The sequence below is a fragment of the Oryza brachyantha genome, chromosome 12 (genome assembly GCF_000231095.2).
Source record: "Oryza brachyantha chromosome 12, ObraRS2, whole genome shotgun sequence".
NCBI classification, from domain to species: domain Eukaryota; kingdom Viridiplantae; phylum Streptophyta; class Magnoliopsida; order Poales; family Poaceae; genus Oryza; species Oryza brachyantha.
In genome coordinates this window covers 1,034,884-1,100,292 of record NC_023174.2, presented here as the reverse complement: position 1 = coordinate 1,100,292, position 65,409 = coordinate 1,034,884, and the positions used below count along the sequence as shown (strand labels likewise).

Sequence of the window (65,409 nt, the reverse complement as noted above, 5' to 3'; positions counted from 1 at the left end):
CTTTTAGATTTGTCTACTCTCCAAATGCCCTTCTTATATTTATCCTTATAGAATTGCGAATTGCCACTGGTGAGAGATTTTTCTTAATCATTTGCCACTTTTGACCATATGAAGGTGCCATGTAGGACTGCCTATGTGGAGATGGACATGAAAAGACCTGGATACCCTATTATCTTACCAAAATGGTGTTATCTCCCTAATCAATTCCTCGTTCCCTATTTTGTTTCATCGTTGAATTTACTGTTCGTATTCGGTATAGGGTTAGCTAACTGCGCGAAAACTGAAGTGACGAATTACTATATGATTAATTAATTATTAACTATAAAAAATTTTAAAATAAATTAATATGATTTTTAAAACAACTTTCTTGAAAAGAATTTTTAGCAAAAAACATACATTAATAATTTAGAAAGTGTGAGCGCGGAAAGCGAGAAAATTTGGTGTAGTTAACTTATCAAAAGAACTCGGCCTTAGTTGTTCCTATTATATTCCTGAATTATTTGAAGTGTTCTTTTTTTTTCAATATACTATTGTATATGCTTGCATGAATTTGACTTGATTTATTTATGATTAATTGATAAAATTAGAGTAACATGCTAGTTGGGTTCTTTTGCTGGGATACAATGGGTAAAATGGTCTTTTTGCGTCCACCATCCATGCTAGCACTCCTATGTGGCGCTCCACGTCATCAAAAGTGGCAAATAATTAAAGTTATTTCTCTAACTGATGGTAATTTTGTAAGTGCAAATGTAAAAGGGGTATTTGGAGAGGAGACAAATCTAAAAGTGGCAAATAGTTAAATTTCTCTCGGATAAGAGTGATAGATATGCCATTTTCTTATGTAGGAAGGATGGAATGTCAAAGACTTTACTGAAAATTTTATATTGAAACCAATTAACCAGTAGATAGTAACACCAACAAAAATAATTGTACTAGACTACATCTCCAAGAAACAACACAGTGAAGCAAAATATGCTCTAGGCCAACAGGAAATAGAAGTATAAACCCAATTAATCAAGCCTTTATAGATAGTAGCAACAGACAAAGTTTGATATCTCCCACCAAATTGAAGAAAAATCGTATATGTCGCACAGTACAGTCGATTATGAAATTTTTGTGCTCGACGTGTTCCACATAGCTACAAGTAATACAGGGTAAGGACTAAGGACACACATCAAATTTACGCCCAATTAAATAGAAGGACGAAATATTTTTTTAGACTCGCGGCCACTTGATCGAGTGCTTAAAACCTAACTGCAATCATCAGATGTCGCCCAAAGTTACCCATAATTAGCGCCTCATATTAAAATTCTAAACTGCAGCGGGTAGAGCCATCGGGCCAAAAACTACGAAAAGAACCTAAAATTTTCGCTTCGCCTCGAATGCAGCGACAATCCAAGACATCCTTAAGAAATTTCAGTAGAGGGGAAAAATACGGCGAAATTAAGAACAGAAAATAGGTATGCAGAGGCATCGCCGCACCACCTCCCGTGTCACCGTTGAAGCCTGATACAACCCTCATTGAGATCCAATCCGTCCCACCTTGTCCCTTCCCCCCATCGTCTGCAGAAGAGAGATCTGCAGCAGCAGCAGCAGCAGGGTACCACGGTCCACGCCGCTGCATAACCCTAAGACCAAAAATTTTGGCTGTTTCAATGGGTGTTTTTGAAATATGCTATGGTAGGAAATAATTTCACTTTGACCCCTTAACAGAAAAGTAAATTAAATTTATACCCTTCATCCACTTCTTGAATTCTGATTACCCTGCAAATCGGCAGTTGAAGCTTCCCGCCACCGCCACGCACGCCAGGTGTTTGGCGCCACAACGCCCCAGGCATGGAGCTCCTCCCCCTGCGGCTCCTGCTTCTGCTGCTGCTCCGCCTCGTCGTCTCCGCCCAGACCTCGTCTCCGGCCACCGCGCTCTTCGTCCTCGGTGACTCCACCGCCAGCTGCGCTGCCACCACACTCCCCCTCAACCTCTCCTCCTTCACCTCCTCCGGCAAATGTCTCTTCCCCTCCGCCCACCGCCTCCTCCCCGACCTCCTCGGTAAGCAACCACCTGCTGAACCACACCTCGATTCCTTGCACGGCCTAACTCGATCGCGGTGTCGAACCATTGCTCCCGCAGCCGCCAAGATGGGCCTCCCGCCGCCTCCCCTCATCGCGACGCTCAACGGCACGGCGGCGGAGGCGGCAAGAGGCGTCAACTTCGCGGGCGACGAGGGCGGACGCGGCGCGATCTTCCGCATGGGCGCCGTGGGGCAGCAGCTGCGGCTGGCCACCGAGACGCTGCAGCTGCTGCGGCTGGAGGCCGCGACGCCGCAGGACGCGGACGCGGCGGCGGCGGGCGCGGTGTTCGTCCTGTCCTTCGGCACCGACTCGTACGCGCGGCTGCTCTCCCGCGGGTCGGAGGCCGACGCGTCGGCGCCCAAGCACGGCCGCCGCGGCTTCGCCCGCCTCCTCGCCGACCGCGTCGCGCGCACCGTCGCGGTACGCATCTCCGCGGCCGTCACGATCTCTTCCCCGCGCGAGCATCAGATCGATCGATTGGGATTGATCAATTCATGAACTGCAGGAGCTGTACGAGGCGGGGGCGAGGAGGACGGCAGTGATGGGGGTGGCGCCGCTGGGGTGCGCGCCGCGGGTGATGTGGGAGGGGCTGCACCTCGTGGACGGCCGCAGCTGCGTGGAGGAGGCGAACGAGCTCGTCCAGGGGTACAACGCCAGGGTGGCGGCGGAGCTGGAGGCGCTGCGGCCGCGGCTGCCCGGCGCCGACGTCGTCTTCTGCGACATCTACAAGGGGATGATGGAGATCATCACCCATCCCGCCAGATACGGTGACAAGATTAAGCGTAATGGCATATCATTAGTTTCGTAATTAATTAAGAACACTTAATTAGCGAGCTAATTAACTAATTGGCAGGATTTGATGAGGTGAGGAAGGCGTGCTGTGGGCTGGGCCCATTCGGGGGGACGATGGGGTGCTTGACGAAGGAGATGGTGTGCCCCACTCCACAGAGACACGTCTGGTGGGACCTCTACAGCCCCACCGAGGCAGCGACCAACTTCCTCGCAAATTGGTCGTGGTCGGCCTTGCCCAACTCCAACACCAGCATCTGTCGTAGTGTTAACTTGGAAATGTTAGCTGGTCGTATTATACGCTTTTTCTCTTAACTTTAAAATGTTAATGACCGGAAACTTATCGAATAAAAGTATAGTCATGTTTTTCTCTTAAAAATAAGGAACTTGGACAATAAACACTTCATATGTTAGAACGGAATAAATAACCCCGCTATCACTATTTATGTTTTCGCTCGGAGGTGGCACGTGTATAATACACAATTCGATATCCTATGTCTCATTGTCACGCAATATCTATAAAATCACACATGAATCCTTGTCACTCTTTCGGATGATGACATTAGTAATAGCAGGAACAATAGTTTAGATAACTAACATCTATATACTAATTTCACGTCATGAAAATAGTATATACACAACCCATCATGATCTTCTAATGATCTTCTAGTGGGTACCATGAAGTAGCGTATTGCACATTAAGACATTGTAGTTACTCTAGCTAGAGATCATGACACTAGAAGAAGTGAACATAGTCCATGGTAGTGGGCATGGTGTTTGCCATGCCCTTCGAAAATTGACGCGTACATGTGGCTACTCTCATGCTAGCGGAAAATTTAACTTTTTGCCACTCTTACATATCGAGTGGCATTAAATTTGCCACTCCCCATCCCAAACCTTGTGAGAGGGATTAAACTCCCACCACAAAGAGTGGCAAAAAGTTAAAAAAAACCCCCTAAGCAAGGTTGTGTGGGTTCAACCGTCTCCTCGCGTGATCACATCGCCTATGCCATCGCAGTAATACACATAATCCATAGGCAAACAACATATCTCATGTTTTGATCCTAGGTTGATCAATGATGACAACACAAATATAGAGGCTATACGAGACATGAGCGATGGGGATGACAGCGATAGGGACAAAACTAGTAGGATGTGTGTGGTGAGCTATCGTCCCTTACTGTATACATTGCAACCTTATATAGTATAAGTTACATCGTGAAAATAGTTGAATGAATAGTTTACTAGATTGTATGTTAGCTATAGAGCTCAAAAGGTTTTGTATTGTTTTCAAGTTTTAGTTGATATCTTACCTAAAACTTTAGAATTTGGTTTGTTAGTATTAATAAAAAAAACTTTATTTGTTTCTAGTTTGAGAATACTATCTTACCCAACAACTCAATGTCTCACAACAATTGTCATGTGGTATCATCGAATATATGAGATAGATTGATTCAGGAAAATCCACTGCATTGAACCATCGCACTTTTGTATCGTGCACATCACTTGACCCAACCACACTTCGTATGTGAAATCACTAATTCACGATCAGTTGTATACGACAATATTATGGAGAAATTGACAAAAAAAACTACTAAAGAGTTGCAAAAACAAAGTCAAGTCTCCATAATGAAAGTTGTTAGAAGGAGCTAAGTCATTATGTGCCAAAGCTACTAAGAACCCAAGCTTTTTTGGAATGAATTCTTGCTGGGAGGGGTCATTCAAGGTAGGGAAGCAATGCGTACACCTACATACGTGGATTTCGTCGACCTTTCATTTTGACCCAGGTAATTCTTTATTTGCTTACCTCTTCTTTCTCTTTCTGATGATATAGTCCACATGGAGATCCATTTACGTGGCTTTATAAGATATTTTAGTGTACTATTAATATACCTATGCAATGCAATAGGTCCATACAATCAATAATAGATGACATAGACTCAGAGAAAAAAAGATCTGTAATAGTCTACACAAGCCCATAAAGAAAATAAACGGTTTTCTTAAAGTAACCACTTATTTTTTCTAGTTTTTTTTAAGCGATCTTTTCTGCGTGACGCGGGATGGGAAGGAAGGATGGACGCTCGTCTTCACTTTTAAGTAGTAAAGATATATGGAGCATCATACACATGGGCCTCACACCCACATATATGTTTTTTTTTGAATTTTTCAAATCCATTTCGAATTTATATGTATAAAAAAATATATACGTGCAAAGTTTGTTTGCATGTAAATACCAAATATATGTGTACGAAGTTTCCATGAATAAACTTTTTTGCCAACTAAAATATTGATGCATGTTTCAAATTTACACAGGAATAATAACAAAGTTTTATGCAATTTTTTTACCTAGACGGCATATAGAGTTATCTGTATATAATCTTCATATACTTATTTTTGATTGGATCAAAATCTATGTATATATGTTTATTTTTGGGATAGGCCGATAAGCTAGTAGTGGGTGGGCTCAAAAGGGCTAGGAAAGTGGAACTTGCTGGGTGGTGCGGCGTTCACGTGGTCCACAACCGACATGGGCTGGGAAGCAAAGGGCCGGTGCACCACCCACATGGACACACGCAGGGCAAGCGCACATGGAGAGCCACACTCCTTTGTCGACGTCTTTGCGAATTGCAGTGCTGAAACTACCCGTCACCTTAGTCCTCTTGGAGAGTGACGTAGGGTTATATCTATAGAGTTTCTTCCGGCTGTAGTTTTTTCTAAAAGTTGTTTTTGTTAGAAGCTGTCTCAAATGGTTCATAGCTTCTGAGAATCTATAGTTACAGATTTTAAAAATAAACTAAGAATCCAAAAGCTGTTTCTACCAGAAGTTGTCCTAAACGGTTCATAGCCTCTGAGAATCTATAGTTACAGATTCTGAAAAATGAACTAAGAATCCAAAAGCTGTTTCTGCCAGAAGCTGTCCTAAACGGTTCACAGCCTCTGAGAATCTATAGTTACAGATTCTGGAAAATGAACTAAGAATCTAAAAGCTGGAGAAGCTGGATTTAGGAGTTTTTTCAGATTCTCAGAAGCTAGCTATCAAGCAGCTGTTTCTCAAAATCTAAAACTTCCCAAAACATGCTCATAGATTGTTCGATTCTTGGATTATCTAATTTTTATTAGAGCTATTTTTTTGTTTGAGCTTATAAATCGTTTTTAAGCAAAAAAAGCTTAACCCTGAACAAACAATCAATTTTTTCAGTGAGTTTCTTTAAAGGTATAAGCCACTCTTACATTATTAAACCAAAAACTCAATTGAGTAGCTACGTTTCTAGAATAAAGAGATAATACCTATTGTTAAATTTGAAGCTTTAAAGACACTTGCTTATAAACCATAGTATAAACGATGGAATAACATATTACAAAATTAAAATTTTGTTTTATAAAGGTTGGATGAAGTCTAGCGCAAAAGACACCGTTTATATGGTTGAAAGGCATGCTAATAACAAGAAAATTCCAAAGTATATAGAGGAAAAGAATACAACCCTTGTCCCCTTCCAATGCTCTTCGCTTTCTCCCTGTTTTCCCCATTAATCCAGAGCTATGCACACAGCAGGCAAGATAGGTGATGTCCTCCTCCCCCCTCGCATCGTCTCTGCTCGTCCTTGCATCCTCCATTATCATCAGTGACAAGAAAATCCACCCTATATATACATTATTTGTGAAAAAATATATCGTCTAGTAGTTACATTGACTTAAGTAACTAAAAAATAAATTTTAGATTAGTTTATTTGAGAGACTAAATTTTATTCTAGGCAAGTTCCTAATATATCAAAAACCGCATATATCCCACGGGGATGCAGGATATAGTGCTCGAGTAAAAATATGTCCGTGATTTTGGTCCTAATTAGCTTGCTTTTAATAAATACAATCAGAATCATATTAAAATATAATTTGTAAGTACAATCTTATATATATATATCTAAAAACAAATAATAAAAAAAATAACATACGGGAAAGAAATTCTAAAATCGACTCCAAATCTAAATTTTAGTTTAAAAATGGGCGCTTTTATTTGCGTGAAGCGATTGTATCTACAGTTCTGCACCCTCGCTGTCAAAAAAAAATGGACAGCGTCGAAAAATCCAGTGAATTGTAGTAAATACTTTCAAATAAAAGAGCAAAAAAACAATTAAAAGAAAAAGGGAAGCTAGCTGGTCAATCAGCCACGGCGCGCTGGTGGCCATCGCTCTCGTGGTCGTGGGCTCGTGGCATCCATCCCCGTCTCGTGTGTCGCCACGCCACGCCGCGCGCGGACGCCGTTATCGCCTTCTTCCTCCTCCTCCTCTTCCTCTCAAAAAAAGAATCTCCCCATCAATCCCCCATCCTCCTCCTCGCCCGTCGCCTCCTTCGTCCCCTCCCTCCTATCCCCTCTGCTTCTGCCTCCGATCCCAGCCCTGCCCTGCCCGCCCCTGCACCCCTCACCCTCCCGCCTGCGTTCCATTCCCCGCCGCCAGCCGCAGTCGTCTTCGGGCTGAGCCCAACCCCGACTCCTCCCAAGGTAAGGCCCCCCCCTGCCGTGTCGCGTATGCTACTTGTCTTCCGATTTTGCTAGGCAGATCGAGAATTACTCTGCATGGTTTATATGAAGGAAATGGATGAGTGGTGAAGTAATGATTGAATCATTGGGTTAATTGGTTTTTGTTTTGTTGCAAATGGATTAGTAGTATATGGTTAATTACCTGTTGTTCGTATGGTAGTAGTGCACTAGTTCTAGTATATTACTGTACTATGCTGTCTTTTGCTGAGTTGATAATAGTTTCCTATAAATGAGGCTTGGGGCTTTCACTTGGTTCAATTGGAGGGTACCATATGAGATGGTCGACTTAACTGTCATGATATCTCAGTTGCAATTGGAACAGTGGATCTTTAGCTGTAATTTGCATTGAGTTTTGGTATGCATAGGGCTGGGCATGGCTAGAGATCAGTTACGCTCGGAGATTTGTCTGAGTTGGACCTTGGTAGGACTTAGGTTAGGCCTTACTATGATTTTGATATAATCATAAAAATATGTTAATTATCGACACCAAATTTAAAAGAATATAGTGCTCAAAGGGTATGTGGAGCCTCCAGTGTCTGGTCATGCATAAAAGCACCTTGATTTATTTGATTTGATCACCTTGTGAGCTCACCTGATGGTTGAGGCAAGAACTGTTCTACATATTGTGGCACAATCCAGCAGCACCTTTCATTGGTCATAGCATTGTACTCATGCACACTCTTATTGGTGCCCTGCATCATCACCACAAAGATATCCACTTACCTTTCTCTCTTGCCCATTGCTCTGCTGGATTTTGGGAAAGAACAAATGGAGGATGCAAGAGGGAAAGAATAGATGAGGAAGAAATATATTGTTTATTGTCATGTGGGCGGTGGGTCTCATGATGCGGAAATATAAATTTTGAGTAAACACAATTGTTAGCTGCCATATCAGCAGCCTCAGCGAAATAACATTTGTCAAAAGCACTGTAGAAGGGTACATCCCTTTCAATCTTAATATAGTTTGGTCGGCCTTCTTGCCGACCTGGCAAAAAGAAAAAGCACTGTAGAAGGCTATTTGCTCCATTTTCAGCAGTTTGATCTGGTGCGATATTTATTTGGTGGCGGGGTAGTTACTCAAAAGTATAGTTTAGCGGGTAATATGGACTTATTACTGATTCATGTCCTCTTTGTTTGGGCTTATAAGTTGACTTTTAAGCCAAAAAACATGTCTAAACAAATAAGCAATTTTTTCAATGAGTTTTTTTTAAAGCCATAAGCCACTCTTACACTGTTAAGGCAAAAGCTAGATTCGAGTAGCTTTTATTGGCTTATATGGAATAGAGGTAGACCCCACTGTTAATTTTAAAGCTTTAAAGCCACCGGCTTATAAACCATATAAGTCGAAAAGTCGGCTTAAAAGCTTAAGCCAATAAGCCTAAGCCCAAATAAAGAGGGCCTTAATCTACTCTTATCTCCTCCATCATACTTGAATAAATTAAGAAATTGGAAATACCATGTACTAAAAACTATTACGTTATAGAATTCCCCAATATTTCATTTTCATATCAATCTTAAGCCGATTGCAAATTACACTTCTTATGGACTTGTTTTTTGTCAGATAAGTGAAGTAGCACTGATAACTCAGGCAGCATTGATAGAAACTCATTTGGTGGATGTGATTATTTTACATGCCATTTGAGTCCTGCCTGAGATGGCTGTTGGAGTGACCTCTCAGCTATTCCAACAAGTGACTGCTTCCAACAGATTCTGCCAGACCAACAAATTCAGGGTGCAGATTGTTCACTACTTCAGTATTTCTCTTTAATTATTAATCTGTTTTTATTTTCTGTGTCCTGACTCCTGAATGTTTATTTTCCATAGAACCCAGAGATGCGAAGTTCTCTCGCATCCACTTCATTGTATACGGTCCGTAATGTATGATTTCCTCCTTTCAGTACTGTTAAGATAACATCATTTTAAAGTTAGTCTGTTTATAGATGTATAGTGATGTTTCTTTTATCATGTGGTAATATAACCTATTATTACTTTTTCTGTATCCAATATTTTTCCTACTTGAAATTGTTCAAGTTAGTAGTAATTCATGTAGCGGAAGCAAAGACTAGGAGTCTGTAAAATATATGGCAGAAAATTATTTTTCTGTCTATGTCTCTTTCATATATGTAACGGACATCTTTAGATATCCAGATATCTTGCTGTTTGAACTTACATTCAAATTATAATAATATTTACGCAACAATTGTCAAGTTACTGTTTATCTTCCTTGTCGATTCTAAGCAATTGAAGTAATAAAAGGTATTAAATTTTGTAGGTTCAATTTTCTGCATCTGAATGTATTACTAGAGGGCACTTTTGTCAATAGGTTGTGAAATGAGAATTACGTGAACTAATGAATATCTGATAACTTGTAAATGTTTACCGTTTGTTGATCTGAGAAATGAGGAATCCGTAGTATGCACATCTTGCTAAACATTTCTTTTATGACTATTTAGAGCATAATATATAATTGAATATCAAAAGATATTGTGTTAAACACACATGTAGGCCGCGTTCAGCTTAAGTTTTCTTATCCGGCGCGGAAAACGTAGTATAAATTAGTATATGATTAAATAATTATTAATTATAAAAAATATAAAATAGATTAATATGATTTTTTTAAAACAACTTTCCTATAGAAAATTTTCGCAAACAATACACCTTTTATTAGTTCGGGAAGCGTGCGCGCGAAAAACAAGAGAATCTGGGCTAGAAAGGGGGGAGAAAGAATGCAGCCGTAGTTGTACCATGTGAGTGTTTTTTTGCTTTCATGTATTACCATATTTGTTATCTGTTCTATGCTATCCAATAGTATATTCTAGGATATTTGACTCTCCATTTATTTTAACAGTGTGTTTGTTCTATTCTACGATATTACTTTTGCTTGTGTCTGCACTCTATTCTACTATAGTAAACCTTAGCGAAACTCTTTTGATTTCTTCACAGGGGCAAGATTGCTGGGGCCATTTCATATCGGATAGGAACTACAGGCCCATGCTCTATGGGCCTTCTAGATATAGAGCCTTGGGTGTCAGATCTTTTGCATTGCCAGTTTCTTTACAGGAAATACCTTTGGTGAAGAGCACATCAGTAGCACTGACTAGGTAGCTTCGCTTATGCCATCATTTACTTGTGAAGTTTTTTGAATGCTCAGATAGTCTGTATTGATGGTCATGCTGCTCTAGTTTGTCACCTGATATAAATCTGCACAAGTTAATTTCTTGCTGACAGTAAAATGGTATATGATCTTTAAGTCTTTTACAATATTATCTTATAGGGCATGTGAATAGCATGTATCAGATTGGTGGGCAAGTTGGTAACTTCCAGTATCTTTCGGAAGTAGGGGACATTCAGTAGATTTGTCATCTGCTTCTATTGGCAGAGTCCTATGGTCTTCACTTATTTGTATAAAATTCGATAATAAGGCACCTAAAATGTTAGCTTAGATTCTTTGAGTTATGATAGAACTATATTGTGAGACATTTTCTTTCTAAAAAGTATTTGCGATTACTTTAAGATGTCTATTCATATTTCATACCAGTTTAAATAAAAACTTTTATAAGAATTTGCTTCTTATTGTCAATTTGTCGAAGTTGTATCACTATAAAATGCTAACTATTTCGTGCTTGAAATTTTTACCAATTCTACTGTTTTCTTGACAGGTCATGTGACACTTTGCTTGCAAATCCGGCTACTGCACTTGTGGTTCCTGCAATTGGAATAATTGTCTTTGCTCTATGGGGGTTCTTGCCTCTAATGAGGGACATTAGAAATCGTTTTGATGTATTGTTCTGTTACAGTCTTATTTTTTGCTTTTTCTATTTTGACTTGCTAAAAATATCATAACCTTTTAAAATGTAACTTACAGCATGGAGGCAACTGGAAGAAAAGCCCTACATACTTAATTTCTAGCTCGTACCTTCAACCGTTACTTCTATGGACAGGCGCAACACTTATCTGCAGGTATAGTAGCCATAGCAGAGTGTAATTGGGGAAGTGACAATCATATTGATATTGCATCCTCTGAGTACCGTATTTTGCTTAGTTTCTTTTGTTTTGTCTTTGTTTTCCAACATTCTACAGGGCTTTGGATCCAGTTGTGTTGCCTTCAGCAGCAAGCCAAGCTGTTAAAACACGCCTTGTAACTTTTGTGAGATCATTGTCAACTGTCCTGGCCATTGCCTACATTCTGACGAGGTGCACATTATACGTTCTCAATGAGCAAAAAAAGATACTTTTCAATTTATAACTCATATTTCGAATCATGCGAGTCACTATGCTCAGTTATTTCACGTTGTCATGTTTGTTCATTGATACAATAAAATAAACAAAGCACTTCCTGGAGCCTGAAATTCAGGATATTGATAGTCTCCTCTTAAGCTAGCTCAACTTGAGTGTTCTCAAACTCATGCAGAAGTGGAAAACTGTAGATTTTACTGATAACTATAATACTTGATAGCATGAATATGCAAGTTCAAAATTAAGTCAATTCGTTAAATCGGTACAGCCGTACAACTTGACAGACTCGATGGATGGTATAATCTTAGTTTGATAGATTGACAATGGTTTGTATATATCTTAAGAAAAAAGGTTATGCGAAGAGCTTCACTTGGAATTTTAGCAATTCATGTCTCAGTCTACTTTTCATCCATAACTCTTGTTAGTCTAAATCCCTCAACTCCAAAACTGGACAAAATGTGTCCCTCATCTATCAAAACAGATACTTGCCAGATGGTCGTCATCACTTCTTGCTGCTGGTTGACGACACCACACGATACATGTGGGTGGTGCTCCTAGCAACCAAGAGCAATAAGCCTGACTCCATCAAGAATGTTCAGGTGGCAGCTCAGACTTTAATAGTTTAGGAACACGATCCATCTGTTATTGGAATTGAGGGACAAAAGGTGGACCAAGTCAGGAGTTTAGGGATATAAAGTAGAGTTTTACCTTTGATGTATTTTGCTGATATTTCCCTTTTTTTGCTTTGATATATTTTGCTGATATTTCCCTTGTTTTATATTGTTCAGCTGGTTTCATTTGCATTCAGTTTTTTTAGATATTTTCCCTCTTATACTGACATAATTTATCTTTTTTAGTTTAATTCAGCAGTTACAGAAATTTCTAGTGGACATGCGTAACCCCAACGATTCAAGAAATGTAAGATTATGTTTTTTATGTCATAACAAATGCACGATTCAGTTGAAAAAAGTAAAACATGTGATTATCTAAGTAACTACCTTGGTTTATTCTGCTGGGTTTTATATCTGCATTTTTTTTTTGTATTTGGTAACTGTGATAGCTTGCGTTAGTTATGGGTCTGAGAACCAAGGGTAAGACACCTGCCCTTGATCAGCTACCCAATCACTTATGTACCATGGTGTCTGTCCATGTAAGGTCTGTTCAAGAAGATAGGGAGACTACAGAATCCTTTTTATTTGTTCTTGCTTACTATGAACAGTCCAATTCCTCTCTATATAGCTGAGCTTTTCTCGAAAGGGCATGTATAGTTGGGTGGTACAGTTGACTATTCTGTGTGCTATGCAAAAGATTTTGGGTGATGTAGAGTAAAGTGGAGAGAGAACATTGCTAACTTCTAGTTAACAAGCACAGCTGACCTTCCATGTGGCTTCTGCCCTTAGGCCCTAAAATCCAGGACACTAGAATATGTGATGCACAGACTGATCCTGGGGGGAAAGAAACTCTCTGACATATCATCTAGGATTCCTGTCATTTTAGTTTTGTGAAGTAAGAAATTAAGGATCCAAATTCGGTTCTTTCATTATAAGTCATGTATCTGGGTTTTAATTCTGAAGTACATTTTTCAGATAGACCAGGCCAAATTAAGTCACTTAAAATGAGTGAAGTACAATATGAGGGGGCTAGTATTCTATTTCTTTATGATTAGTTAGAGGCTTGTATATTATTGTGTTCTGTTGTAAAAATGTATTTCATTGTGGCTGATCTGCTAGGGATTGACACAGACTAAGAATGTGTGTTTTTTATTGAAAAGAATGTGGGTTTGTTGGGGTAGGTTTTTCTCCAGTTTTCTTCAGTTATTTAATTTTACAAAATGTTTAACTTTAGGTTAATTTAAGCTTTCTTATTGCTACAGAATTTTTTGATTAGATACATGAACTGATTTTGCTAGTTAATCTCGAATAGAAAAATCAATGCTGAAAAGTAAGATATATTCCGAATTTTAATTTTTCTTGTACTTGTTCTCCATTCTTTTCATGATTTTTATCACTAATACGAAGTTCCTTTCGCACAGATGGGATTTGACTTCACATTGAAAGCTGTTTACACTGGTATTTGGATTGCTGCTATCTCTCTCTTTATGGAGTTGTTGGGTTTCAATACCCAGAAGTGGATTACTGCTGGAGGTTTTGGGACTGTATTGCTTACTCTTGCTGGTCGTGAGGTACTACAAAACCTTTTATGGACAAGATTATTTTTGTGGCATAGTACTAACAGGTATCATGATTTTTTTTTTTGCAGATTTTTACAAACTTCCTCTCAAGTGTTATGATCAATGCCACACGTCCATTCGTAGTGAATGAATGGATCAATACAAAGATAGATGGTGTTGAAGTCTCTGGTATTGTTGAGGTTAGTATTTTGCATGCTTTGTTTATATTTTTTTCGTTCATCTGCACGCTATTTGAGTTGCTCCATCTTATGAGCTACATCACTACGTAATGACATCTAGTATAATCTTTTCCAACATAATATGGAATTTTATTTGTATGTACTGTTACCCTTGCATATGACTTTGATGTTTTTTCATTTTATCCTGATACTTCCATACACTGTTTTGGTTTTCAGCATGTTGGCTGGTGGTCTCCAACAATCATTAGAGGTGATGATAGAGAAGCTATATACATTCCTAACCATAAGTTCACAGTTTCTATTTTGAGAAATAACACTCAGAGGACCCATTGGCGTATTAAGACATACCTGGCTTTAAGCCACATGGATGCTGCAAAAGTTGGTGTAAGCACCATGTTAAATCAATGATTCACATTTACATATCTTTATCCTTTACTCCCCAAGTACTGAAATCTTATCCTTTCTCTGTGTTTCATTGTAGATAATTGTTGCGGACATGAGAAAAGTTTTGGCAAAGAATCCCAATATAGAGCAACAGAGGCTGCATAGGAGAGTATTTTTTGAGAAAATTGATCCAAAAACCCAAGCTCTTATGGTAACTCCAATTTCCTACATGGAATCATTCCCTCTTTTGATCTGAATACCAGTGCAGAATCAATGCTTACCAATGATCAATTTGGCATGTTTTACCATTATGGTTAGCTAGCATAGAATCTTCTTGGTCTGCCTACCCAGAGGTTGCTTTTTTTATATGATTTACACTGCTCTTTCCTGTTGGCATTACCTCACTAAACTGGCCTAATCTGTTCAAAATTACCACATACTAGTATTATCTTTACGTGGTGTTTTGAACTTTCTTGTTTTCTGCCAGTAGTTAGTATGTTGTAAGGTGATAATGTTACTCTCTCCATCCCAAAATATAGCAACTTCTACCATTCAAAATTTGTCCCAAAATATAACACTTTCTCCAACTACTCCCTCATCTCAACCAATCACAACCATTTCTCATTTAATTTCTCCACCTACTTTCTCATCTCAACCAATCACAACCATCCTCTATTTACTTTCACCTACTTTAATACCCATGCAAAACTCTAGAATCCTTATAGTTTGGATGGATTGAGTAGTAAATTTTGAGACAGCTGTCAAGTGTCAACTAGGAACTATGGATATGAATGAACTGAGCTCAAGGGAGCCAGGTAGGCTTAGCTCAAGCTAACTAGTCTGTTTGGGGTTTGAGCTTGGCTTAATAACAATGCAAATGTGTATACAGCTATATTTGAATACCTCAATCCCAACTTGATAACGCCCAATAACCCTTTGAATATACACATATACAAGTAACTTACAGGTTGAATAAACTTGAGTTGGAATTGGCAATGTTTTTGCCAAAGTGCTGGAGTATAGGCTTCAGCTTGCCTTGATAGCCAGTTTGAGCAAACCTTCTAGAGCTTGTCGAACCTAAGCCATATTTGTCAACCTCACTAAGAACTAACCAATGCCCTGTGATGATGGGCTGATTTTTTATTTTGTTTACCTCTTCTCCATATTCTTTTCAACAATTATATACATGCAAAAACTATCTAGAATGCAGCTGAAACCATTTGCGTCACTAAAATCTCAGAATGGAAATCTATTTGCTCTTAAGATCGTAAGTTGTGGTTTTACATTAGTCTTTCTGTCAAAACCAGTTACTGTTTGGTAGGTGTTGATTTTCTATCCCCATCAAGGTATCATTGTTAATTTTTGTGTTTAAACTAGTTGCCATTGTTTTTTTTTTGTAATATTTTTGAGTCCAAACTGGTCCCAAGTTCCTATTGTCTAAACTTTACATCACTCGTGTTTTCTTTCAGATTTACATATCATGCTTTGTGAAGACATCTCGTTTTGAGGAGTATCTCAATGTCCAGGTAATCTGTCTGTATCTACATCTATTGCTTAGAATAAATGGTTTGCTCCGAAATGGTATGCTCTGTCAAGAATACTACTTTCTAGCCTGTAGTATTCTTAGTAATAATTGCCTAAGCTATCTTGGACCATTTTTATAGGAATTATTATGACTATTCACCCTTGAGCGTAACTTTGTCAGAACTGACAGTCACCAACGTAATGGAGCATAGTCTCCATTATAGGCCGTGTTTGGCAGTGAGGAAGAGGGGGGTTAGTTATCCGTCGCGGAAAAGGTAGTAATAGATTAGTACATGATTAATTAATTATTAATTATAAAAATTATATAAAATATATTAATATGATTTTCTTAAAGTAATTTTCCTACAGAAAAATTTCACAAAAAATACACCGTTTAGTAGTTTGGGAAACGTGCGCACGGAAAACAAGGGATTTGGAGTAACTAAGGGCATTCTCAACTCAATGACTAAGATGGTGTCCATAACATTAAATAAGTTGTCATTTAGGATAAAAGATGATGTGGCAAGTGAATAAATGAAAAAAGAGAATGAAACCATATCTTGCATGAGACATGATTTCTATACAACATCCAAAATATCATGTGAAATAAGTAGCATTAAATTGAACTATGGAATAGTGCTGTTTGCATTGGAAGAGTAGTGTCTAATACTAGTTTCTTGATGATGTGGAGTTTATGGAAATTATATCTAGTGTTATGAGTTGGGAATGCCCTAATGGCTTTTGGCGAACGCGGCCATAATTATGTTTGCCTGGGTGCCATCTGACAGCAATAAATGAAATGGACATAAAAAGTGTGCCCACACTAATTGGAGAAAATGGTGTATATTCATATCTTAGTATTTGATGCTTCAGCCTGGAATTAGAAACATACCTATGAGATTGCGTAACTTTCTGTGCTCGTGTGTGTTTCTTTTTCTTTTTGTCAGCTGTGTCTAACAGCTGCTTTAGCCTAGCTTCAGGGCGTGTGTTCCTGTATACCTGTGCAATCTAACCTTAATGAAATTTAGATGCCCAATCTTCAGCCATCCCGACAAAAGAAAAGATTGCATGAACTCCATACATGACATTGATGATGGCTCTAAAGGGCCAATGGACACCTGATGTACTCGCTGTTGACCTGGTGCATTTATCTTCACTGAGGCTTTTCCTTCTACCTTGTATGGAAAGCCTTATCAGAGCTATTATTTCTTTGCAAATGAAATTTTGTTGGAGAAACCTAGCTTAGAAAAGGATTTTTGCATGAATAGTTCAGTAAGGTTTCTAGACAGTGTTTAAAACAATAGATGGTGCTACAAAACAACTGAGTGCTTTTTTGTTCAATGTTACAACAGGAAGCTGTTATGTTGGATCTTCTTAGAATTGTTGGCCATCATAAGGCAAGGCTTGCTACCCAGATTCGAACAGTTCAGAAATCTTATGGCAACGCAGACATAGATAACATTCCTTTCGGAGAGGAGATGTATAGTCGTGTACGTGGTCGCCCACTCTTGATTGATACCTCTGCAAGGATTAGTGATGACAAGTCTAAGCCTCATCCAGCATCCCGTGAAGAGCATAAAGTCAAGACAGTTGCTTCTACAGAGACTAAGCCAGCTTCACCTGATAATGCTAGTATAAGCAACAACTCGGAGAAGCAGGAACAGAAAAAATCAGTAGCAGAAGATGGTCACCTGAAGAATAGCAAGAATGATCATGTGACTACAACATCGCCATCTTCTCCATGGTCAGAAAATATGGATAATGTTGCATCAACTTCCAAGACTGGTAAAGGAAAGACTCAAGGAGCTGAAGCCACAGAACGAGGAGATGACTCTGTCTCTGTCGCTAATTCAAAGAAAGAAACGAGACCCGTCTTTGAAGACAACATTGTTCTGGGTTTAGCTCTTGATGGCTCCAAGAGGACATTACCAATTGACGACGGAACGAACCCTCATCTATCACTTTCTGAAACAGAGCAGGACACGGTCGAGGCTGCTTTATCACCCAAGGATAAGGTCCAAGAAAAAGCTGACCAGAGGAATCCTTGAAAGGTGATCTAAGTTTAAACCGATTCTTTATGGAAGATTAGTCAGCAAGCCTACTTTTTTTCTGCGCTTGTGCAAATGCAATCAGTCATATGATTTTATGTTAGGTATTGATCGTCTCCGATACTATTCAGGAGACGAACCTTCTCAAATGTACCTCAGAGCAATCGCTGTTAGGCCTGTAAAAATTACAAGGATTCCTCTCTGTTTTACATGTTGTACACATGTTGACATATGCTGTATCTTTATAAATGCAAGAAAAGTAAATGTCAATTAATTCCTCCAAATTTTCTATTAGCTGACGATTTAGCTTAACCCATATGATATTTAACTACCTCGCTACTAGTCCGTACATATCTAGTGGTAGCAAACATGGTTTGATACCAATACCAAATTATGGAAAGAGGTTTGGCTTTTAATGATGGTTTGAATGAAACTAATTTAGTGATGTGGATATTAGTATATCCTGAACAATTTTGATCAAACATGGATATATTTGACTTACAATATCTCCCACCAAATTGAAGAAAACCATACTCAACCATTAAATTGTTTGGCTCGACATGTTCCACGTAGCTACAAATTTATTTTTTTAAAAGTTGATTTTATGGTTTTTTAATATAGTTTATTTTCCAGTCTTAGCTTTTAGATTACTGAAAATGCATATATAATTTTATTCACATATTATTTTTTTAAATATGTTATTTGTCTTTTTTATGAGAAAGCTAAACAATCACCCTCTTAGTATCTAAATCATCATTAGAGATTTCCAAAAGAAGATTTAGGGAATAAGTTTTTGGGCATATGAATTCCAGAGAGGTGCAATGGTTTTGATTTGTAACAGTAAAATGAAATATATAAGTTAATTACGTGCTTATCAAGTTCTTTCCTCGTGTAATAGCTCACATGATTATTCTTAAATTCCTTTTGCCTTTCAGTTTAGAATTGTGGCACAACACCATTTTGGTGCCATTCACCGGTTGTATGAAGAATGCAGAGGTTGCTCTTGATGCTCTTTTAATATGGTAATATATTACAATACTCAAAAAATGTTTCATAGTTGTTTAATTTGAGAATAAGTGCTAGATCATGTCTAATTTATGTGTAGCAATTTGTTCCTTGTTCTCTTGCTTTAGTATCCCAAAAACATGATTAATTTGAGAATAAGTGCTAGATCATGTCTAATTTATGTGTAGCAATTTGTTCCTTGTTCTCTTGCTTTAGTATCCCAAAAACATAATTAATTTGAGAATAAGTGCTAGATCATGTCTAATTTATGTGTAGCAATTTGTTCCTTGTTCTCTTGCTTTAGTATCCCAAAAACATGATTAATTTGAGAATAAGTGCTAGATCATGTCTAATTGATTTTGGCCGGTTGTGATGACTTTCTTCCGGGTAGTGTAAATTAGCTCCCGTATGTAGGGACTGTGTTAACTTAACTGACAGACATCCATGTGAACCTGTGTGACGGAGCAGTGGCCTGGAGATTGGGGTTCCTCGCATGGACGGTGGATCGACGCTATACGTGGCCTGTGGCTGCACCGCAAGCACCACCAACCCACTGACATCTGGCACATGCATTAGACCATCTCTTTTGTCCATCCGATTAATAATGCCAATTAAGAGTAGCAGTCATTTCACTCAGGTAATAATGGTGTTCCCCTACTTGCCACACAACACAACACCAGTCTCCATCGATCTGCTACCAGTACTGCTCCCTTTTTTCTCTGGGTTAATTAGATCTACCTATTATAAATTTATTAGTTTTAAAATATATCATTATTATTTGACTAATTATAAGGATGTCATTATAAATTTAGAACTATTTAAAATATGTCACTGCATATCCTTTCGGTGTAATTTAAAAAAATTGGACCATATTGTCCTTCTACTTATATTGTGCCTTTGGTACGTGCAAATAACATTTTGATAAAAAAATGATATATCTAAAATAAAATAGTTCTAAAATTATAATGGCATCCTTATAATTAGTCAAATGGTAAAAATTAGTCAAATAATAATAATATATTTTAAAATTAGCAAATTTATAATGGTGTGAATCTAATTAATCCTTTTTCTTTTGTTTACTGCTCGTTCCTTTTGTTTTGGAATCCCCGATCGATCAAGAAAATCATGATGAATTCGATGCATATGATCGATCCATCCATCCATAGTACTCACTCCTTTCTTTTGGGGGCCGGTGTACGTATTACCTGAACTCGATCGAGGCCACGTGAACAACCTAACTAACTGCATGCTGCCGGCTGGTGTGTGCATGGTAGCTGGTGATGCATCGAGGCGAGGGCGACGCCCATGAAATGTGAACAGCTAGCGATGACCCAGATCGAAGAGACGGCGACTCGATCGAGGGATGTTAGCGTCGTCCTTCAATTACATTCAGATGGCATGCATGCACGTCAGCCTTCTCGTAGTACTCCATCTTACCTATAGATAGATAGAGAGGTAAACCATCATCGCTAAATAGCAGCCGTCAATTTCTTTATAATTTATCATCTCAATTGAAAATAGTGTATTTTATAAAAATATATTTACCAAACAAGGAAAGTAGTAATTGTACTTTCTAACTTAACAAGCATGCAACGCAATGGCGCCGGCGTATACTAATCGTCGTTAATTGCCTCCTGGTTCCCACCCATTAACAATTAGTACTCCCTCACAATTTTTTTGTCAGACGTTGGTGGTCTAGCATTTGTATACATTTGTATATGGAGGGAGCATGATATTGTCAATCCACTTAATACGTACGTATATGTGGTAGCAGGAGTCAATTTTCCTTCAAAAGTATAAGTATTAGTAGGATGTTTAACATATATTAAGGAATATTTAATTTCTCTTTAGTCATTTTGGTAGTCAATTTTTAAATTTTGGATTTATTAGGTTTTCTTTGTAAGCATCATATTGTGTTTGAAAGCATTGAGATCTTAGTAAATAGCACATAAATATTTATATTGTAATACAAAACTTGAATTCTAAAAATATTATTATTTTGAAAGGGAGGGAATAATTAAGATGGCGGGCAAATTAAACATCGAGGGGAGCCTACAGTACACGTGCTTCCCGATCGATCTCTTTCCACGCTAGCTACCTGCTTCTGTACCACAACCCCGTAATTATATTCCTCTTCCTGATGTAATTAATTAGGGAATCGATGATCTAAGTCAGTAGCTAGTGATTTCCGAGCCTGCCTGCAGCAGCGTCGACCATTGGGGCAATATATCCATCCTGTCGACCCTCACTCTCACTCACCTCCTCCCTTTTAAACAAAGTTAGCTTGTTTGTGCTCCACAGCACCGTATATCTCGCTTTCCTTCCTTCCAGCTCCATCAATTGAACCATTAATTCCTTCCTTCTTCGATTCGGGCAGCTAGCTACTCCATCTGCCACAGTTACTACACAGTACGATTGTTTCGCACGAGCCATTAGCTAGGTAGGTAGCAAGCAGATCGGCTAGCCAGCAATGGAGAGGCCGGCCGGTGGTGGCAGCGGCGACGACGACAAGACGGTTCCTCTTCTGGCGAACAAGCAAGACGAAGAAGATGTTAGATCGGTGGGGGTGGGGCGGCGAGTGGTGGAGGAGAACAAGAAGCTGTGGGTGGTGGCGGCTCCTTCCATCTGCGCCCGCTTCTCCACCTTCGGCGTCACCGTCATCAGCCAGGCCTTCGTCGGCCACATCAGCCCCACCGACCTCGCCGCCTACGCCCTCGTCTCCACCCTCCTCATGCGCTTCAGCACTGGCATCCTCGTTAGTAGTAATTCCTATACTATTTACTTAATTTATGGTTCAAACGACTACTTACTCTCCTAATAATATATTTGTCTAACAATTCAACTTGATCTTAGTTTCTTAGTTACTACTATATGCTTGGTGTTTTCTGCAACTAGCAGCGTTTAAAACTGACTTTGATGACGTCTCTCATGACTTGTTACTAACAGCGCCGCTGAAAATTTCTTAGTTTGCTCATCGATTGATTGAGACAGATCATACGCATGTAAATTGGTTTACCTTCTCTAAGCGTTCAAAACACTGTGTTCTTGTCAGCATTGTACTAGGACAAAACAAGACAACGAAGTGGTCTATAAGAAGAAAATTGTGTAAGACCTTCTTTGCTTTCTTGGATTTTTGGTCATTGAAAATGGGACCATCCCGATAATTTAAAGCACTAATTAATCTTTGATATAGACCCATGATCCACACTTAATCATGGCATTGTCCCCATGTATTTAATTATATAGCTTGGTTTTCGTGTAATCTTCGTCATCATTCCTCTGTGTCATGTAATTTTCTACTATGTAGTTCACAATACAGAAGTATTTATCTACGTTAGTTTACGGTACAACATATACAAATAAAGCGTACTCAGACCTTATTGATAAACAATTAATTCCACTAAAGAATTAGTCATCTTCTACTTAAACATACAGAACTACTACAAATAATTGACCATACTTCCACATTGTTGTTAACTGCAGCTAGGCATGGCAAGCGCATTGGAAACATTGTGTGGGCAATCGTATGGCGCCAAGCAGTACCACATGTTAGGGATCTACCTACAGCGCTCATGGATAATCCTATTCGGTTGTGCAGTTGTCCTTCTTCCAATCTACCTCTTCACCACTCCACTTCTAATCGCCCTTGGGCAGGATCCTGAGATCTCTGCCGTGGCTGGCATCATCTCCCGATGGTACATCCCTATTATGTTTTCCTACGTCTGGGCCTTTACACTCCAAATGTACCTACAAGCACAGAGCAAGAACATGATTGTTACCTACCTCGCCTTTCTCAATCTTGGGCTTCACCTCTTCCTGTCATGGCTTCTAACAATCAAGTTCCACCTTGGCTTGACTGGGGTCATGGGCTCCATGGTCATTGCCTATTGGATCCCCGTATTTGGCCAACTCACCTTTGTCTTCTTTGGGGGTTGTCCACTAACATGGACAGGGTTCTCGTATGCTGCTTTTACTGATCTAAGTGATATTGTCAAGCTTTCGCTATCATCTGGAGTGATGCTTTGGTAAGTAACAAAATTTTGTATAGATATACATATTAAACTACAAAGAGGTACAATGGTTTTGATGCTGTAGCAATAAAAGCAAATATATTTTTTAACTAAATGATTATCAAATTTTTTCCTCTTGTAATAACTCATCTGATTTATTCTATTTTTCCTTTTTTCCTTAGTTTGGAATTATGGTACAACACCATATTGGTTCTCCTCACCGGTTATATGAAGAATGCGGAGGTTGCTCTTGATGCTCTTTCAATATGGTAATATATTACAATACTTCAAAATTTTTCATAGTGGTTTAATTTGAGAATAAGTGTCAGATCATGTTTGAATTATGTGTCTCCGTTTCTTGTGTTCTTCCTTTAATAGTAGAAAAACATAGTTACTAAGCATAGTTGTTTTCACCTACAAAATGGGCAGCCTTAACATCAATGGGTGGGAGATGATGATTTCTCTTGGATTTTTGGCTGCAACTGGGTAATTTCACCATCTTACTTGTTACTCACTAAGTGATTCATCCAATAGATATGTCATGTTCCATTTATTTGACATATACTTAATACAATATATAGAGTGCGGGTGGCAAATGAACTTGGAGCTGGTAGTGCAAGAAGGGCCAAGTTTGCCATTTTCAATGTGGTCACTATTTCTTTCTGTATAGGATTTGTGTTGTTTGTGCTCTTCCTTTTCTTTCGTGGAAGCCTGGCATACATATTTACTGAAAGTCGAGCAGTAGCAGATGCCGTCGCTGATCTTTCTCCCCTTCTAGCTTTCTCAATTTTGTTGAATAGTATTCAACCAGTGCTCTCAGGTATGTTATTCCATTTGAAGGACAAGTATACCAAAATAATACAAATTGAAATTATAACATTTTCTAATTATCTACAGGTGTCGCTATTGGATCGGGTTGGCAAAGTGTAGTTGCCTATGTCAATGTTACATCATACTACTTAATCGGTATTCCTCTTGGCATGATACTAGGCTATGTCATAGGTTTCCAAGTAAAGGTAGGCATTGATTTGTCATGACAAATTTTCATTATTCAATGTTGGGTCTAAGTTGTGTTTATCAGTTTCATTCTTTGCTTCTATAGGGAATTTGGATTGGTATGCTTCTTGGAACGCTAGTCCAAACTCTTGTACTTCTATTCATGACACTAAGGACTGACTGGCAAAAACAGGTAGCCCTTATTAACTATTTGCTCACATCTTGCTAAATTTTCATTAAATCTATTAATCCACACAACATATGGGTCATTAGAAGAGACGATCCATCTCATTTAGTGGCATGCTTCATATTCGTTTTTTCAGGTACAAATTGCTCGAGAGAGAGTAAATAGGTGGTACATGGAGGAGAATGGAAGATCACAAAATTCGAGGGGAAATCCATGATCTCTTTTGCACACTCATAATGAACTATGACAATTTATGAATCATCTCATTGAAATGGGATTGTGCTATGAATATAAGATCCTTCAAGCTCACCTCATCCATCAATGGACCAAATGTTATTGAAAGAATCTTACATATGTGCCCATCATCGTATTCTTTTTACCAAGTCATTAATTGTATATGCTAGCATATGCTGCTTGATGAACATATTGAGTTTTATTAACTTTTTTAGAGTAAATTGTACAAAACCTTGGACACATTGCTGATTTGATCCTATAATGTTGTCTATACCTACTGATGATCGATATGCACTACAACACCTAGTTCATTTCTTCTCTAGTCCAATTTTATAGACATAATTGGGGTGATATGCCATATAGCATGCTCTATAGTCTAGGTCCACCCACTACCAAGTTTTGGTCACCTCTGAGCTACCCTCAGATCCACACAACCCCCAAGGAGAGGTCAGATCTGTGCGAGGTGAGGGGGGGTGGCGAGCTCGTGGCTAGGTCCAGGAAGCTCATCTGGCTATGCCACCTTGAACTGTTTGTCTGTGTTGTCAAGCTTGGGGGAGAAGGGGCGCCTCCATTGTGGTCCTCGGAGCTGGATTAGCGGGCGACGACGGGAGAGAGGAGAGCAGCGAGATGGGATTGACGGGCGCGTGACAGTAGAGAGGAGATCACGAAGAGGAGATTAATGCGACGATGACGCGAGGGAGACAGGCCATCCTTACGGTGATAGGGATTGCACTGCGTGGTCAGGGATAGCCTGCCTCCCTTTGCTTTTTATCGGGAAGGGGCATAGACGGAGGCGTGCGCCTGCCGCCGCATTTAATGCAGCATGGCATGCGTCTGCACCCGTAATGAATGTGGTGTGGCATGCGCTTGGCGCCCTTCCATCTCCATAATTACGGTGGTTGGGTCGTTGAGGGCATGCCTCGTCCGCATGCATGGTGGGCCCCGTATGCACAGCCCCCATGTCGAGGGGTCAGGGGTGACCTGACCCCTCCGGTGTTCTGCTGTCCGGCAGCCTTTTGGGCCCAATTCTCTAGGGGGCACGCTGACTCCTGAGGCTTGTCCCCCTTTTCACGGACTTGACACGTGGGCTCACGGATCCGCGTGCCACACACATACAGGGGATACCCCTGGGCCCATATCCTCGACATCCTCTAACATAGACATGGTTCTCTTTCGCTACTTTTACTTACCTTGGTGCTATTATCAAGCTTTCACTATCATCCGGAGTGATGCTTTGGTAAGTAACATAGATTTGTTTATATATACATATGAAATTTCATAGAGCAATGGTTTTGGTGTTGTAACAAATAAAACGAAATATAGTTAAGCTCTTTCCTCATGTAATAACTCATTTGAGTCATCCTTATTACTCTTTTGTCTTTTTAGTTTGGAATTTTGGTACAACACTATATTGGTGCTTTTCACCGGTTATATATACGAAGAATGCAGAGGTGATATCCACTTATATTAATATGGATCACAATATCTAGCTCATTTCTTTCCCACCTTTATTTCCCAGATATAGTTGGGGTGATATCCCTCGTAGCCTAAAAAACCCCTCTCTATCTCTCTTTTGATTTGTCCTAATCATTAGTTTCTTTTTAACATTGTCAAGCATGCTTACAGTAGGTTTGCCTATGAACTTTATGATTTATTTGTCAAACACATCAAAAAGGTTGTTCATGACTAGCCCCGTTCTACTCCTAGAGAAGAAAGCATGCCTACTAAAAATGTTATTTGCATATATAATTATAAGCCATTTGTATGCTTTCACATTGAACACCTTGCTACTCTGCTGTCGCCTGGATCTAGCTGCGGGACGTGTGGGCCAGGGTCCAGCTCGTATTGCCGCATTGAGTGTGGACGCTCCCCAATCCCCAACCCCAAATCGGCAAATTGGAAAATCTCCAATCTCAAATCAAAAAATCCGAACCTCCTTTCCAATAGAGGCCTCTAGGCGGCGGAGCCAGGGCTGGGGTGCACGACGGAGCAGTGGCGTCTGTGGCGCATAGGCCACGGGCACATGCACAATTGTCACCAAAATATTAAGAGAACAAAAACCAAAAGAATCTTAATACGTAATTTTTTCTATCTTAATTTGGTGGTGGGAGTTATTGAATGTTGGGATGATTTAAGAATGAACAATTAGTAGTGCTATCATCATGTATGTCTTCCATCGAGCACACCTACCTATCATATCGATGGTAGTTCGTGCTAATACACTAAATTATGTACACATGAAATATATATATGCAATATATTTTAGTGAAATTTTACTTAAAATGATTCTTTTTATCCCCACAGTGAGCACCGTCACTGTGCTAGTAAATAGAAAAGAACATATGGATTTCTCTAATTGTAATTTCTTTGTTTCTCATGGTTAAATTGTTAGTAGAAGCAATAATAATAATAATAATAATAATAATAATAATAATAATAATAATAATTATTATTATTATTATTATTATTATTCACAATGCTGCGTGTGGGTTGGGCCGAATGGCCAATTGAACATTCACAGTAGCGGTAACAGCACAAGCCTCAAACGGCTCGTTTCACGCCATCTGCATTCAGTTGAAGAATGTCAGAATATCAATGCCTTTCATCATAAAATCAAATGCGGAGTCTGTAACAGTTTTGATCAATCCGTTGAATTGGGTATCATAGGCTATCTTGGTTTGGGGATGTCTTTGCTCTGTCACGGTACGAATGAGATAAAATATGGATTAAGCTGGAGATGCTACTGGTGATCGGCCATCTAGCTCTAAGCGGGCCCCTTAAGGTGGTCATCTTATTCTATCACCAACATTTTGTGTAGCTCATACAAAGTCAGCATAGCTAGCAGCTCTAGCACCCATCCCTACCGTTCTCGAGGGCGAGCGGTGCTTGGTTGGTCAGCCGCGCAGGCGCGCGAGCTGTCGGTGCGAGTTCGATCCCTGGGGATCGTAACTCCTGTGTTATATCCTTAAAAAAAAAAAGGTGGGCCAACCAATCACATCAGTGCACTTAAAATAAAAGCTATTAGCATATGATTAATTGAGTATTAACTTTTATAAACTTGAAAAATAAATTAATCTAAATTTTTTAAATAATTTATATATTTTTTTATCAAAAAGAGCTTGGGAAATGTAAGCGCGAAAGAATTGAGAAAATTTAGTCTTGCGAACGAGCCCAAAGGGCCCTGGGCAAGCTGTGAAGTCGGTCCTCCCATTTTGTACCATATGGCGCCGCCGGTGAGGTCGGTCCTCCCCGTCGTGCTCCTCGGCTGCGGCGGCGTCGGCCGCCACCTCCTCCGCCACATCGTCTCCTGCCGGCCGCTCCACGCCAACCAGGTAGTTCGTCTCTCCACCCCCTCCCTCTTCCCCTCCTCTCCGACTGGGTGCTCTGATCGCTGACACTTGCCGGCTGCCGCCCCTACCGATTTTAGGGCGTCGCCATCCGGGTGGTCGGCGTCGCCGACAGCTCCTCTCTGCTCGTCGCCGACCTCCACTCTAACGGCCTCGATGACGCGCTCCTCACTGATCTCTGCGCCGCCAAGTCCGCAGGCTCGCCCCTATCTTCCCTGCTCTCTCGAGGTAGGTACGGAGGTACCCGGACCCCTATCCTATCATTGCGTTCCTCCTCCTCTTGGAGAGATTAGGTGACATTCTCATCTCTAATTCGTGGCGGCCCCCATCCCTAACTTCATACTTGAATGCTTGGTCATGGATATGCGTACACGTGAAATGTAAAGTTTCAGGGCAATGCCAGATATTCAACAACCCTGAGGCCAGGACAAAAGTCATTGATACTGCTAGCGTTCTTGGAAAAACAACTGGTTTGTGATCTTTCTCCCTACATGGCATGCATTGCATTGCTTGCGGAGTTCTTAAATTCCATGGAATAGAGAAGTCATTCCTGTTATTATTCTTATAGTCATTTATTGGTGTTATATTTTATTTTTTTTCAAAAGAAAATGAGAGTCTATATCCTTTTCAGTTCTTGTCTTTCACTCCTTTTTGCAGGTCTTGTACTAGTTGATTGTTCTGCAACCTATGATACTGTTGGCATGCTAAAGGATGCTGTCGATTGTGGATGCTGTGTTGTATTGGCAAACAAGAAACCTCTTACTTGTACATATGTAATGTCCTTGTGGGTTTTGTTCTGCCTGGTCTTCCTTTCACTATTTAGTGTTTTCTTTTGACAGGTAAGTTTATATCTGCTTACTAAATGTGCCTTTGTTTTTCGAGCAGGAGGATTTTGAAAAGTTGGTCTCCAACTTCCGTCGGATAAGATTTGAATCTACTGTAAGCAGATGACACCAGTAATTTCTTAATTTCTCAGTTGAATGCAAATGTTGATCTCACTGTTAAATATTTTTTATAGTTTCATCTTCATGGATATCCTTCATGTCTTTCATCTATCATTGTATGATGATAGGACTGCGGTCATCTGATTAAGAAAATCTTTTTTGGCAGTTTCTGTTTCTATTCTTTTCAATATTACAAAAGACCTCTGCTAATATTTGCTATTCTTACTGTTAGGTTGGAGCTGGTTTGCCTGTAATAGCTTCTGTAAGCCGTATTCTTTCCTCTGGAGATCCAATTTCTCGTATAGTCGGCAGTCTGAGTGGTACACATTTATTAGCTTATTCGTTTGTAAAGGTATTTGTTTTCCAAATAGCAGAGCAATATTCATGTTCCTATTATCTTCAGGTACACTTGGTTATGTGATGAGTGAGCTGGAGGATGGAAAGAGATTTAGTGAAGTTGTGAAAGCTGCAAAGTCTCTTGGTTATACAGAACCAGGTCTAAAAGTTAATTCATTTATTTCTGGCATCATAACATTAATATGTATTCATTCATTCTCTGTCATTAATAAGTTCATGTTTACTGAAAATCTACTTATGCTTGTGACAAGTGCACTTACCCAGTTGTTCCATTTTGGTAGATCCACGAGATGATCTCAGTGGGATGGATGTAGCTAGAAAGGTTAGATGCCTTGCAAGTTTCCATCTGATGAATTCCATTTCTACTCTGCATAGTTCACTTTAACGGTGTCTTTGTTTAACCATTACCGCTATTTTCTTGTATGCCCAAGTCTATGAACTACTGCATTTTATCTCTTTTTTGTGTTTAATTGTGTCATACTAGGATCTGATATTTATTCACAAGCATGACCGATATCATAAAATTCTCCTCCAGTTCGAGAGGTCTATATCACTGATCCTATTTGGAATTTCAACAAATAATCTTGCAAATAGACATTGGCTTATCATGTATATAATATTTTTTCTCCAAAAGGGATGCTCATTTTTTTTCAGGTTCAGATATTTTGTAAGGTACTAAGGTCTGAGAAATTCATCTTTGAATGCAGGCATTGATCTTAGCTAGACTTCTGGGGCAACAGATCAGCATGGAGGACATTAATGTATGTGTATATTTGGCATTGCCAATATTTGACTTTTTGAGTACTCTAACGTTTGTATGAACATGGTTCAGTGTGCATGGGCTGATGTTCTTTGCTATTATAACTGAAACTGGTAGCATGTGCCGCTTTACTGCTATTCTGGTTGTTCAACAACATTCTAGTGCTCTAGTTGGTTCAGAGAGATGCAATTCTTGTTCATATCACTATGCCAGCCTAGATGAGTATATTTCTTTAGTTTTACTTCTATAATATCTTGGCACATGGATTGCAATGAACAAAGACAGATCTTGCCTAATAGACACCACGCTCTTCTACAATATTAGGTCACTGGATACTTGTGTTCAGGCTTATTGGGGAATAGATGGTGCCAATGAATTACGCCTTATGTATCTGAAAAAGAATGAATACCCTTCAAACCTTTAAAGTTCTTTAGTTGATGCAACCATTTGTTTTGCTCTAGTGGCAGCTAGCTCAATTGTTTTCTGTGACACAAGAGCTTGGTCTTGAATATTTATAAGAATCATACTTATTATGAATCTTTCACATCTGTACAAAGCCACCGTATTAATTCACTGTCCTGCATTGCAGCGAGAAAGCCGCTTGTAATTGGGTGGCATTCTGTTCTAAAATTTTTCGGGTGTGCTAATTTTATAATCATCCTCAGGTTGAGAGTTTATATCCTAGAGAGTTAGGACCTGATGCAATGTCCACAAAGGACTTCCTTGAAAGTGGCTTAGTACAACTTGATAAAAGCATTGAAGAAAGAGTCAAGGCAGCATCATTGAAAGGAAATGTTCTTCGCTACGTCTGTAAGATTGAAGGCAAAGGGTATGTATCCTGCCCAATGTGATGGTATTGTGCTATGCTAATACTCTCCAGTTTTGTGTAGAGTAACGTATCATTTTTTTAGGTGCCAAGTGGGCCTTCAAGAGCTCCCGAAAAACTCAGCATTGGGAAGGTTGAGAGGCAGTGACAATGTGGTATGCTACTCCTTTGCCTTTTATTCTTTTGTAATATTTTTCTCTGTTCAATGTTAAGCTGCATTGCGCAGTTGGTAGCCTAAAGGGGCTGGTTATTTTCAGGTGAAAACTAAACAGCCTACCAGCGTGAGCAGGGTCTGTATTGTCATTTCATTGGACGTGGAAATTTCTCTCTTATTAACCCCTCGATGGCCTAATCTTTTTGCCTTTGCTTATGTCTATTTTGCTTATGTCTATAATTCAATATTTGAATTTTCAACCTTAAATATGGAGTTGATTTTATGATTTTTCATCGTAGTTTATTTTTCGGATTTTGCTTTTAGATCGCTAAGGATACGTATATAATAGTTGTATTCATAAACTATTTTTCATTTGCAAATATGTTGTTTGATTATTTTTTTCAATAAAAAGCGAAAAGATGATCCCCTTAGTTAAGATATTTCTGCCCCATTTGCAGCGTTAACACAAGTTTCGAGTCACTAAAAATTACCAACGACGATGTTTGCAGTGGATTGATGAAAATTTGTTTGATGTGACTTTTGTTGTGTCATCTATCTGCGCTTGTGCTTATTCACTTCTACTGTTGATTATTACTGATGTGAATAAAAGTGACACTGGCTTGTTCTGGGGCAGGTTGAGATATACAGCAGATGCTACGAGAGCGCACCTCTGGTGATTCAGGGCGCAGGAGCTGGCAACGATACCACTGCAGCTGGAGTTCTTGCCGACATTGTTGATCTCCAGGATCTCTTCCACAAAACGGACTGAATTCTATCATGTCTTGTTGTTCCTGCGCTTGTGAGGCCTTTGATCACAGTGTGTACTTGAACAAACTTCGACTAGACATCAATTTTGATACTGTATACAGACGGGTTTCGAATAAAGTCCGAGCCAATTCCTATTTATCTTCCCTTACCGTAGGTCTTTTCTTTTCAACAATTCAACAATCATACATATGATCAAGTCCAGTAATAATCTGCGACAATATTTCGGCGAATAATCAAGCAGCGAGTGTGTTGGATTGTAAATTTTGTGATTCACGATCATTTCTGCAACGCCCATAATGTGATCGCCCGAAGTGGCTGTCGAATGGTGAGAGACTGAGAGATGAGCCGAGTTGAGGTGCCTGACTGACTGCTGGGCCATGTTAAGGATGGGGGTTGGCCCACCTGTCATACACAGGAGCGAAGGAGATTTGAAACGAGCGAAGCCTTGTAGTATTTCAAACCCAGAAACCCCCTCTCCCCAGAGCTCTCGTGTTGCTCGGTGCTCACCCATGGCGGCGGCCGCCGAGCCGCGGTGCAGCCTCGGCGGCGGCGACAAGGAGAAGGACCTGCTGTCGGCGGTGGTGGCCGACATCCGCTCCTTCTCCGGCTCCGACCCCCTCCGCCCATGGCTCCGGTACTCTTTCTCTCCCTCTCTCTCTCTATCTATCTACCGCTCCCAAATCACTGTGTATGCGCACCCCGTCGCCCTCTCGATCGATGCGCGTGCTTCATCGATCGATTTGGTATGCTAGGGGTATGCGGAAGATGGAGGCGGCGCTGCCGCCGGGGACGCTGCGGGCGAAGCTGCCCAGGTTCCTGCAGAAGTGCGCCCAGGAGTTCCAGGACGACGCTCGGTACCGCGACGATCCCCGCTACCTCCGGGTCTGGATCCAGCTGGTCAGCTACCTTCTTCCCACCATCCACCCTGCTTCCTCTCTGCTCATGCCGCCGTAGAGGATTTTCATTTTATCGGGGAATAGGCTGAGGTGCATTGGTTGCAGTATCACACTAAAATCTTTTTTGGGGATCCAGGTTACCCCAGTGCCAGTTAAATCTGTAATAGTTTGGTAGCGATTTCGTTATGGTCCTCATTTCATGCTATAACTTGCATTTGAGCTTTGCTCCCCTATAACATTTCCTAGGTTTCATTATGCAAGTCCTGCGAAAACAACATTTTCTTGGACTGAGAGGTTGTATTGTGATATCTTTCCATTTTTCTGATGGTGTAGATGGACTATGTGAAGGATGCAAGGCCTTTACTTAAGAAGATGGAAAAGAACAGAATTGGCCTTAAGAGAGCCGCATTTTATATGGCTTATGCACTGTATTATGAGAAGCACAAGAGGTTTGAGGATGCTGAGAAGATGTACTGCTTGGGAACCCAGAAGTAAGGTTCTACCAGTATTGTTGTTACTTATGGAGAAGTTTAGTTATCGTAGCTTAAACTTCACTTGAGCAAATACATATAACATGTTTCTTTTCCCTAATGGAAACATCTGATATGCAATGTACATTTCTGAATGCACGGTCCTACTGCAAAAAAGTGGGGCGCAAATCATTGGATTGTATCTCGCAAGTGAAACCTTACATTAAAATCACGTCACTCTCACATAAATACAAGTATGCAGCTCCTTGGAAAGTAAAGGTACGTACTTACCATTTACCAATGTATTCAATAGCCTCGCAGAGCCTACTGGGGAGCTGCAGAAAGCACGTGAACAATTTATTCAGCGCATGGAACTATACAAGAAGAGGAAATCTAGAGTGCGACAGGAACGAATGCCTAACGAGGTTCGATCAACTGCTACAACAACGAACAAAGTTGAAGGTACTTCTAACTTCTAGGTGCAAAAAAAATTAAATCAGGCTATGTGATTCAATATTTTCTTGTGTGACCAGTGTTACCTTTGTCAAGCTTCTGTCTGTTCAACGCTTTGATCAAGACTATGAAAGAAAATTGCCTTCTTGGCAGCACATTAACTATCATTGTTCAAGATCCATACTTTTGAATTGTCTTTTTGGCTATTTGATGGTTTATCATAGAATGGTACTTGATGTTGGAATATGTTGCAGGTCAAAGTGGAAGTTGTACAGAACCGAAGTCCAACCCAGTTCAAAGATCAGGAAGTGGTTCTAATCCTCATTTAGGTTTGCAGCATCCCTTAGGGCGTAAACTATCTAGAGGCACTTCAGGAGATACAAAGAGTTTGTCTCGATATAATAGTGATGATACTGTAGTCGTAAGGTTTGTAGGTTCTGCATTGGTTGGGAAGTCAGAAACTGAAGATGCATGCCATCATGGCCTTGTTGAACCCACTATAAACACTAAAGAGGCAATGGATGCTATTAGTAGCATGTTTTTGGAGCCATTGGAACCAGAGACGAAGCTCAAGAGGCGCTCAAATCGTGATCAACCAAGTTTTAATCAGGAAACAAGTGCATTTGAAATCTTTGTCGATGAAGATGGACCTAACGGGACTGGGCCCAGCATACTCCATGACAAGGACATGAAACAGGAAAATCCAAAATCAAGTCAGCGAGCAAGCACATTTGAGATCTTTGTCGATGAGAATGATACTAACTGCAACAACCAAAAAATGGCACAACACAGGAACTCTAATAAGGAGAACACAAAGGTAAATCAGAAGGCAAATGAATTTGAAATCTTTATTGATGAAAATGAACCTCATGGCAACGGTTGTAACACCATGTACCATAAGAGCACTAAATGTCCTCCAAAACCATTGCATGATTCAAGGCAGCAAGCCAATTTTGACTTCCAGAAACCATTTGTGGGTGGGTTTGCAATACTGCCTGATGATGAAGATGAGCAGTTTGAGGAAAATTATAGTGGTGTTAATATAAATTCTGGAACTGTGCAACTAATTCGTGATAAGGATACTTCACTTTGTTCACGACAAACTGATTCAAAAATAAGATGTGATGACTTCTGCCCTGCAATATCTGGACTTCGAGAAGACACGGTCATTCATAGATTTGTTGGATCAGCTGTTGTTGGAGAGCCTAAAGTGGAAAATGCTTGCCACCATGGGCTGGTCGAACCTACCATCAATTTAAAGGAGGCTATGGATGATATAAACAACATGTTTGGGAGGCCACTGAACTTCAAAGGTGAGAAACCAAAAACCAAGAAAACCACTGCATTGTCAGAGAGAAAAACTGCTCCTCTTAGTGGTTTCTCCATATTAGCTGATGATGCTCCAGAAGAAAACCCTGTTGCCCAAGTTAAACCAAGTGATCCTTGCAAATTTGAAGGTCAGAGTGATCTCTTTGAGCCCACTATTACTACCCGTGATGTGATGGCAGAGATCAATGACATGTTCGGAATGCCACTGGACTTTTAAGACGCATGCTTCAAAAACTCAGCAGAACAATCTTCCTTTACCCTCTCACTCTTTCCTTGAGAGTCTGCGGACACGAAAAGAAGTATGAAGTATATTAGTGCGTTCTTGCTGATAAGAGCTTGATCTTTCCCCTTTTTGTTGAATCCTTCAGTTCGCAGCTGCTGTGTCTAGTGAATATTACTTAAGCTATTGTTGAAATTACACTTCTCACATTGTTTATTGATTCATATTCCCTTGATAAATTTGAAGTGTAACAGATGGGCATTAGCTTGCTGATTTATACTCTCTTGGTATATTGAAATGGAACAAATATGTGCATTAGCTCCTTGAATGGCAAATGTATCTTGATTACCTGAGTTGTTTTGCCGTATCACTTAGATTTCTTTCCCTTACCGTTGTTGATGTAGTTGCAGATGTAATTGATCTCTAGAATTTAGAAATTTTGCTAGCACCATCCCATCTAGATGTGGCCTTGGACTAACTGTTGCTTCAAGAAAACAATTCATATATGAATAATTTTCCGTATTTTGTTTGTTCTACCGATGTGATAAGAAGGCAAGCCTTCAAAATTTTACCAGGTTCTCTGCCACGCCAAGCACGGTGAGCTGCTCCACGACCAACTGACCATAGCTGCAATATCTGCTTATTGAAAGACACCATCAATCTGACATGGAAAACGGTCTCTTGTTGTGATTATTTGGTTATAAATTGTCCTCGTCCTTAAAATCATTTTTCAACTTTTAAGTTTCACTCTTCTATGAACAAAAAAAAAGTTTCACTCTTCTGTTCTGGTTGATGATAACTGCAGGTCTGGATGATCAAGGTCAAGTATGAAAGAAAATCTTGCAGGCGTAAATGACCAGTACCATTATTAATTCACACCAGACATATACAGGGCAGAGTAGAAAGAAATTCTACATCAAGACGATGACGGCGGCATAATTCACATAAAACCTGACATAATTCAGGCAAAAACCCTAGTTAGTTAGTGTTGGTCGATTCATGGGAGGGCCTATGCTGAGCGCAGCAAGCCGGCCGGCGATGTCCCCTCCGGCGGACGCGCCACCCTCCCTCGCCACGCGCAGCCCGGCGAGCCTCTCCGCGAGGCCGTCCAGTGCGGCCGGCGTCACCGGTGAGATGGCGGCGCAGACGGCGGCGCAGGCAGCCTCGTCGAGGAAGCGGAGCGCGAACTCGTCGCCGCACTCCGGCTCCGCCCAGTAGAGCGTCTCGCCGTCCATCCTCTCGAAGGCGTCGCCGGGGAGGATCGGGTAGGCGAACACGATGCGCCGCTGCTCGTCGGGGTCGGAGTACAGGACGAGGGAGCGACCCTGCGGGCGGAGGAATCTCACGGCGGCGTAGGCGGCGCCGATGTTGTGCCATTGGCCGCCGCCACCAGCGGTTGGTCGGCGGTGGAGGAACTGGATGGGGCAAGTGTCGCCGTCGGTTGCCATGGCCATCGGCGGTGAAGTCTTTAGTCAACACTGTCAATGTAAAATAGACCAAATTAAAATACAATAACGGATGAGTTATGCTACTGTGCAAGTGATCTTTTGGCGTGGTTAGCCTATCTTTTGGATCTTTTGGGTTGTATATATATACATATGCAGCTTAAGTATAACATTTATACATAAATTCTAATAAAAGCTTCATCTAGATTCTCTACTTTCTTATTATTATTGCATTAGGAGTATGTATTATCAACACCACTAAATATGAATTATAATTATATCTTTAATTCCTAATATATTTGAAAATTTTGTATAGATCAGCAATGTTCTTGTAACTTTTTAGATTTTGTTCACTTTAGAATAATACAATTTTTACAAATATAGTCAATTCCCTACGTGTCAGATTTGCTTGATCACTTATATACCTATGAGTTTTTTGTTTGGACTTATTATATGTTAATTTTGTTAGCTAAGGGATTAGCTATTTTAAGCGAACCAACCAGTGATGTTCGCTCTGGCGAACATGCCATTCTCCCTCGCCACGTGCAGCTCGGTGGGCCTGTCTGCAAGGCCGTCCAGTGCGACCTACGGTGTCTTTGTTAATGGGGATATGTGACAGGGGATATGGTGTCACAGACGGTGGCGTAGGGGGCCTCATCGAGGAAGCAAACCATGAACTCGTTGCTGTCATCCACCTCTGTCCAGTAGATTATCTCGTCATCCATCCTCTTGAACACTTCAAGAATCGGGTAGAGGAACTTTGCTATTAAAGAAAATTTGCATGTTGCGAGAGCCATAGCCTCCTCCTCCCATCCCCGCCCCCTCCCTCCACCACTGACTTCAAACTCTCATCTTTCAACTCATGCAAAAAACTTTCACTTTGAATGTCGACCTTTTACTCATGGTGAGACAATATTTCCTCTTGACTATAAATTTTGTTGTGTTGTCAAAATTGAAGAAATTTTATGAAATCACATAGAAACTTTTAGCTATGAGGGGAAAGTTTCAGCTCTAAATTAGACAACTTTAAAGTTAGACTAAATGAAACTTTCACTTTGGATTTTTTTAAAAAAAATGACTCAAGGCCAGATATAAATTTCAACACAAATTGGTCAAACCACACTATTGAAACAAATCTTAACGCCAAATTCAAATAATTTCTCAAACCAAGCAAAACATTGAACTCAATTGGCCAAAAACCTCACCTCAGATTAAAACAAATCTCCAATTAAATTAGAAAGAGAAATCTCTATTTCCTTAAATATAAGGGACTTTTTCCATATTCGTCTCTGGAACCCTGGACATTTAAGAATGGAGGTAGTAGAAGAGAAGAAGATCTTGTATTCAGGGAAGAGAGTTGTTGAGTGTAATTATGCAAGGAGGCAATGACGGCAACCATGCTCAACCATGGAGTGGTGGCGCTAGATGGGAAGAGGATGGAAGCTAACGCTAAATGGGAATGAGGAAGGCGATGCATGCGGTGCTGAGTTACAACTTACAACTCCATCCTATGGTAAATACGGAGGAACAGTATAAAGTATAAACAAGGTGGACAAGTCCTTCCATTTTGTGGGCCCATGCTATGCTACTCTTTGTTAGGAACATGTTGGTTGGTTCACTCGTGACTTCGGTACCGAATGTGCACGTGAAGTAGTACTGACAATTAATCAATCGATATGCAATTTAATTCGTTGTTATTAACCCAGGGGAAACCAACACTCTCTTATTAGTATGTTTAGGCCTTAATTTGTACAAAAACTGTCCCCAAGTCTTAATTAGAGTGTTATATACCCCAATGGCAAAGACAAAGAGACTTTGATGGTTTATCCATTGCACATTCAACTCTAAACCACACAAAGAGGTGTGATGGTCTAGGGTCCATCCCAAGTATAAGGATCGGGATCCTATATGTCAGCGACCATGTCAGCAATAGCGGTATATCAAATCATGTGCATCCCAAATTCGATGACAATGGAAGAATTTCCGAAGGAAGATGAATGAGAGGATGACAATTAATCAATCGGTAAATGATCTCAACTATTCCTTTCTAATAGAGCACATCAACACCATTGGACTATATTTAGACTTTACTTTGAATAAAAGTTACAATCGTCAGGTCTTCCATATTCAACCCACAAGTATTCACTATTGGACAAATGATTATGTCCAATCGGTCTACTCAAAAGTGGCAGCGACCCAATTTGGCAAGTGAAATTTAGACCATTACGCAATCCTCAAATTGTATTTCTTAGGAGTTATCTAAATTTATATTGTTATCGTTGCTAGTGATTGGTCACCCAATGATGATGATTGAGAAAGCCAAACGTCATATTTGCAAATGAAAAATAATTTGTGAATAAAAATTTTATATCTGTATTTTTAGCAATGTAAAAGCTAAGGTTAGAAAATAAACTTAGGTAGAAAACTCCAAAATCAACTTTAAATTTAAGATTGTAAATTTAAACTTTGGCTTATAAGTATAAGAAAAAGATGTGGTGCCAATTTGGCCCTCTCTCTGCTCATGGTAGTGACCTAGTAGCAGTGTGGCTGCGAGTTATATTAATTTGATGGCTACCTTTGTTAATTGATCCTCTGAGCGGTGCTGGGTTTGATCGGCTAATACTATTAATTACTTCACTGGAAATTAGAGAAAACACCAGTTAAACTTTGTGGAAACTGACGCAGTTACACTCGTAAGATGGCGAAAGAAAAATAAAAGGACACTCATGCATCCAAATACATGTAAAAACAAGTGATGATAGAGCCTAATGAGAAATGGCATTTTTCAGAAGAGAGATGTAATTTGCTCCTATTAATTTATGGCATTTGCAGTGATAGTAGGCAGGGATCGGTCTCGTTTGTGAAGGCATATCATCGTAATTTTGCCTCTATAAGTTGACGTTGACATGTTTTTTGCCTCTTTATCATGACACTGCATAAGCATATATCACCTCACGTTCTCTCCACTGGTTATGTTTATAAGCTAAAATTTAAATTTTTAATCTTAAATTTAAAGTTAATTTTAGGATTTCTTTTTCGTTACTTATATTTTAGTTTTTGTTTTTATATCACTGAAAACATATTCATAAAATTTTTATTTATAAATTATTTTTCGTTTGCAAATATGATGTTTGGAGACAAACAATGACCCCTATAATATTATTAGTTCACCGCCCACATATATAATTGACACATGTTGATATACATACAGTTGATACACTCAACAGGCACCCATAAACTCTGACAAAAATAAATAAACCCTTTGAATCTACAGTTTAAACTTTAAAGCTCATAACTCATCTAGGCTCTTCAATTTTTAAGCCCAACAGAAATATATATTCCAAACGTGCAAGTTGTGTGGATTTAAATTTGACATAATTGTGTCATGTCGACTCATCACAAGATTAATAGGGTATATATGAAACTCTTTTTCAACCCTTTAATACTTTGTTCCCACAATAGTGGTCCTGTGTTCATAATACCACATGTACATATATTATATCATTAATATATATGCCGTGAGTCCTTGTCTCTCCGTTTGATCTCTCCACATCTTCTAAGCATTACTCAGTAGACTTAGCTCACTGTTAATCAGTCACTTGCTAACTTTCAAAGACTTAGCTCACTGTTAATCAATCACTTGCTAACTTTCAAAGCACACTTACCATTCAAACAAAAAAAAACAAAACAGCTATTTAGTTTTTCCTTCATAACTAATAATACAATATTATAATTATATTAGATGCTGCCGTTACATTCTAATAAGTTTCTAATAGACAAAACAGAGGCCAGAGTTGCCAAAAAAAACAACATATATTTAAATATGAAGTATTTTTATATCTGCGTGGATGGCATGGAGTGAAGCTTTTTGTTTCATAAATTTAAGGGTCAACCAGATAGCGAAATATTTAAGGATTTGTCACTCTTAGAAATAGTGTTTTACTATTATCACTATATGTGTCTGGATCTATGATATGTGGATCATGGATCCACGTGTCATGGACACATGCAAGGAAGATCTGCCACCCATGCTGCCGTGTTGGTGGGCTAGTACTCCTACCTATCCGCATTATTGGAGTCCCCCTTAGCCCTCCCAACAAAATTTCTGCTATTACTATAGGGAAGGAAGGGGTGGAGGCATCGGAAAGTAGTCTGGACGAAGGTTAAAGAAGACATCAGTCCCTCTTAATATTTTTTCTAGATCCACCACTGGACACATGAGCGACTTATTATTAAAGTACGTATAGCAGTGGCTAAAAATTAAATGGTCCAGCAGTTATCTAAGAAGAACGTGGACTATTATAAATATGAAATATGAAGCGATTGATAATCGACTCCATTAAAGTGGGAATGAGCCGAGACAACGTGGAACTACAAATGCCCACAAGATGCAAAGATGTACGATCGACCATTTATCTATCATGCACATCGTTATTGTTATGGTACATAAGTATAGCACTTTGATAATATAATTCCTCGTTCTGAAAAAGGATAATATAATTTCACGTGACGTGCAGTATGACAGTGATCAGTATATCACAGTGATTGAATGCACAGATGGACTCCTGTATATTTGCAATCTTGATACAGTTTACAGGGCCTAGCTGGCTTGCATGATATGTCTTCTATCCCGTTTAGCTACCAAACTAGCATATCATGTATATTAAAGTTGGGATTTTATTTTTATTTTTATTGCGATCCACTAATTGGAAGGGCATGCATCCATTGCGTGCATCTCTTCGTTTACAATGTAAACCCTAAACTGCACGTGTGTGGATGGAGTGTAGGCACCTTGTTAACCTTGGACAATCCTATCGTATGTGTGTGTACACACACGTATCTGGATGTGAGCCGAAAGCAGTGTTTTAGCAGACGGGTATATATACACATGTTTCTTGCATGTCATCTAAATAGTCATAAAAATATAAAAAAAACAAGATAGTTTAATATGAGTTAATTTTTCCACCAACATGCAAGTTTAAATTCAACTTCTATAAGTTGTAGCAAAAATAACAAAAACAATTATGAATATGTATATACTTCGTTTTAGTTTTACTTGTTTTTTGCTATAACTTGTAGAAGTTAAATTTAAACTTGCATGTTTGTGGAGTGATATAACTCATATCAATCTATCTTGTCAAAAAATTCATATTTTTTTATAACTATTTAGATAGCATGTTATGCTAAAAATTGTTTCCCGATGTGAGCCTTCTTGTAAATAGTTTGGATGAAGTGGAATATATACGAACAATATATATCGATGAATTAGAAAAAACAAGAGATGATTTGGGACATGATTTTTACTTTTTGTCTTAAAAAATATAGAAATTGTAGTGTCTAAAAATATGCAATATGACATCATTTTTCTAGAGATTTTCCTTTTTTTCTATTCTATTTTAGAATTTTTGCTACGTTTTACCCCCTTTTTTTTTTCCTTTCCAGCTTCAAGCTAAACATGCATTACCACAAAATTCAAAATTTAAAATTCAAATTTGGAATATGAATTTCTGTAACCACGTTATCGCTCGAGGTCAGTAAACACCCTACCGGCCATAGGGTGAACGGTGAACCTGTGTTGGACATGTTTACATTAACGAAATGCCTAGAGAAATGAGGTTTGAAGAGTCACCCATGGGTGCAGGCTTTGCATGCGAAAAGTCAGTGCCCTTAAATAATTAGACAAACAGTGGCACCAAGCAGCAGTACGTACAGCTTGTAGGCAGCCAGCTGTACTGATAGTAATACTACAGTCTTTCTTGCTAGCTTTAAGGTGTGTGGCCGTGTCACTGTCACCGATTCATGTGATGCTGTTGACAGAAAAAGAAAGCACGCTGCATCTGCATGGATGCATATAGATAGATGGATCGATCATCCATCTGCCCAAGCCCGATCGACTGGCTTGCCAGAAAGTGAAAGTAAATCATCTCATCTCATCAGAAAGTGATCAGAGATAGATAGATAGATAGCAAGTGAAAAGGAGGTGATTAGCTCACTCTCTTTCACTCACTCAACTCCTTCCTCTAGCTATATATATGCACACTGTCGGAAGCTCAGGCAGCACAGAGAGAGACGATCGATCGAGCATATTAGCTAGAGTTAGCTCGATCGATCCGGCCGGATCGGAGTTAGCAGAGCTAGCGATGGGGCGGCCGCCGTGCTGCGACAAGGAGGGGATCAAGAAGGGGCCATGGACGCCGGAGGAGGACATCATCCTCGTCTCCTACATCCAGGAGCACGGCCCCGGCAACTGGAGATCCGTGCCCATCAACACCGGTATGTAATTTTGCAAGCTTAGCATCTTCGTGTTGCAGATGGCCATGCATGGTGATGATGAACTGATCAAGAAGAAGATGGGTGGATGGATGGATGCAGGGCTGATGCGGTGCAGCAAGAGCTGCCGGCTCCGGTGGACCAACTACCTGCGGCCGGGGATAAAGCGCGGCAACTTCACGGCGCACGAGGAGGGGATCATCGTCCACCTCCAGTCGCTGCTCGGCAACCGCTGGGCCGCCATCGCCTCCTACCTCCCGCAGCGCACCGACAACGACATCAAGAACTACTGGAACACCCACCTCAAGAAGAAGCTCGCCGCCGCCAGCTCCACCTCCTCCAGCCGCCACCCCATCTTCGCCGACGCCACCTTCCCTTCCGCCGCCGGCAGCAGCAGCTCCGAGGTGACCCACCAGATGCAGGCCATCGCCGCCAGGCGCTCCCCCTTCGCCGACTGCCCTTCCTCCTCCTACGCCTCCAGCATGGACAACATCTCCAAGCTGCTCGACGGCTTCATGAAGACCGCCTCCCCGTCGCCGCCGCCGCCGCCGTTGCAGCACTACCACTCCGGCTGCTACGACGTCAAGCCCTCCGTCGTCGATGTCGGCAACCCGTTGCTGTCCTTCCACTGCATGTCCGGCACCGACGACCTCGACTGCTTCGACGTTCACCAGCAGGCGTCGTTCATGGATCAGTACGGCGGCTATGGCGGCTACGTCGACGAGAGCAAGCAGCAGGTGAGCCAGGCGCCGCCGCCGCTGTCTTCGATCGAGAAGTGGCTGTTCGACGAGGCGGCGGCGGAGCAGGTCGCCGACCTCATGGACCTCTCCGATGGTTGCTGCTCCGTCCCAATGATGTTTTAATTAATTAGCTGCGGAAATGAAAGAATTAAACACTGTCACATTCGATACGCAACGCTGTGCACATCAATAATTAATTTTATATTAATTAGGTACTAGATGTCTAGGTTAAAATATTCTTGTTACTACGTATACTTTGTAGCTAGCAGGTTTGTAATTATATACATGTGTGTCAGTGTCACCATTGTACGTGCGTGTCACTGGCATCAAACGTCAGAACAAGAATAAGAGATAGCAACAGGTAATTAACAGGTGTGATTATAAGTTCTGTAAGCATGATGTAATTCATTATGATTATTTGTTATTCATTTTTCCAAAAGAATTTCGAGAGTGCCTCCAATAGCCAGACCTATCCCAAAGAGCTGAAATTTTGGAAAATAATGTCGGTGTCAGTATCACTATCCAATTGTTAGACCCAGGGGTAATTGATTGGTTTTCTTCGTGACATATTTACAAACGAAAAATAATTTTTTAATAAAACGTTTATATAAGTATTCTTATCGATCTAAAAGTCAATGCTGAAAAATAAACTTTGGCAAAAAAACCCTAAAATTAACTCTAAACTTAATATCGAAAATTTAGATTTTAGCTTATAAGCATAAGCGGAACAAAAGGTGGGGGTGCGCGCTAGTTATCTTCCTTTCTTCTTAATTTTTGCTTTACACAATATCAGCAATTCTGGATGGTAATCGGCCAATGCAGTTGCTTTGGAGTAGGGTTGACAAAACCACGGTTACCGCGACGGTAACCGTGATAACCACGTGCTCCGCGGGGGCACGGTAACGGTAAGCCACAGTATGAGCATATGAATTTAGACTAAATTTAAAAAATTTGAGGAGATTTGACAAAAAAAATATATGTGGTAGAAATTTATTTGTAGTGATATTTGGTGAAAGAAATAGAAGGAAAAAAACAAATTTAAATGCAAGAACAAAATGAAAACAAAAAATTGGCCAAAAACTATCACTTGTTTTCTATATTAATTGCATGTAGTTGTCACTTATTAGGTTTAGATATTAGTTACTATTTGAATTATCGTAGGGTTAAGATTATATGAAAAATGAAAATCGTAGTGGTTACTTGTTAGGTAATAGTTACTATTTGAAATTATGTGTATGTAGGGAGATACATGTATGAAAAATAGATGGTATAATATTTGTGCTACTTATTATTTATATTGTGTTGTACTCATATACTTTAAATACCACTTTGTTCTATATTAATTGCTACTTATCAATCGTCATATATATAATTATTGCAATGTCTCTAATTAAATAGAGTTCATGCCTCCTTTTATCAAACAACACGTCCTAACTGTTACAACTATAGCATATTACTTATTTTCTTTTTTTATAAAGTTTGCACTAGTTTTCTAATTATTTTTAATTTTTTATCCTCAGATTTCACTCTTCATGGTTTTCTTTCGAAACCGTGCAGCTTCTACGCAAACAGCGTGGTTTTTGCTAACAAGCCACGATTTTTGCCATTTTTTGAATAAAATTTTTAAATTCAAATTTATCGCGGTTTTCGCGGTAACCACGCGATAACCACAGCTCTCCACTGCCGATTGGTTCACTGGTCTCTGGCGATTTTGTATACCCTGGTATTAGATACTATTACTTCGTCCCACAAAAGGTCATTTTTAACTCCTTTTATTTGTCCTACAAGAACTTCGTTTTTAAAAAATTATTATATTAAAGTTTTATAAAGTAAGGAATAAATATATTAGGATATAAAAAATAAGAAAACAAATGTACTATGGTTAAAAAAGTAAAGAGCATTCCAAGTGTTATAGTTTTGTATAGGTATATATGAGATATGCCGTATAACTTTGGCTATCTGGTTTTTTAGCTTACATTAAAAAAAAGTTACATAAGTATAATATTATCATCTCTCTGGTATAACAAACTTGAAATGTTGAATTTATTATTCTACATACCCAAAACCAAGATTCCAAATGATTTTTGTGGTCGAAGTAACACGTGCTGGCACGCCCTATAAAGCGGTTTGTTTTTGAGACAGGAGGGAGTAACATAATTTATTTGAAATGGTGAAGGTTCCAGTAAAAAAAATTTCCCCGGTTGGAGTGGACTGTGCAATGACTTGAAGGACAGTTTCTTCCTCTTCTTATGTACTTGTTGTATATGCCCATATGAATGCAGATGCTATAATAATTTCTTACAAAGAAGCTGCAGAAAGAGGAAGCTTAAGAAGACTCCTTACCTGTCGGCAACTGTGTAGGTGGTCCCAATCACATTCAGTGCAAAAGAAATCAGCTCCCAACTTTCTTTCTCTGGCCCTGTTCTCACTCATTGAGTGCAAAAATAAACAGTGCTCTAATCTTTCGTTTAATGCTGCACCTACCCTGCAAAACAAAATTGCACCAGTTCTAGGGCAATTGGAAAGGACATGTCCCTCTCTATGAGTATTTTTCCAAATATGCTTCAGAAACTTACGTTGATGGTACACAACTACTCTAGGTAGTCATCAGCATCACATAAAATGCAGCGTTAGCTTGTTAAACATCAACTAAAACCCATAGATGGCACTGTACTGCTGAGAATAGTGGTCAATGTCCAGGAAAATGAGTTATTATACCTGATTATGACATGGGACATGTCGTGTCTCTCTCTGTTACACGTCCCTTTTATGCCAATCTGCAAAATCCTCTGCATCTATCTAGTGCATCTAATGCGGTGCGCAGTTACAATCTCCAGATGGCATATTAGATTGTATGTAATACTAGAGAAAAACCTGGCATGGCTGAACAATCTGAAGCTGATGAAGTCTCAAGCTTTCCAACCCTGGTTTGGTGATATTGTCAGCCGCCTCACGCCAACAGGCAACCAGCTAGCTTGGTACAGCAGTTATATGTGTTCCAGTCCCAAATCAAGCAGGATGGACCAGCAGGGTGAGCCCGGCCAGGTTAGATTTTTCCTGGTCCAACCGCAGTCAAGCCATGGTCCTAAAGAAGCACATTTGATACCTTCATGGAGTTCTTCAACAAATGCAGGACTTCAATCTTCAGTCCTGCCAAGAAAGAGAAGCGTTATGGTCAGCTATGCCGATTAAGAAAGAACGAATACTCTGAAGATCTGCACACATTCAAGTGATTCATGTCAGCTAATTTGGAACACATATGGAGTTTTAGAAGCAAGTAAGTTTTGTTATATATTTTGTATAGAATTGATCAAAGGTTTGGCCCAAATGACTCTATGTTCACAGCTCATCCCTCTAAAATGATCCCTAAAGGGGGAAAAATCATGCTTAATAGTAGAAATTAGAAAAAAAAAGGAAAGAAACTTTGTTTCTTGACAACATGATAAGCATTGAGTGGAAGTATACATCTCAATCTCGATGTAGCCATCAGAGTAGACATGGGACCAAAGGCAGTACAAATATAGCTCACGTGTAATTTGAGAGTGCCAATGGAGTGTGCCATGACAACCAACCGGCAGCTAACAATTAAGTACGAGAAGTCGAGTTATGTAACCTCCGTGGAGTACATAGACAGGCTCAATTCATTCTTCCAGGAGATGTCCTGTACCACAATAGTAACCAGGAAAGTGTGAGCACTAGTCTTGTCAAATTTAGAACCATCACACATGTCTTTATCTAAAATAAACTTCACATATATATTTTGTAATTTACTACTTCCGTCCCAAAATAACTTTATTTTTCACCCCATAACATGTATACCAATATAAAAGCTAAAAGACTATAATGTTCTTCACTTTATCAAATCTCAATACAATTATTTTCTAATTTATCTATTTCCAATTCATTTATTCCATACTTTCATAAAATCCAATGCAATGACTACTCATAAATGAACTTATTTTGGAACAAACTAAAATAAGAAAAAATGGTTTTATTTTAGAACAGAGGTAATATATAAAGCTGACATCCCGTTCTGAAAATCAAAGTAGTATTACTAGTCTATGAACGAAAACCATTCCGAAAAATAACCAAATGATGGGAAATCACCGGGAACAGTGTTAGTCGCCAACCAATAGCATGGCGGTCTAACTGCAAAACTATACCTCAAAGTAGTTTATCGACACTAACAGCTGAAGTAGCCCTCAAAGTAGTTCTTGACATGTCAAAGTGCACATTCTGTACTATTTTGTCAATTGACAGGCATAAGTTGCCATCGTCTTTCTGTCAGCATAATCGCACATACTCATAGTTGAACTCTGTTGACACCAATTCCATAGTAGGTATCATGATGAGTACGTATACACAGCATATGAAAGGGACTCATACTCATACAATGTGTAAGGATAGTGTTGTTATCAGGTATGTAATTGATCTTTAATAGACAGGAGATGCTAAGAAGAAGATCAAAGAACCCAAATATAAACATGCACCAATATTTGAATCAAGAAAGAATCTCGGGTAACACAGAAATGGATTTCAATCCAGATTTCGTAAAATCTGGATTCAATCTATGCTGCACCTGACAACAAGAAAAGTGAGCATGGATTAAGTAACTTCCTCTGTACATCTCCAAACCTTACTAGAAATTCAATTAAATGGTGAGTAGCAAACTCTAGCATTTTTTTACAACCACACAATGGCAGAACCACTTACCACTTTACAATGTAAAACTAAAACAAACTGCTTAGTTGTGGATGAAATAGAATCACTTCCTTAATTATAATGGTTGCTAACATTAGAATCACCTTCTTAATTACTTGAGAAAGTATTCGTTCCGCTAACAATTCCAGTATTTTACTAGTCAAAATAACTCTTGATTGCAAAAAAAAAAAAGGCAATAATTTTGCAGGTAGGAAAACAGTTATGATTGAAGTGGGTCTGTCCAGAGCAAACATTGCACAGGGACATAAAGCATGATGACTTAATTCGAGACTGTAAATAGATAATATTGTTGATTGAAAGAGTAGGTACATTCTGCCACAAACTTGTCAAATGGTACCACTGTAACAGTTTTTCACTCCATGGGGACGGTTGGTTAAAACTACTGAGTAACATCGCCTAAATGCTTGACACCACTTTCTGTGGTCAAAACTATTTAATTTGCAACAAGGAGATACATAACCTCTGAGAATAAAATAATAAAAATATTATAATTTGTGAAACTTTTCAGAAATGATCAGGCCATTCAAAAACAAGAGTGACCAGCTTTGTGGACTACACAGTATACAGTATAAATATGCTTCGGAGAAAAAAGAAACTACATGGTGTGGAATATATACATTACAAGACAATAACTTTGGCTCTTAGCCTATTATTCATAACGCCTTAGCAGCAAGGACACCTTTAAGTAGTTCTTCAGTTTGTTCATGTATTAGATCACATGAAAGGACAAATGTACAGCCTAATCATCACACAGAGTGAGTAGCTTACCTCCCAACTACTAACCAAACTTGCACCACAAGGACCACCTTAGCAAGCTATTTTTTTTCTATTGAGCATGACTGCATGAACATCCTAGCTATCAGTCAAGACTTAGTGACTTAAACTTGCGGTAGAATGGGAATTAAGGACATCAACCTTCTTGGAAAAGCGTTGAGGATGAAATGGCTGGCACTAAGGTATGAACAGAGTGGTAGACCATGGACTTTGCACCTGCCGAAGCCACACAAGGATGCACTGGAGTTGTTCTTCTCGGCAACAAAGTTCACGGTTCATAACGGGCACAACACCGACTTTTGGAGGGCTGACTGGCTCCCGGAGGGAAGCATTATGTCTTCTAGACCGCTAATCTCCAGCCATGTTGAGAGACCAGGTAAAAGCGTGGCACAATCCTTGCAAGCTAACAGCTGGGTCTGTGACATTAAAGGGGCACCATCCAATGAAGCGATCGACGAGTTCTTTACGCTATGGGATGACGTCCACCAGATTCAGCTCAGCCAGGGACAGGAGGATGCGCTCCGCTGGAAAACCTCAGCCAAAGGAGTTTTCTCGGTAGCAGAGGTTTATGACTTGTTCTTCATTGCGAAGACGTTATCCTGCTGTGGGACACTGATCTGGAAATCAAGGGCGCCATCCAAAGTTAAATTTTTTATGTGGCTAGCAGACCGTGGGAGATGCCTAACGGCAGACAACTTAAACAAACGAGGGTGGCCGCATCATTCAACCCGTGTGCTCTGTTCCGCGGCCCCGGAAGACTGCGCACATTTGTTTGTATCCTGCGATTACACTTCCAGAGTCTGGCGCTTGACTAGGCAATGGACTGGAATCACATTCCCACTTCCCAGTGACACAAACCAGTCGCTGAGCGAATGGTGGCTAGATGCTCGGGAAAACTGCCGGAAAAGCTACAGAGATAACTTCGATTGCCTTGTGCAGCTAGGGTGTTGGATGCTGTGGAAGGAGCGGAACGAAAGAATTTTCAATCAGAAATCAGCAACAGCGCAGCAAACCTTTCTGAAGATCAAAGAGGAAGTAGCAACTTGGAAGGCGGCTGGAGTTTTTAGAATAGATCGTGAGTAATCCGCAAGCCGCAATGTTTGCTCAATAAGGTTCCGGAGGAACCAGTGCGACAGCTATACTGTCGTTGTAAAATTACACTGTACCACCCCTCCTTAATCTTAATGAAAATCTGGTTGGCTGCTTTCAGCCGACCCAGCCAATCCTGTTACTACCACCTTACTACTATAAGAATGTGATGTGCATCATTCTTTTTAAACAAATGTTTCCAAGCTCAGAAGTAAGATTTCTTAAATTTGATAACTAAAAAGAGCAAGAAGCTCAACCATCAGTACATTCTGATGTTACATATTGCTAATGTACCTTTTTTGAAGAAACCTGCAGGTGCCAATATAACTTGCAGTGGTTACATAGAATGCAGCGCTTATCAGTAATCAATAATCATATGGAGTTGCTGGATAAGTGGATCTTGTATCTATCTGTACAGGTGACAACAAACTGAAAGACAAAGATACACAAGTTGAAGATGCCTATACTCAGATATAAATGTAGCTGCATCTGCTATGATAGACATGTTAGTATTTGAGGGTTAGTAGCCAAAATTAATGAATATTAAAAAAAATATGACACGCTTGAATAGAATCTAGTAGAGAAAGGCAGAGAGCTAGTATAACATAGAGCTGCAACAAAGTTGGAGCTTTCTAGTTAGCTGGTTTAAGATTGGTGATAACATACTCTGTAGAACCATCAGACATAACATATCCAAAACAACATGCTTCCATTTGAGAAACATCGTTAATTTAGGTAAACCAGCAGTGTTTATTTATAACATAAAGCAAAGACAAATAAACCATTTTTCTGAACCTTATTTTTGTGTATCACATCATAGGCAGATCTACATTTATGGGAGAATCATCCCATAACCAACTAAGCAATGCAGATTTTCCCAGCGGTGCACTATCAATTGGCCTGATATGTGGTGGCAGAAGCCCTGATTCCCTGCTATATGTTCCAACAAAGATCCTATGCAAGAGCAGAGAGCTATGCTAAGATGTTGAGCCATTTGGCAAATCTAGAGTCCTCCGCAAGTTGAAAAAGGATAGATAGCACTATCTACTTGTTGGAAACATTAATATGGCCCCGTGCGTATTCCCAGGAAAAACATTACTATAATTTATCATTTTAGGCCCAATAGTTGATTGGACATTTTGAGATAGGTGAATAGGTCTACCATTGACTACTAGATGAATTTATGGACACTTCTGATGTATTAAAATTCACGTAAAATGAGTGATGAACGTCATACCCTTAAATGAGTTAAATCTGAGTGGAAGTTGTTGCATCATCAGCATAGTGGTTCTTGAAGATCAAGAGAACCTGTGAAGTGTGTTTTCAAAAGAATATGATGTACGTTTGCAATACAGAATAACAAATTATGCTTCTATGATCATCCCTACTTTTAGTAGCTTTATGCCTCGTCAATCAGAATTAAAGGTGTAACATCACACTAATTATTCCGGTCACATAGAATTAGCATAGGACCACCAATTGGTTGCAGGTCGTACAGGAATATAAGTACAAAATTCGATCAATTAATTTGTGTTTGGCGATTGAGAACGACCTACTTAACCTAAAGGAGAACAACAGGTTCAAACTACATAGGCAACCCTCAGCAAGGTATGGATAAACCTAGTTGAAAGTGGCTTCTCTGATTGATGGAAACTAAAAACACATAGAAGGCACTCATTTGAATTAACCATTACGAATCGAAGCGATGCTATGTGATAGCAACCGTATATGATAACCTTTCCTATAGAAAATAAGTACCGGTACAGCTGAGAGGACAAGAGTGGTAGTGCACAATACGTTGTTAGATGCCATGTCATTTTCAAAACATGAAATTGTCCTTGTGGCACCAAATTTAGGTAAAAGGTTAGTCAACATCCCCTTATCCTTGATCAATGCCCAGTTGGTCATTCTGGAACTAGACCACAGCAATATATGAGCTATAAATGGGGGAAATTGGGTTGGTAAGTGGCAAATATATGGGCAGATTTGGTTCAGATGGAACCTTTGGAGAAAAGAAATTATCTTATTCTGTTTCTAAACTTGAAAGGAAATTATCTTGAATTCTTGATGCCGAATGCCCAGTAAATTTGTGTTTTACTGACCTACTGATGTGTAATCCAACAGAAAAGTTCATCGTTAGTAGGAAACCAAAATCAAGCAGACATTTAGAGAAGAAATAAAATAGCAAAAAGCACATGACCGGAGACTGCCGCGGGAAGCGGTCGAACGCGATGGGGTGGGAAACGGCGCGGGGACGGCAGCCTCGTCCTCTTTGTCCCATCCCTCCCAGGAGCAGCAGCGAAACTGGAGAGAGAGAAAAAGACGAGTGGGCCATCTGCAATCCCGCCTAGAATCCGTCAAAAAAAATCCCGCCTGGTGGCTAGGCCCATCCAAGCACAGTTTATGGCCCATTAGGATTTCACTTTTGGAACAAATAGACAAGTCAAAGACATAAAATAATCAGTTTCTTATCTTGAGAGAACACAAGAACTGATGATTTTGCCCACAGCTGAACAAGTTTATCTCCAACTATATTTTGGCAAATAAGACATTCCCCGACCAATTTCTAGATATCACAAATATAGCTCACATCTATGCATTTGGCATCCTGATATGCAACAGATAAACCTAGCCTACAGACTGCAGCTCTACAAAGCTTCACAACACGGCAGCAACAAAGGTTTATCTTGATACGAGAAATTCTACACTACATATTGAAATGGAGTGAAAACCAGAACATAGCAAATTGCATGCATGAGTAAAATTGTAAAAAAAAAACAAGAGAATACAAGAACAGAATTTCCACTGCCACCTTCTCCCTCCGTTCCACAATATAATAATTTCTAGGTTTGTCTAAATTCATACATGTATCAATGTATATGTTTTATATATATGTCTAGATTTATTAACATACATATGAATTTAGACAAGACTAGAAAGTCTTATAATGTGAAACGGATGGGATATAAATTTAGGGACTATGCCCAAATTTCAGATCACTTATTTATTCACTGCCCACTAGTCAGATTTACCTGGAAAGCTATATAAAGCACCTTTAACCTTAAATCTATTAGTGAAGTGACCCATCTCTTCGTGGATTGGATGAATAACATGTAGCTTCTCTTGAAAACGTGTAAGAACTTATATCGTTTCTGTTAATGGAAAGTCTTATATATGAATTTAAACAAAACTAGAAGTCTTATAATGTGAAACGGATGGGATATAAATTTAGGGACTATGCCCAAATTTCAAATCACTTATTTATTCACTGCCCACTAGTCAGATTTACCTGGAATGCTATATAAAGCACCTTTAACCTTAAATCTATTAGTGATGTGACCCATCTCTTCGTGGATTGGATGAATAACATGTAGCTTCTCTTGAAAACGTGTAAGAACTTATATCGTTCTGTTAATGGAAACAGGAGAGGAAACCCCTCAACCTTTTTTTTTAAAAAAAAAAAGAATGACCAAATTTCATATGGGAAGGACTTCTAGTTCAATTTCCATGTATCCAAAGAGATTGACCCAAGCCTTGTCGAACTTTAGTACAAAAGGTGAACAACTCAAAAAAATCAGATTGTCACACAAACCTTACTCAACTGACCATCCTCACACGGAAAAGAGAGACAATTAGTTCTTTAACAAGTCAAAAATTTATTGTCTTATCCAGATATACAATAGAAACTTCGACATTGGCAGAGCCGCAGAGGGCAAACTACAATTTTCCATTTGAATCTGCTAAATTTTATTTAGGACTCTGAAGGTGTAGACTAGTAGAAATTGATTGAGAATGTCAGTATTTCATATTGGTCCCAAAAAACTAAGCTGGATTCGTATCAATATATGAAGTTCCTTCTGAGTAATAAGAAAGATCTGAGAAATGGTCAAAACCCTGTGGTCTGGAAAGCCTGATAAAATATGTCAGAAAAGGATTTTATATGTAATAGTATCTTGTTCTTATTGCATAAACAATATGGGACACGCCAAAGAATGGACCAGTGCATTTAGTAAATGAAGTTTTTATTTGGAGTATGAAATGTCAATGATGCTGCTATGCTGATTAGCTATCTTAAACTAAATTATATCAACCAGCCAAACATACAGCACAGCTCATTTTATGGCAATCAATATTCGAGATCACAAAAGCGTCACAAGTTACAATGTTGAGGAATAAGTACAGAGCATATCGTAGATATACAGTCATCTACCCTGACCAAGGAAAGCAGAACCTAAGTTTACAGTCATATACTGTGAACAAGAAAACAAAATGCTCCAACAAATATATGATTGTAATATATAAGCATAGGTCTGCAGTTACGGTGGTGGTTAAATGTAACAAGTTGGTGTGCTTGGGAAGGTTATCAGTTATACACTTCAAGAGTATCAAGTAACTGCAATCATAAAGAACTGAATACAAAACTATTCTACAATTCAGATTACAAGCTTATGGAAGAACTACAAATACAAACATCGATTCATTCTAGTTAGTAAAGAAAATCAGCAAGCAGATGTACCTTGCCCATTTGTGTGTTAGAATCAGGTTTGTTTCTGAATCTATTGATCTATTCTTTGTAACAATGGAGCAGTTACACTGAGGAAACAACAGGCAGTCATTGAACAACTGAACTTTGAAAATCAGGCAATGGTTGCCAGGCTGCTATTCTTAACTCAGTGAATATCATGTAGGTAGATGAGGAAAATAGGATGTGCCATTACGACCACTCCACCAGCCCTCAAGCTCCTTTATTAAGAGTTTTCAACAGAGAATCAGCCTCATGCTCCCATCTCAATGGGAACTGAAAAGAATCACTAACGCTAGACAATCACATGCCATCATAGCTTCTCTGTTAACCGAATCATGAAAGAGCTGACAGCAACAACGTCAAGAACAATCCATGATGACTCAAACATGTCATGGAAATAGTCTGCACCAATTTCTTCTGCAGCTGACCTAAATGCATTACCAAACGCATTTCCCTTAACAGCCCCCAGCCTTGGCTTCCCACACACCCCGACAACAAGCACTTTCTCAGGCTCCCTTGAGAGGCAAGCACAGATTAGTGGCTTCATCCTCGCACCCCGCTCTTTCAGTGCATCCATCAGGAAAAAGCAGAACTTGGTAAGAGCCTGAGGGTGGCAAAGCTTATCTGTGTCCACTGGGTCATCAAGCTTCACCCACCGAAACTTCTTGGCACTCCGAATGAACCCGGTCTTGGTAATTGCTGAGCTTCCTTGCCTCAGTATTGCCCTTTGTATCTCAATGGCGGACTGCATACCTTTCCGCAGCTGATCCACATTGCTTAGTGACAACGCCGAGTATGCAACCCAGAACTGTTCAGCAGCAGAAGATCCCTTGGAGTCCTTGGACTCAGCATTCAGTGATTCAAGCAAAGCCGTGGCGCCATAAACAACATCCGCAGCAGAAACCTTGGAGCGGTACCCATGCACCCTCAAGAAGCTGCGATAATAGAACTCGGTGAGCCCATACTCGGGCAAGAACCGATCAAACTCATCACGCATCTTCCGCTTGACCTCCATGCTCATGTACTGGAACCTCTTCTGGCAATCGGCGAGTGGGAATCCCATCCTTGCCAGAAGCAGCTTGAGCTTCTTCAGGCCATTGTCGCTCCAGGTCTTGAGCTTGGTAGCGACGTAAGACGAGCAGAGCATTGAGTCGAACAAACTCCACTCACGCAGCAGCATCAGCCGCGGCTCGTCTTCATAGGCGATGCGGGAAGCCTCCGGCGCCCGGATCTTTGTGCCGTCCTTGAGCGTCACCACCGAGCCAACTCCTGATGGGTCGAGATTGCCAGATCCGTTGATGTGCTGCTCGAGCTCCATGACGGCAGCCTGGTAGCGCTCGTTGGTGATGCGCTCGTGGACGAACTGGTCAGTTAGGGAGACGCAGGCGAGCCAGAGGAGCTCGTTGGTGTTCTTCCGCATCGCGTGGGCGAGGTCGTACATGAGGCACCCCGACGGCTTCCCGTGGAAGGTGCCGAGCCGGTAGTACTCGCTCCGCAGCTTCCCGAACAGCCTCTCCGGGTCGCCGTCGGCATCCGCATCATCGGAGAGCCGCCTCCTCTTCCTCCTGCCGCCCTCGGCGTCGGAATCCGAGTCGGAATCGTCGGAGTCCTCGTCCTCCTCGGCGACGCGGAGGTGGTCGTCGGCATCCCCCTGCGCGGAGAGGTCGGAGGCGTCGGCGAGGGAGGAGACGTCGAAGTCGTAGGAGAGATCGGCGGTGTGCTCGTCGTCTGTGGTGAAGAGCACGACGACGCGGTCGTTGGCGGCGGAAAGGTTGTGGAGATGTATAGGGCGGTGGGAGTCCACGACGAACGCGGTGGCGGCGGGGGGCAGCACGGCGCGGAGGTCGCGGTGGGCGCCCCAGTTGATGAGTAGGAGGCAGAGCGCCTGGGAGGCGGAGAAGGAAGCGAGGAGGGAGGCGGCGGCGGCGGCGGAGGCGACGGGGTAGATGGAGAAGCGGATGGAGTCGGCGGAGAGGACGTGGGTGAGCACCTTGAGCGCGCAGAGGGCGTCGGCGTCGGCGGCGGAGGGGAGGATCAGGAGCGGCGAGGAGGCGTCGGCCGCGGACGCCGCGGCGGCGGCGCGGAGGCGCGCGTAGAAGGAGTCGACCCGCAGCTCTCGCACCATTGGCGCATCAATCAATCGATCAATCAAAGTGGAAATGGAGGTGTGCTGAATTGGGGATCTGGGAGAATTGGAGAGAAGATGATTGATGATGATGAATTTGGGGGCGGGCAGCGCGGGGAGGAATTCGGAATTTGGGTTTTGGTGGGAAAGGCGGCTCTCGAATTGGGGATCTCACGATTCGAACCCCCGCGAAGTTTCACTGAATGCCATGTGGGCCCAGTTACCGGTAGGTTGGGCTGTACGTAAAACATCAACTCCGTTCGAACCAAATTATAATAGGCCGCGCGTAAGAGGCAATGCCGTGCTGGCCCATTTAAAACGAGTCGGATAATAATAAAACGGGCCGGACCTAAGGCGCAGCACCGTGGTGCCCCCAATTAACACAATCCGCACGTAATCTGCACCCAGGGATGCCAACGGGCCCCATACCCGAAACCTGACGGGTATTTGCTCCATTAGAGGACGAGTATAGGATCATATCTCTCCCCCACAGTATTAAAATAGGCAAAAATTTATCCCCATTAAGTATGACGGATACATAGACATTCTATATATACTCGATCCGTTACCCAACGGATAACCCGACATAGCAAAATAGGCCCAGCAATTATTTTGGCCCAATATATATATAGTCCAAACCCTAGGGTTGAACCGTGCGTCCCTCATACCCCTGGCTTGAAGCCGCGCCGCCACACACGCCCACGCTGACGTCGCACAAGCTCGAAGCCTACGTCGATGTACTGCTCGCGCCCACTCGCCATCGACCTTCTCTCGCACGCCGTTGCAGCGCCCCCGCCATGTTGTGCATGAATGTTGCCGTTGCCTGCCCATGTATCGGGTGCTTGCTTCAGATTAAAGAGAGTTTGTATATATAACTAGAGGACAACGTGCGTGTTGCGCGCGGAACCAATGCACTAATTTGTGATTAAATGTCCGATTGAATGGTAGCACGGAGGTGACGTGCCAGCACGTGCCGACATCCACGGCAGACCAAAAATAGCGTTGCACATGTGATTTTTCAGAGCTTTAAATTATATTAATTACTCCCTCCGTTTCATAATATAAGATGTTTAATGTTTCAGTTGTAATGTTTGACCATTTGTCTTATTCAAAAAATTATGAAAATATCATTTATTTTGCTTGTGACTTACTTTATTATCAAAAAATTTTAAGCACGACTTATTATTTTTTATAGTTGGACTAAATTTTTTAATAAGACAAATGGTCAAAAGTTAGAACCAAAAAATCAAACATTTTACATTATGAAACAAATGTAGCACCAACAAAAGATATTAGTTCTAAAGAGTTCGCACGATATTGGACGCTCGGGGCCTTATCTTTTGGCTTGCGTCGCTGTGCTTGTTCTTATAAGCCAAAATTTAAATTTTCAACCTTAAATTTTGAGTTGATTTCTAAGATTTTTTTATCTAAGTTATTTTCACTAAAACAACGTATATAAAAGTTTTATTCATAAATTATTTTTTTTTAAATATATATGTGTACACTCTCTCTTGATATAAGATATATTATAAGCATAGACTTGTTTTCCTACAGTATCCCAGTAATATGTAATGACAGAATTAGCGGCAATAACTATAATTTAAAGAAGGTTGCATGCTGAAAACAACATGCAGGTGTGACTAGATGTAATAAAATGGGCATCATAGTTGGAAAGAGTTTGACTTTTGATGCATGTCAATTATGCACAAAGCCTACAAACTAACAAATACATTAAATGGACTCGGTGACTCCAAATTATCCATACCAATATAATCCAATATTACACACTAGTTATGCACATAAAAGTAGTACAACGAAAGCAGCAAGTCGTCACCCACCAGCCGCAAGACATAAGAAACTTAAGAAATCATTTATTTGTCGATGGCCTTTCTTTTCGGTAAATTCACTCAATTTAAGATGTCTATGATTGCTCATTCATACTAGCCCACCTCTTTGCTGTGCTATCTTATGCCTCCTCAGTATACCTCTTATTCTTAACCCTAAAAATCATTTCCACCTCTTTTTTGGTAAGTTGATGCCACTCAACTCGCATAGATGATGGGCCCACCAACCCCCCTCAAACACACACTATCCCTCTATTGCTTGGCCTCTCTTTCAATGCCGATGAAGTACTTATCCTTTTTCCATTCTCTACATCCCTCCTTCAACTTCACCATTGGGCCTTATGTTACGTGTATCCACCATTATTAAGTCTTCCTCCACTGCCTCTCTTCCTCCACCACTGTTTTACTGCTTTAAGGGTTGGAGAAATTAAGTTGGGGGTTCGATCCAATAACCTAATATTACCTAAATTGACTCGTGGTTAAAATGTCAAGACAAAGTAGATGGAAGATAATATACTCCCTTCGTATTTAAATTTGTAACACTGTTAACTTTGTTCAATCAAAATTTTAAAAGTTTGACCATCAATAGCTCTCAAATATTTTTAAAACATATAAATTATATGGCTAGATTTTTCATTATAAGTACTCTTAGGTCGCCTTTGTTCTCCATGAGGATTATAATTTTTACGGACACACTTTTCAGATCATAGGTTACGTGCTTTGTAAAAAAAAAATTATGTTTAAAAATTCCTCATATGGTCTTATTAAAGTAAGATTACCACTTTATACTAAATAATTTAACCGTTTATACATTCAATAAGTTATTAGAAAAATCAAATAATCTTTTAATCATTGAATTTCAGCTATCTTAAACACTATTTATAATATTATGATTTTATTATACATTCTTGTTATAATTTAATACAAAAATTAATGATCAAAGTTGTACACCAAATACTAAATAGAGTTAGCACAGTCAAATATTTAAATATAGAGGTAGTATTGGAGAGGGCCAAACAGTAATTGCATAGAGATATCGATCAAGATATATGGGTAGCTTATACAAGCACACAGATGAAAATGAGACATCCAAATCACATAACAAATGCATCAAAAGCTGCCAGCCCAATCATGCATCGTGTGGTTGTTTCTGCATGATATGTGTCTATGAAAGCGAACTAGAGCTTCATATGCATGATTTATATACCTGGCATGCATATATTAAAGTTTTGTTTTGATAGATGGATGCTGGCCAGAGAACAAAGGCACGTGGACTTGGACCGTGCTTGCTCACTCACCTAGAAATGGACCTGGCCTTTTTTTTTTATTTAAAGCAGGTGAAAAATATAGGCTCATGTATATATATTTTGTTAGCTAGCAACGCTAAGTTGTAATAACTTAGGAAAGGAAAATTAAACATAAAATTTAAAGAAACTTAAGAAATGGAGGGATTTTTAGAAATTTTACAGGAAACAGTTCAATTCATCTAACATTTTTATGATTTTTTTTCTAAACCAAATAGACCCCTAACCTTAATCCACTCGATCTGAAAAGCATGGATAGGGAAAAAAAAACTCTGGAAAGTATCAAAGATTACGTTGTGGTTTTGTCAGTGACGGTGAGATGCAGCGATGACAACCCTGAAAATGATGCTAAAGTTGACATTTGACAACAACTGATATCTCCAGCATATATACGCTTCAACATACACAGTGCACCGAACAGATTTAATTTGAAGGAACTAAATCTTAACTCTGAAGAATTGAATAGTAAACTGTTCTCTATAACTTCTAGAGTTTAAAAATACACCAAACTGGAGGCTTCCTTTCTCCATGTTGAATATTCGATTCCTTTGTTTTTAGTGCACAATATTTCTTTTCTTGAAGGCAAACAATCTGACCCTTGGTGCAGGAACCTACTCCCTGTTATTGCCATTAGACTTTTAACACTTAAGCTAGGCTAGCTAATGACTGCAACGACAGAAACACCAAAAGGAGCTGATTCTTAAACGGCTAACAGTTGACCTGCGGAGTTAGAGTGTATATATAGATCTCACACTTTTCAGGCATGAAGATCCAAATGATGAACCCTCACACATGGCGGTGACAAGATAACATACTATAATAACCGCACTCGGTGAAGTAAAAGCAAGCCTTAATTATTTAGTAAAATACAAGGCATCAAGAGTAAATTGTGTTACGGCAACTTGCCTACTCACAAGATATAACAACACTGTACTTCACTGAAAAGACTAAGCAGATGATAACCACCAAGTACCAACTGCTGGAAAAATCTGTTTCTAGCATGAAAGTTTAGAGGCAAAATGAATCCAGACACAAAAAAAGCACAGTTTTTACAGAATATAATTAAGATGTTCATCTGAATAATCTGTACACGCAAACACCAGTTACATATGTATATATTGTTCCAACATGTATGTTACATTACACACGATCAATTCACCAAAAAATCAAATATGAAAAAAAGAAGAAATTTTTAGCTTTAATCGGTTCATACACAATCAGATTCATCCACCGAATCCTTTCAATGCAAATACCTTACCTGCTGATCCTGAATTCCTGATCTACTCGCACGAGTCTGAAGCCGAACCAATTCGCGGCGATCACCGGCGGGCGCCGGAGGAGGTGTCGGAGGAGCAGTCGCATTCGGCGGCGGCCTCGACCTCCCGCCTGTGGAAGCTGCGGTGGCAGCCGCAGGCGGCGCAGAGGAGCGCGGCGGCGGTGCCGTCCGCGCCCGACGCCATGAACTCGCGGCAGCCGTCGACGGCGTGGCCGCCGATGCTGGCGGCGTGGTTGCGCTGGCACTCCCTGTACCGCACCACCTTGTTCTCCTTCCTCCCCGGCGCCGGCGCCGCCGTGCCGTTGGCGTACGGCTTGGCCGCCGACCGGTTTTGCTGAGGCCCCATGGCTGATCGATCACCTTGCTTTGCCGCCGGCGAGCCTCAACGACGTTAGGTGGCGAGGAGAAGAGGAGAGGAATGGAAAAGCTTTGGTATCCACGGCTTTGGATGGTGGTGTGTGGTACGTACTTATATGGAGGAGAAGAGATGAGCAAAGTTTCTCTTTTTATTTTTTTTTGTCTTGTTAATTACTTTACATTTAGGAGTACTTTGCTTTCTTAAATATATTACTAGTGTGTGTACTCTTTGCTTATTTGTCATTAATGCATTGCTCACTTTCAACTATTTTCCCTTTTTGTCAAACAAAAGTCATGCGGAACTAAGGCAGTGTTCGGCACGAGGTGGATGAGCTTTAGTTATCTGGCACAGAAAATGTAGTAATAGATTTGTACATAATTAATTAATTATTAGTTACAAGAAATGTAAAATAGATTAGTATGTTTTAGAAACAATTTTTCTAAAATAGATTAGTTTGGAAAGTGTGCACATGAAAAATGAAAGATATAGGAGAGCCAAACACGGCCTAACCCTGGTGTCATGAATGTCTTCGAGAAATAATACCTTTTCTGTATGATAATTAACCAGCAATAGATTAACTTTGGAGGAACATATTACTGTGCTATTTGTCTATCCTTTTTCAGGAAGCACATAATTTTGCACTGGCAATTAAGTTGGTTTCTTGTAGAAGAAATGGGCAGATTCTTATTTTTATTCTTTTTCCTTAGAAATGGGCTTGGTGAGCACGTTAGCACATTATGCATGATCAAGGTAGTTTGGTTGTTAATTCTGTTGCTAGTGCTGAAATATTTTCACTTGGAAAAAGCCATATCTTATCTTGTCCTCTTGTGCTATTGCTACCAAAAGGCAATTGGAGTAGCAGAGCATTCAGTCTGGTGACTGACTCGTGTGTGCCATTTAGTTAAGGACCACCATCACCAACTAAGTAGCATTTTAAGTAGGTCCTCTAGACCTTTAGTGGACAAGATTAGATCTGAATTGACTTGACAAAACGTCTTATGCGTCTCTTAGGTTGATCGGGATTCGTCTAATTGCTAAGATGGTGACAGGTTTTCGTTTACTGACATGGACATGTTGAAGAAAAGAGATTGGCAAAATAGTCAAAATTCAGAGATTCAGTGACTTGTGCAGAACACAAAGCACAAAAGAGGAAGGAAATTTAGGGTTGAGAGGAAGTTTCTTGGATCCACATGGGGAGGTTGGATTAAGAAGCACTCTTCTCCAATTGACTCTTCTGTTCATCTCTGCTTGCCATTGCCACTTGCTTGTGGCACCTCTCCTCCATTTTTCAGAAGCAAAGTCTGTCCACTTGATCAATGATGCCAAGCTGTATTCTCTGTTGTGTAGAGAAATTATGGTATGGGACCTTCCTGTACGTCTTCAGAAACATACCTAATTCCAATGATGCGTATATGTCCTACTAGCCACATTTCAGCATGATGAAATCATGCCCTTTCTGCCTGAATTTACCTTCAATTAATATCTCTATCAATCAACCACCATTGATCTGTGTGACTGCTAGCTCTTGTCACAAACTGAAGACTTTAAGCAGGTTACTCCATCCTCAGTAAAGGACATCTAATCTACTGAATGCAATGAACTCGGAGATTGTCCCAGGTTGAGGTCTTATGATATACTGTATGTGAAAGATTCCATGATATCTTCTCTGTCAAGGTGAGATCTTTTCCTCAGGAAAAAGGAAAATGATGGGTAGTAAGAAAAGATAAAAGTAGAACCCCGGCCGCCGAGACAAAGATACAGAAAGGTCGTATTCAGCAACCAAACATGTCTTCTGTAGTGGAACTGGTCATCAAATAATTTATGTCTGCTCTATCAAAAATAAGGAAAGGATTAGGTGCTCGAGTGACAGAAACAGCACACATTCTTGCTTTGCTTAGCTTAAACTATTCTTCAGGTGAAAAGAGGAGCATACTCTGACCAGGGAATTGTCAAGTTTGTCAAAGATTAGTAAATTAGGTGTCATTAAAAAAAAGATAAAAAGGATACACTAACATGAACCTAAGTCTAAGAAATCAAGTAACTTGCTTATGATCTTGCTGGCGCTATCGATGGAAAAATTCATTTTTTTTCTCAGGATTCTAGCAAAATCACTGAAAAAATGAAAGGCGTATTTCAGACTAGTAGCACCTGAAGTCCTTTTCCTTCAGACCTAATCTCTAAGACCTTATCATTAGTACATTGATGTTTTCAATATCTCTATCAAATTTAAATAATTTATACTAATATAGAATGATCTTTAGAATCATTTCCCTACTAATATACTGTTTTACAGATGCAGTTGTCTCTTATACGGTTTAAAAATTAAAATACTCACTTGATAAAAAGTACTAGTTATCTCTAGAGGGTGTTATGCACTAAAGTTTTAAAGAAGTTCTTTTTAAATTTTACCTGTAGCTTTTCATAATAACTTGGAAGAAGAAACATAATGATATATAGTTACGTTAGTTGTACCCCACAGGCTGCACCTCAGTCAGTCATGACAACCAAATCTTTGAAAAGTTAACCAAGTACACACTGGATTAAATGGATTTGCCAAGTACTGCTCTTGAATCTTGATGCTTGAGTAAGGAAATAAGGGGCTCAATATATTTGACCTTATGAAGTAGTAGCAAGCAACATAGGGGCCTACTGGCTGGTGGATAATGTGGTATAATTTGGCTCCACCAATCAAATCAAAATCATACAGAAATATTAGGACAAGCTGGGGCACACTCACTTTAAGGTTCATCAACTCTGGTGTCTTCCAGTTCTACCCTCTGGAGATTAGAATGTTTGTTATCAAAGCCATTGCCATGGAAGGGCAATCAAAGATCAGATGTACACGAATGGTTTGGGTCGCCATCAGTACAATAATTCAGCTCAATATTGTACTAATTAATTTTATCTTCTCACCATAGCTGCATGCATGTGTATGCAGCAAGCAGGTGACAACACTGTTGGAGGAGAAGGATGTGAAGGTGCAGCAGGTCCCCCACGAAAGCTGTTTGTGCTTGATGTGTGGATCCAACAACATACAGTGGTTGCGAATTGGCTGGCGTCCATTGCATCCCAATGCATTGCAATGCGACGGATGCGAGAGTGAGATTGTTTGGTGCATGCGAGAGTGTGCGTGTGGCCTGCAATTGAAGGCCTTTCTTTTCGGCCAGCTTGGCCTTCGCCACCGCAAATCTGGTTGCCTGCATCAATGCCCAGCCTCAAAATTTACAACTGCAGACTGGAGATTTCAACAACTTTTTCATAGAACAATTTGGGTTGTGCACAAGGTTCAGAACATGACCACAATTGTAGAGCAGAAAGAAGAATGGCCAGAAAACAAACAGGAACTTATACTGAAGCTTATCTAGTAGAGCAGCATGAACAGGGAGGGTAGGGTAGGCGTGCCGGCCATTGGCACTGTAATATTGTAGTAGATGGATCATCACAATCTGGTTCGCGTCCAATCGGGCGTTGTTAGCAGCGACACTCTGAAACGGAACGGAAGGAATTGGTCTGAAGCTCTGCGGGAGGGACAAGAGGCATCTTTTTATCTGCATCTCCTCTTCCTCTGTAGCTAGTGACTACTGATGGCGATCGCAACACCAAAAACGATCGAGATAGATAGCAGCATCTGCTTCTATTTCTCTTCCTTCCTTGTTTCATCCACTCAAAGATATCACCAGCTGTTGGTTCTTGAGTTCTCCTCATCTTTCTTTTTCAACCCAACCCAGAGGGCACTGCACTGCATGCAGCATGCTGCTGCTGCTGCTTCTTGTCTGAAGCAGCCAGCAGCGATGCATGCTGAACAGGATGAGATGTCATCGTGTAGGATTTCCGGATGCGGTTTACTGCACCCCAGTGGCAAGCATGGTGGTAACCGTGATAGACGGCGAGAAACCATATAAAGTTTATCAAAAATTCAAAGGTTTAATGTGGTTATTCCCGTATTAGTATTACTGTACCCTGACAATAACCATGTACCATGATAACCAAGCGCATCGGCGCATGGTAACTGATACTACTTCGT

The 65,409-nt window shown here is 40.1% G+C and overlaps 9 protein-coding genes across 13 annotated transcripts; 6 read left to right on the top strand and 3 right to left on the bottom strand.

The window, feature by feature from the left end:
• Positions 1–1,802: 1,802 nt before the first annotated feature.
• On the top strand, positions 1,803–3,295 carry LOC107305345 (GDSL esterase/lipase At1g71250-like). The gene is made up of 4 exons (XM_040529773.1): positions 1,803–2,047; positions 2,129–2,490; positions 2,576–2,837; positions 2,924–3,295. The coding sequence occupies exons 1-4, from the start codon at positions 1,837–1,839 to the stop codon at positions 3,172–3,174; spliced, it is 1,086 nt and encodes a 361-aa protein (XP_040385707.1). The 5' UTR covers positions 1,803–1,836; the 3' UTR covers positions 3,175–3,295.
• A 3,928-nt stretch (positions 3,296–7,223) lies between these two features.
• On the top strand, positions 7,224–18,163 carry LOC102714053 (mechanosensitive ion channel protein 2, chloroplastic-like). 2 transcript variants are annotated; one of them, XM_040529286.1, is made up of 14 exons: positions 7,224–7,357; positions 8,957–9,127; positions 9,220–9,264; positions 10,339–10,496; positions 11,055–11,175; positions 11,261–11,355; positions 11,476–11,589; positions 12,489–12,549; positions 13,664–13,813; positions 13,891–14,001; positions 14,218–14,385; positions 14,483–14,596; positions 15,855–15,911; positions 17,262–18,163. In XM_040529286.1, exons 2-14 carry the CDS (start codon positions 9,050–9,052, stop codon positions 17,955–17,957), a joined length of 1,968 nt encoding a protein of 655 aa, XP_040385220.1. In that variant the 5' UTR covers positions 7,224–7,357; positions 8,957–9,049; the 3' UTR covers positions 17,958–18,163. The 2 variants fall into 2 exon arrangements, with proteins under 2 accessions (XP_040385220.1, XP_040385219.1); XM_040529285.1 differs by having other exon boundaries at positions 9,220–9,273.
• Positions 18,164–21,256: 3,093 nt separating this feature from the next.
• LOC102713780 (protein DETOXIFICATION 21-like) lies at positions 21,257–24,681 on the top strand. 2 transcript variants are annotated; one of them, XM_006663712.3, is made up of 8 exons: positions 21,257–21,717; positions 22,446–22,987; positions 23,155–23,241; positions 23,402–23,458; positions 23,554–23,792; positions 23,870–23,988; positions 24,075–24,161; positions 24,292–24,681. In XM_006663712.3, exons 1-8 carry the CDS (start codon positions 21,433–21,435, stop codon positions 24,370–24,372), a joined length of 1,497 nt encoding a protein of 498 aa, XP_006663775.2. In that variant the 5' UTR covers positions 21,257–21,432; the 3' UTR covers positions 24,373–24,681. The 2 variants fall into 2 exon arrangements, with proteins under 2 accessions (XP_006663775.2, XP_015698436.1); XM_015842950.2 differs by having other exon boundaries at positions 21,649–21,724.
• Positions 24,682–27,555: 2,874 nt separating this feature from the next.
• LOC102709699 (bifunctional aspartokinase/homoserine dehydrogenase 1) lies at positions 27,556–31,662 on the top strand. Of its 3 annotated transcripts, XM_015842918.2 has the most exons (13): positions 27,556–27,721; positions 27,817–27,964; positions 28,129–28,206; positions 28,394–28,509; positions 28,622–28,675; positions 28,913–29,000; positions 29,084–29,176; positions 29,319–29,359; positions 29,745–29,798; positions 30,463–30,626; positions 30,709–30,778; positions 30,881–30,913; positions 31,412–31,662. In XM_015842918.2, exons 1-13 carry the CDS (start codon positions 27,611–27,613, stop codon positions 31,544–31,546), a joined length of 1,185 nt encoding a protein of 394 aa, XP_015698404.1. In that variant the 5' UTR covers positions 27,556–27,610; the 3' UTR covers positions 31,547–31,662. The 3 variants fall into 3 exon arrangements, with proteins under 3 accessions (XP_015698404.1, XP_006664298.1, XP_015698405.1); XM_006664235.3 differs by lacking the exon at positions 30,881–30,913 and having other exon boundaries at positions 27,561–27,721; XM_015842919.2 differs by lacking the exon at positions 30,881–30,913 and having other exon boundaries at positions 27,561–27,721; positions 28,123–28,206.
• Positions 31,663–32,053: 391 nt separating this feature from the next.
• Positions 32,054–35,152, top strand: LOC102713503 (probable inactive serine/threonine-protein kinase bub1). Its single transcript, XM_006663711.3, has 5 exons — positions 32,054–32,179; positions 32,298–32,442; positions 32,775–32,932; positions 33,225–33,373; positions 33,619–35,152. Exons 1-5 carry the CDS (start codon positions 32,055–32,057, stop codon positions 34,908–34,910), a joined length of 1,869 nt encoding a protein of 622 aa, XP_006663774.3. The 5' UTR covers position 32,054; the 3' UTR covers positions 34,911–35,152.
• Positions 35,153–35,648: 496 nt separating this feature from the next.
• LOC102709420 lies at positions 35,649–36,470 on the bottom strand. The gene has a single exon (XM_006664234.3). It carries the CDS (start codon positions 36,365–36,367, stop codon positions 35,888–35,890), a length of 480 nt encoding a protein of 159 aa, XP_006664297.2. The 5' UTR covers positions 36,368–36,470; the 3' UTR covers positions 35,649–35,887.
• Positions 36,471–42,346: 5,876 nt separating this feature from the next.
• On the top strand, positions 42,347–43,810 carry LOC102709131 (transcription factor MYB60-like). The gene is made up of 2 exons (XM_040529596.1): positions 42,347–42,631; positions 42,731–43,810. Exons 1-2 carry the CDS (start codon positions 42,391–42,393, stop codon positions 43,489–43,491), a joined length of 1,002 nt encoding a protein of 333 aa, XP_040385530.1. The 5' UTR covers positions 42,347–42,390; the 3' UTR covers positions 43,492–43,810.
• A 10,321-nt stretch (positions 43,811–54,131) lies between these two features.
• LOC102713226 (cell division control protein 45 homolog) lies at positions 54,132–56,748 on the bottom strand. The gene has a single exon (XM_040529613.1). The coding sequence runs from the start codon at positions 56,601–56,603 to the stop codon at positions 54,789–54,791; it is 1,815 nt and encodes a 604-aa protein (XP_040385547.1). The 5' UTR covers positions 56,604–56,748; the 3' UTR covers positions 54,132–54,788.
• Positions 56,749–60,779: 4,031 nt separating this feature from the next.
• Positions 60,780–61,473, bottom strand: LOC107305423 (mini zinc finger protein 1-like). The gene has a single exon (XM_040529671.1). It carries the CDS (start codon positions 61,371–61,373, stop codon positions 61,071–61,073), a length of 303 nt encoding a protein of 100 aa, XP_040385605.1. The 5' UTR covers positions 61,374–61,473; the 3' UTR covers positions 60,780–61,070.
• Between the last annotated feature and the right edge of the window lie 3,936 nt (positions 61,474–65,409).

Coding starts and splice junctions, on each gene's coding strand:
- LOC107305345 (XM_040529773.1), top strand. CDS start 1,837: ATGGAGCTCCTCCCCCTGCGGCTCCTGCTTCTGCTGCTGCTCCGCCTC. Junction 2,491..2,575: donor GCGTCGCGCGCACCGTCGCG/GTACGCATCTCC, acceptor CATGAACTGCAG/GAGCTGTACGAGGCGGGGGC. Junction 2,838..2,923: donor CACCCATCCCGCCAGATACG/GTGACAAGATTA, acceptor ACTAATTGGCAG/GATTTGATGAGGTGAGGAAG.
- LOC102714053 (XM_040529285.1), top strand. CDS start 9,050: ATGGCTGTTGGAGTGACCTCTCAGCTATTCCAACAAGTGACTGCTTCC. Junction 11,176..11,260: donor ACATTAGAAATCGTTTTGAT/GTATTGTTCTGT, acceptor TGTAACTTACAG/CATGGAGGCAACTGGAAGAA. Junction 11,590..12,488: donor ATTGCCTACATTCTGACGAG/GTGCACATTATA, acceptor TATCTTTTTTAG/TTTAATTCAGCAGTTACAGA.
- LOC102709131 (XM_040529596.1), top strand. CDS start 42,391: ATGCACACTGTCGGAAGCTCAGGCAGCACAGAGAGAGACGATCGATCG. Junction 42,632..42,730: donor ATCCGTGCCCATCAACACCG/GTATGTAATTTT, acceptor GGATGGATGCAG/GGCTGATGCGGTGCAGCAAG.
- LOC107305423 (XM_040529671.1), bottom strand. CDS start 61,373: ATGGGGCCTCAGCAAAACCGGTCGGCGGCCAAGCCGTACGCCAACGGC.
- LOC102709420 (XM_006664234.3), bottom strand. CDS start 36,367: ATGGCCATGGCAACCGACGGCGACACTTGCCCCATCCAGTTCCTCCAC.
- LOC102713226 (XM_040529613.1), bottom strand. CDS start 56,603: ATGGTGCGAGAGCTGCGGGTCGACTCCTTCTACGCGCGCCTCCGCGCC.
- LOC102713780 (XM_006663712.3), top strand. CDS start 21,433: ATGGAGAGGCCGGCCGGTGGTGGCAGCGGCGACGACGACAAGACGGTT. Junction 23,989..24,074: donor TCATAGGTTTCCAAGTAAAG/GTAGGCATTGAT, acceptor TTGCTTCTATAG/GGAATTTGGATTGGTATGCT. Junction 24,162..24,291: donor GGACTGACTGGCAAAAACAG/GTAGCCCTTATT, acceptor TCGTTTTTTCAG/GTACAAATTGCTCGAGAGAG.
- LOC102713503 (XM_006663711.3), top strand. CDS start 32,055: ATGGCGGCGGCCGCCGAGCCGCGGTGCAGCCTCGGCGGCGGCGACAAG. Junction 32,933..33,224: donor TACTGCTTGGGAACCCAGAA/GTAAGGTTCTAC, acceptor TGTATTCAATAG/CCTCGCAGAGCCTACTGGGG. Junction 33,374..33,618: donor AACAACGAACAAAGTTGAAG/GTACTTCTAACT, acceptor AATATGTTGCAG/GTCAAAGTGGAAGTTGTACA.
- LOC102709699 (XM_015842918.2), top strand. CDS start 27,611: ATGGCGCCGCCGGTGAGGTCGGTCCTCCCCGTCGTGCTCCTCGGCTGC. Junction 28,510..28,621: donor AACCTCTTACTTGTACATAT/GTAATGTCCTTG, acceptor TTTTTCGAGCAG/GAGGATTTTGAAAAGTTGGT. Junction 29,001..29,083: donor TATAGTCGGCAGTCTGAGTG/GTACACATTTAT, acceptor TATTATCTTCAG/GTACACTTGGTTATGTGATG.